The 61,108-nt window shown below is 45.7% G+C and overlaps 1 protein-coding gene across 1 annotated transcript; it reads left to right on the top strand.

Annotated features, from left to right (window-relative positions):
• Positions 1–19,308: 19,308 nt before the first annotated feature.
• Positions 19,309–60,362, top strand: RFT1 (RFT1 homolog). The gene is made up of 13 exons (XM_028518994.2): positions 19,309–19,434; positions 23,510–23,595; positions 25,228–25,344; positions 26,454–26,643; positions 27,927–28,028; positions 31,805–31,942; positions 38,396–38,474; positions 41,908–41,958; positions 42,949–43,079; positions 44,162–44,306; positions 51,029–51,134; positions 57,385–57,634; positions 57,899–60,362. Exons 1-13 carry the CDS (start codon positions 19,372–19,374, stop codon positions 58,064–58,066), a joined length of 1,626 nt encoding a protein of 541 aa, XP_028374795.1. The 5' UTR covers positions 19,309–19,371; the 3' UTR covers positions 58,067–60,362.
• The last annotated feature ends 746 nt before the right edge of the window (positions 60,363–61,108 follow it).

Raw genomic sequence — 61,108 nt, 5'->3', positions numbered from 1 at the left:
ATCACTAGGATATGACTGGCTCCTGTCAGAGACAAGCTGAGCCCCTCATTTAATGCTGGGGCCAACCTGCAAAGTAAGGGCAGCCTTAATTTATAGGTGAGGAAACTGCGGCTCAGAGAGGCAAGGCCACTGCCCAAGACCACTTGGCAGGTCAGGTGGCAGGGCCAGGCCCCCAGATCTGTGTGAGGCTGCAGCTTTCGGACTTTCAGGAAAAAAATCTGGTAGCTTCAGAAGTAGGGCACCTAGTGATTAAGCTTGGGCCCCAGACTACAGGGCTACCCTCTCAGATCTGTCTCACTGGCTGTGTGACTTCACACAGGTAGCTCAGCTTCTCTGAAACATAATGGAAGGGATAAGAGACCCTGTCTTCGTGGTCATGTGAACTAACTGACTGAGTGAGGGTAAGGAGGGGGGTTACTACCTTCCCTATCCCATCACTCCCTCATTCCTGGGTGTGCATGAGGATCCGAGGGGAGCATGGACAGGAGTGGGCTGCTCTGAGGGGAGCAGAATCAGGTCCTGCGCTGACACCTAGACACACTGCCTTCTTTACTTCTTGGCCAAGAGCTTCCCCAGCCACCATCGAGCATCCCCTAATTGCTATTTAATTGCTTATACCAGGGTAGAGCAGGTATTCTGATCTCATCGCACAGATGAGGACACTGAGTCTCAGGTGCATCCCTCCCTGAGGCCACACAGGTTGTTGGAGGAGACTGATGCAGGAGCCCAGAGTATGGCCTATTCACATGTCCTGCAGGGGGTCCCTGGACTTTTCCCTAGACAGAGGATGGATGCTGTGGTGGAGTTGGCTTGGCTGCTTCCGAGTCACTTCTGACAGGGGCATGGCCAGGACAACTTCTTCAAAAACTGGAACACGGACAGATGTTTTGCAAAAACCTTGCTTGGGCTGGGCTCAGATGGCAACCTGGACCTTGGCTTGTACCTATCAGGGGAGGGGGCAGAGTCCAGCATGATTTGAGAGGCCAGGTACCTGATTTCATCAGCTAGGTAGGGATGCTGGGTTGCAGCCTCCCTGTGCTACATGTCTGGGTACCTGCCCTCTGGGGCCCGCTCTTCTCCTCCATGTGGCTGTGGGGTTCCTAGCCCGAAGGGCAGACCAGGCCCCTGAGCCTGAGCCTCCTGAGAGTCAGGAGTGAGCATCCAAAAAAAGGCCCATTCCTATAGGTTGTGTTGTAGGGCAGTGGCCATCTCTGGAGGCCCTGGCTTGAGGATAGCAGGACCTGGGGCCACTGGGGGCTGGCCTTCTTGCAGGGAGTTCAGCTACTCAATGGTGCGACTTTGAGCAAGTCACCTCCCATCTCTGGCTTCAACTCCCTTATCTGTAAGTCAGACTACTTTTCACCCCTTAGAGACTCAGAGAATGTAGACAAGAGGAAGGTCTAGTGCAGTGGCTGGATCACAGTGAGCTCTCAATAGATTACTGCTATTTCTGTTATATTATTTAACTTTGCTATTATCAGAGTGTGTTTGGGAATAGGACAAAGAAGCTAACATGGTCTGAAGTACTCTGCATAAAATCTAAGGCTCAAACCATCTCACCTAACTCACCATTGTAGATGTGGGAGACTAAGATCCCAAGAGGCTAAGTGACATGCCCAGATTATCAGCAATAGACTCCAACAGAGCCAAGAATAGAAATTCATTGCTCCTTTCTTCCTGCAAGCATTTACTGTGTGCTAGATCCTGTACTAGAGCTGAGGAACCAGGGAAGCCTCCACTGCAAAGTGCTCCTGGCCTGGGCCAGGAAGGACAAGGAATTCCTTCTTGGCCAGTGGTGGGAAGGCAGAGAAGTTACCCCAGGCAGAAGGAACAGTTAGAGCAAAGATTTGGAGCCAATGAACTCACTACATCTAAGGCCAATTCCAGAGGAACGGCAAGATAAGCCTGTGGGGCTGGAACATGGGTGCACAGCAGACCCCAGGGACCAGCGGGGGTTTGAATTCTCAGTGGACTTAGATGTCATGCAAAGGCCTGGGCCTGCATTTGGGCCTGTGATGAAGAGAGAAAATGGAGCCTTGGAAAGGGCCGTTTCCAGGCAAAAACCGGAGGGGAAAAGATCAGGAGGACAGGCATTTTAGGCAGAGGAAATAGCAAGAACAAAGGCCTGGAAGCAGGAATAACTGCAACAAGCAGCTTTAAATGAATAGATAAATGAAAGCATGGCCTTTATTATTTGTATTAATGCTGCCTAGATTTCCTGGGGCCAACCGGGCAGGCAGTGCAGGTGTGGAGAGGCAGAGCCAGAGATCTCCACCTGCCCACATACCCAGCTTCTTTCCCCAAGGCAGTGCCCAGGGCTGGTTACAGCCTGTTCCCTGAGTACAAGGTTTGCCCACAGGAGAAGGTATGCAAGGGTGGGAGTCCAGGGCAATTTCACCAATCTTTGCCCTTCTGTGAGCTTGGCGGTTCAGCCCTTAATGTTGGGCTGCAGCGACTCTGACCAGCAGACTTATGGGTGAGAATGTGGGTGTGTGTTCGGGGCTCCTGGACCACCTCAAAGACCTTTCTTTTTCTTCACTGTAGATTCTGGAACTTTTGACTATAGGTCTCTGGACCCCCTGGTGCCATTGCTTTGGCATGTGTCCTTCTTGGGGTCTGTACGGTTGAGTCTTAAACCCTGTATGTCTTTATTCTTTACCTAGCTATAGGGTCACCCCCTTAAGGGCCATGTCCTCTCCTGATCACTTCCTGTGCCACCTCCCACATGGCTCCCACCCTGTGGAAACCAGTTACACTGTAAGCACTTAGTAAAAACTGGCTTTCCAATGGTGGCACCCCTGTGCCCAGAGACTTTGCTCAACAGCATTTGTCAACTACACGTGTATTGGCTTCCCCAGCACCCTGGGCCTTCAGGTGGCAAAGGCCAAGGAGTGCTGGCTCCATGGAGGTCAAGCTGGCCAGGGTTGGCTGAGCCTCTGGGCTCCCAGCGTTGCACTGCACCATGCCACTGGCAGGCCCTGCTCTGCAAGACCCTCTAGTGATCCAGAGACACCTAGCCCTGCCCTGGAACTCAGATGCAGTAAGTGGGTATGTGCCCAAAGGGAGCCCAACTGGGAGCAGCAGCACATGATTAAGCAGCTTGGGGGCAGACCCACCTGTGCTAATGCCTGAGCGTGTCCATAAATGCACAGATGCATACAGCATTCTCTACCCACCTACAGGCTGACTCCCAAAGTCCTGCCTTCTCCGCACTTCAGGATGGTGGAGTTTGGGGGAGAAAGTCATCATTTCCTTCATCATCACCTTGGCAGTCCCCGACATGAATGAGTGTGCAAGTATGTGCATGCATTCTTTTCTGTGAGAGAGCCTAGAGTGGGGGTAGCAGGGTGGGAGAGCATGAGTTTGCAAGGTCACTGGGAGGGTGAGAGAAGGGCCAGGTTTGAACAAGCAAAGGTGCATGGACTCCAGATATGGCTCAGGCTCAGGGTCTGCCCTTGGGGCACCTTTGCGCCAGCCACTCCAGTGGAAGTCATGCAGCATCTTCTCACACAAGAACAAGGTCTGGGTGACTGAGGGGAAAAGGGAAGGGGTCAGAGGGGAAGAAGACAAGGATGGAGAACCCACTGTGAATCTCCTGGGTCCTCCTGCCTGCTTCACATTCCAGCTCCACACTGTGTCCAAGAGACTCTGGAGTTCTCCCCATCAGCTTTCCCAGCTGCCTCAGGCTCCTGAGAGCAGTCTCTGCCTGCAGTGCCTGAAAGAGGTAGGTCCATGGAAACCATAATATCCTGAACCCTTGTACCTTGAACCTTGAACTCAGAGGTCAACCTCAAAGGACTGAACCTTTATCCGTGTCTGGTAGTGACCAGCTGGTATGGGGCTGCCCAAGGGCACTGTCTGGGTATCAAAATAAAACCTGACAATTGCTACCTCCACCCAGTGCCACAGAGCTCTGCTGGAAGGTAATTATAGGTGGCCTGGGATGGCCGACTCTGCCCACAGCCCAGAGCTCGGCGGGCTTAGGATCCACAGGGCTGCAGGGAGCTCCTGCCCTCCCCATCTTGCTCTGCCCCAGGCTTTTGATTCAGAGCATCTCAAGTCCCCAGCTCCAGGGCCATCCACCAGCCTACATGCCTACCAGTCTTGGAAGGGGTCCCCGGGAGTCTGGGTGAAATATGGACTCTACAGAGGATGTAGAATGCATGAACTTGGTCTCAGATTAGAATCATAATAAGGACAGTAATTCCAGCCCACACATATCAAGCACTCTCACAAGCTTCCTAAAAGTCCCTATGATGTGGGTACCATCATTAGCAACATTTTACAGGAAGATAAACTGAACCCATGGGGACTGAATGACATGCCCATTGTCATATGGCAGGGAAATGGTCAAACTGAGCCTCATGCCTCAACTGCTATGAATTCCAGAGCAAAGTTCACTGTCACTAGGCCAAGCTTCCCCTAAAGCCACAGGAGCAAGGGCGGGACAGCTGGTTACTGGCCTGGGTGGAGTCAGACAAGTGATGGGTATGAAGTGTCAGCAATTGGCAGAGGAAGGACAGAGTTCTCCTTCCAGAGGCTTGTTTCCCAACTGCGAAAGCTTGTGCAGACCCTGCCTGTGTGGCCTTACTGTTGGGTGTCCACGGGGCAGTGAGAGGCTGGGGGGAGACACGACATCGGGCTGCCTCACAGCCCTCTCAGTCCCGCTGCCTCCCCCATGTCCTTCCCAGATTCCCTCGGCCCAGAGGGAGCATCCTGCCTGTCCCTGCCTGCTCTGGTCCCCACAAGATTCTCTCCCCACAGAAGCTGTGTGAGGGCAGGAGCCCATGCAGGAACTCCACCCAGGACTCCTCTGTGCCCACTGCACTGCCCTGGGCCCACTGAAGATATCTGAGTCTTCTGGGCAGGGAAGGCTTGTGCCCAGCCTCCTGCCGCACAAGGCGCCACCGCCTGGGCCCTTGCCAAAATTTATCTGTGGAATTTGCCTTGGAAAACTCCTGGTTCCTGATGACTGATGAGGACAGAGCTGTGGCTGCCCTTGTCCCAGGTCTCAGGGTCTCAGTCCACACCACCAGAAGGTTCTTATGGACATCTCACTTCCTGCCTGTGCTTCTCTCCCATTCTCTTCTCCCCATTCCCTTTCTGGCTCTTGCAGATTACCATAGTAAAGAGGCACGTGTTCATGTTTCTTTCTCCGTAAATGGAAACTCCAAATGACTTCTGCATTGACCTTGTTGGTAATCAACAAAGAACCCACAAACCTTTATTTAATTTCTACTCTGTGCGGAGAGCCGAGGAGAGGTGAGAGGGTGGCAAATCTGGAAGTGCCTTACTGTGCCCACCTCTGTACTTGAGGCTGACATTGCTAACTGGTCACAGCACTTCCTGCTGAACCTGGAGGGATACAGCTCAGAATCCTTCTCAACACAGCTCCAGGGAGCCTTGGCAACCAGCTGGAATTGACACATCAGTCAAACCCCATTTAACCCCCCTTCTGTAGCCCATCTCTGGCCGAGGATTGAGGCCAGGGTCAGGCCAGGGATTCTTGTGCAAAGCTGTCCTTGTCCTGTCTCACCTAACAGTGCCTATGCCCTGATTTATTTGTCCTTGTTCTCAGCGCCTGACACAGGATGGGGACAAGGCAGACAGGATCATCTGTCTTTGTGTCTCAGATTCCTGTGAGGCAGCGATGGCCTGGTTAGGGACTTGTCCCCAAAGTAGCATAGCTCCTTTGGATGGAAGGCATCTGGGCTGCTGCATTTGAGCACCTTCCACAGTTGCCTCCATCTGGGACCTGAGACCCTCCTAAGATATGTGTCTTCTCAGAGCTTCTCTGGGACCTGGGGATCCCAGGTCTATTCACCTGGCCTCCTGTACCTGCATTGCTCACTGTGCATACCTTCCTAGGTCAAGGACAAACTCCTGACTGCTACCTTACCTTTTGCAGTCATCCAAACACATAGGTTAGCACTCACTGGGTGCTAGAGCTTGTGGCTGGGGTCAAGGGCCTCCCTGAGCAGAAACAGAGGGTCCTGATTCAAGGAGCTTAAGCCGGGGAAAGAGGCATGTTCTCAGATGGGTTACTGAGAAAGCATTAGACCCAGGATCAGACAGATGGAAGGTCAATCCCAGCACTGCCACTGGGCCTCAGTTTTCTCATCTATAAAATAAGAATAATAGTAATAACACAAGAATGCCTGCTGTGCAAACTTATTTAAAGATTAAACAAGGTAATTTAGTCCATCCTACAACATTATTTGCTGAGCATCTACTGTATGCTGAGCTCTGCACTCAACTCCAGGAATATTACTCTCTAGGAGCTGACAGTCAGAGGGAGAGCAAACAAGTCACCAGGAAATGGCTACACAAAGTGAGCAGAACCCAGATGGGGGAAGCCCAGGCACTGGGAGAGTCAGAAGACTCTGACCCCATCCGGGAAATCAAAGAAGGCTTCTTGGAGGAGGTGACTGTAAAAGAGGAGGACAAATTAGCCAGGCTTAGGGAAAAAGAGGCAGACCCAGACAGTGTTTCAGGCAGAGGAAGCAGCCTGAGCAAAGGCTAGGCAGTGAAGATGTGCATATGAAAATGCCCAGTACTGGGCCTCAGCATTTGTGTAAAAAGTGCGAGGCAGGAGAGGGGCCCATAGAGACTGGTCTCGGTGCCAATTGTGGGACAGATGAACTGGGTCGGGTCAGTCCAGGGAGCTGCATTATTTACTGACCCAGCTATAAAATATTTACATGGGCTTCCTGATGATTTATGGTGTTTGCTTTCCTACCTCCAGGCTCCTGGCAGGTAAACCATGTGCCCTGCAGCTCACCCCTGGGAGGAGTCCCAAGGCACTGGCGCCAAGCACCTAACTGGGCCAGGAGGAGGGCTCTATTCCAGCAGGCCAGGCCCTTCGGCAGCTCTGAGCTCTTCTAATGAGGCATGAGTCCCATGGCCTGAAGGCCCCACCCCAGGGTCCCTAGGGCAGAGCCAGGAATCCAAGGTGAAAAAGGTCCATGCTGTGGGGAGAGGCAGACCCAGACAGGGACCCAGTGTTCATGGGCTATGCAGTCTTAGGCAAGGTGATGAACTTCTCTCATCCTGTTTCCTCCCCTGTGAAATGGGAATAACAGTAGTATAATGCTTTGGAGCAGACTGAGATGAACTCATGTGACAGGAGGGAATTCCTACATGTTTCATTAAATGTCTGCAAAGTGTAATATTAGGACAGCCTGTCAACTGTAGCACATCTCAACTCTTATACAGTGATTAGAAGTATTCTACATGGGAAGTGGGTGTGTTTTAACGTGCTGGGATGGAGAGCCAAGAGCCGCAGAAACCTTAGAAAGGCCTGACCTCAGCCTCCGCAGGAGGGAGACCAGTTGTCCCCTCTCCTTAGCACCTCTCTTGGAGTCTTTCTAGAAATCTTTCTTGTGAACTTCCCAGAAACTGACCCAGTTTTCTATTAGTTTCTGGAAAGGCAGAAAGGAATAGCCTTGAACAAGGGGAGAGAGGTAGAGTGGTGAGCTCCAGTGGACCTCTGACCAGGCCAGCTGGCACCTCCTACTCCTCTGAGGAGGAGTGGCTCTCTGGCTCTCCGGTAGGCAGACGGTGGAGCCCCAGACAGCTGGAATCTCTTCTGGCCCCAGGGAGTGGAAGTCTGAGCCCATGCCTGATGGACTCTTGGGCTCATAAAGATTAGGCTACAGGGAAAATGGACACAGGGCTGGGTCCCTTCAGCCTGGGACAGCAGGGTGGAGAGACATCTGATGGGCAGGGGTGGTGAAGTCAGCAGATTCCTGAGAGGAGCTTCTGGAGAACTGTGGCTTATGTGGAGAAGAAATCAGTCCCCACACCCAGGGTTTTCTTCCAAGGCCCTCCTGGACCAGCCTGAGCAACTTCTCCACTGAGCATATGCCCACGCTAAAGCCAGAAAGAGGAGGGATCAGAAGGCCACACAAGATCAGAATTTGGAGGACTGGCGAAGAAAAGGTGGAGGGAGAAAAGAAGAGAGATACCTTAGGTGATTCTTCCAGCTGTGGTTGTACCCACCTCTGTGGCCTTGGATCCCCCTAGACAGGGTCAATGAGGTTTTAGCTTCTGGGTGGCCCAAGTATCAGTCAGTAATACTTGAGTGAGAATCAACTGATAAGGTTCCTTAAGTACTGCATTTCCAGACAGCCCTCCACAAAGCAGAGGGAAGCTGGCACAGAGCTAGGGCGAGGAAGGCAGATTTCCAAATGGAGAGGGAGCTGAGGGAGCATAGGATGGATGTCACAGGCAAACTCTTTGACCCTGGACATTTGGCCTCACCTCCCTGGACTTCAGAGTTCAATGGGAAAAGAGAAGCCACTCAAAGTATTTCAAACAGAGGGAATTGAATCTAGGGAATCTATTACACAGATCATAAAAAGAAAAGTGGAGGAGCTATACTGGGAATGGAAAGGCAGCCCAAAGCAACAAGAGCAGGAAGCCATTCCTCCTATCCCCAGGCTAAAGGGACAAAGGGGGAGGGAGTGGTGCATCTGTGCCACCCCTGGAGATCCCCCTCCCCAGAACGCAGCAGAATGGTGGGTTTTCCCCACCATGTTTCTCAACTGGGTGTTTGTGGCAGCAACTTCCCCATTGAGCACATGCTTCCCTCCCGGGCAGGCGCAGTTCTGGGGCACACAGCTGCCTGGAAAACCTGCTGCTTCCTCTGCTGGGCTTGTTTGTGAACTGAGAGGCTGGGGCCTGCACATCGCCCCTGGAGTGTCCAGAGGGAGAGCCAGGCCTGCTGGGCCCAAACTCCAGGGGCCTGGGAAGAGAGCGAAGGTCTGAAGCCCCCTGGGCAAGTCCTCAGAAACCCAGGAAGTTGAAATCTCTACCCTACTAAATAGTACCAGTTTGTCAGGGTCTTAAGGCCAATGTTCAACCAACCAAAGGACCCACAAATCTTTATTGAGGCACCATTATGTCTCCTTGGTTTTACCTGACTCCAAACCTGTGTGGTGAGTATTATTACATAACCCTATTTTACTGAGGGAGAGATTGAGGCTCTGAAGGGTTAAGTCGCTTGCCCAGAGTCCCTACACTAAGATGGGGCTGCATTGTTTTATATTCATTCCCTCTCAGCCCTGAGGTGTAGTCTGGAGACCCTTGGCATCCACCATTTCAACATTAGAAGTTTCAAGTATTTGAGAATGACCACAAAGATTGGGGATCTTCTGTCATTTGCAGCATTGCTGAGGCACGAATTTGAACCTGTCATAGGTCAAGGCTGGTGGGGGGAGGGAGTCACTTATCTTCAGTCTTAAATGAAGTGAAGCAGGCAGAGCTCTTTGCCAGCACCCTGTGGGAAGGCATGGGGGCTATCAGGCTCTGGGGTCAGGTTACCCATACCCCTCCTACAGTTGCCTGACCTTGAGCTGGTCCCTTTATCTCCTCAGCTGTAAGATGAGATACATAATCCTGACCTCGAACAGTTCTTGTGAAGACTGTGATCAAGAATGTAGAGGTCCCAATGTTCCTGGCACACCGTAGGGGCTGTTAGGACAATGATGTTGATCGTGGCTTTGCAAATGGCATAATTCAGGGCTGCATGGCAGGTCACGAAGCCTGAGTCCAAGGAGCTCCGAGGGCAGGCAGGGTGATCCTAGGGACCAGGGCAGCTCGGAGGATCCGCACCAGTGAGATGTGAAGGTCAGGCAGGCAGGCTGGCTGGGGTGTGTGCTCAGGGGCTGTGGCCTTTGGAGTCACAAAGACCTGGTATATGGCAGCTCTGTCCCTTCCTGGTGGTGTGGCCTTGTGCAAGTTACTTCAACAGAGCCTGCTTTTCCTCACCTCTAAACTGGGGGTGACATCAATACCCATTTCCTAGGGTAGGTCGATGAGTTTAATTGCAACTATATACCTGAAGCACCTGCACACGCATTCATACACACACAAAAGCTCACACACACTCATATGGGCACTCACGAACTCAATCTGCATGCACACACTATTACACCTTCATGTACACTCTCATGGATACTTGCTCATATACCATACAACACAGGCAAACACACACATATACTCATACATTCTCACTCATACACACTCAACATACACTGTCATACACACAGATGCTTACCCACACACTCATACATCCACAAATCAACAGCCACACAAGTTTGCACTCATGCTAACACACTCATTTGTTCACTGTCATTTATACACTCGCACCATTCATGCTCACACTTGGATTTACACAATGCTTACATACTCACACACACTCATGCTTGTACATGTTCACATACTTTCACCTATATATAAATTCACTGCAATTTCTCACACACACACACACTCAACCTACACAAAGGCACACACATTCATACACTCACACCTGTACACTCATACACATACACTGACTGTGACACATACTCACTCATGCAGTCATGTACAAACTCATTCAGTCACACACATATGCACACTCACACTCACACACATTCACACAAACTTTTTTATTACACAAACCCAACCCCCACCCATCTGTCCCTCTAGCGCTGCCCAGGCCTGGCTTCGTCTGATGGCTGTTCCCTGCTCTCTTTTCCCTCTTGGTTCTATTTATTTTTCTTAGCCACGATGAGCATATTTGGAGAAGGATCTATTTTCACCCTATCTAGAAACATATTTCCCCTCAGCCATGAGCTCAGCAAGTCAGTGAGAAGGCTCCTGGGCACCATGGCACGGGCTGGGAGGACTGAGACTGCGCCAGGACGGAGACCAGAGAGCCGCACAGGCCAGAGGGCATCCTGGGGTGGGCTGGCTGCCCCAGCCAGGACTGCTGCCTCTGACATTCTTTTTGGGTAACCTTGAACTTGGAGTGGCTGCTCATAGAGGTAGCTGTAGCTGAAAGAGTCTGGGACCCCTCTTTGCTCTTTCCATCTGACCCAGCGGTGCCCCTGGCTTCTGTAACCTCTCTTTTCTATAATGGTGTTGGGTCTTTAAAGATCATTTTTGTCCCTCAGTTTTCCAATGACAAAAAAAATACTATGACTTATATTTAGTGAACTTTTTTCTGCCCCAAACCAGTGTAAAACCCTTCATTTGAGTTTCATAATCACCTTAAGAGATGTGCTATTATTCTTCCATTTCACTGATAAGACAACTGAGGTTCAGAGAGGTCGAGGGACATGCAAAACATACACAGCATTTGGGGTACAGCAGGCCCCCTTCTGTCTCCCTATTGCTTGCTCAGGCCCCAGAAACCTCACTACCTTTAGCACCCACCCTGCAGATCTGTCTGGAGATGACTAGGGACTGTGTAGCTGGCCCTGGCTAGGGGGTGGTAGGCTTAAATTGGGACTTGTGAGTGTGCCTACCCTGGGCGTGCCTGCTCTGTTGGTGAGCCACACCCAGCCAGCTGCCTGCCAGGTATTGATCACACCGGTGTCTGGTGTGGCAGGCCCCTGAGAGGGTGCACTGTACAGACAGAGCCTCTGAAACCTGAGGCCCTTGTCGTTGGTGCCTCCTTTTTGGGAGCAGTATTTCTTCCTTCACACATGCCCCAGTGTAGCAGCCCTGGGGGCCAGAATAAGGCAAGCCATCATACCTCAAACAGAGTCCCTGACTCCGCATGGCCCTTCCCATCCTCCAGTATGTCAGCACACAATAGGTGCTCAGCAAATTTTGGCTAAAATAAATGAATTTTCAAGATTTTATTTATTTTTAAAGATTTTATTTATTTATTTTTAGACAGGGGGGAAAGGAGGGAGAAAGAGAGGGAAAGAAGCATTGACATGTGAGAGAAACATCAATGTGTGGCTGCCTCTCACAGGCCCCCAACTGGGGACCTGGCCCGTATCCCAAACATGTGCCCTGATGGAGAATTAAACCAGCAAACTTTTGGTCCACAGGCCAGTGCTCAATCCACTGAGCCACACCAGCCAGGACAATTTTAAAATTTTTTTTAAAGGGAGGAAAAGGGAGGGAGAAAGAAAGGGAGAGAAACATCAACGTGTGAGAGAAACATTGATCGGTTGCCTCCCATCCACCCCCAGCCAGGGACCTGACCCACAACCCAGGCATGTGCCCTGATTGGGTATTGAATTGGTGACATTTCGGTTTACAGGCTGGCACTGAATCCACTGAGCCACACCAGCCAGGCAAAAATAAAAAGAATTTTAAAGTGGGCAAAGGACTTGAATAGACACATCTACAAAAAATATATACAAATGGCCAATAAGCACATGAAAACATGGTCAACATCATTAGTCATTAGGGAAAGGCAGGTCAAACAAGGAGATACCACCTCGTACCCACCAGGACAGTTATGATAAAAAATGTGAGCAATGAGAAGTATTGGTGAGGATGTGGAGAAATTCAAACCCTCATACCTTGCTGGTAGGAACACAAAATGGTGCAGCCACTGTGAAAACCCTGGGCAATTCCTCAAATTGTTCAACATAGAATTTCTACAAGGCCCAGAAATTCCCACTCCTAGGCACATACTCAAGAAAACCAAAAACATGCCCACCCAAAACCGTACACAAATGCTCATGGCAGCATTGTTTATAATAACCACAAAGGGAAAACAGCCCCAATGTCCATTAGCTAATGAACAAAATGCAGCATACACACAAAATGGACCTTATTCAAACATAAAAAGGAATACATGATACATGCCACAACATGGATGACTCTCAAAAACCTTACGCTAAGTGAAAGAATCCAGCTGCAAAGGACCTCAGTTTGTATGATTGCATTTATGTAAAATGTCCAGAGCAGGCAAATCCAAAGAGACGCAAAGGAGAGGAGCAGTTGTCAGGAGCTGAGGAGATGGGCGCAAGGGGTGCCTGCTACCCAATATGGGGTTTCTTTTGATGAAAACGGTCTGGAATTAGTGGTGGTGGTTGCACCACTGTGAATACACTGACAGCCACTAAGTTGTACACTTTAAAGGGGGTGAATTTCATGGTACCAAATTATGAAAATAAATTATATTTTAAAATATTTAAATAAGCCTAATAAGAAAAAGTCACAAGAAGCTCAGTGGAATAGGGAATGGAGGTTCAGAAATATTGAATGCTTTCCCAGGGTCACAGGAAAAAATGTTGCCGGGCCTGTCGATGAAAATGACACCAATAGCTCCTACTTGTGCACATTCACTCTACGTACCTGCCGGTGTGGAAGCCTCCACGAGCCTGATCTCATTAATTTTCACCATAACTCATGTGGAAGGTATTATTGTCATCCCCGTTTTACAGATGAGGAAACAGAGGCTCAGAGAAACAAAATGACTGGCCCAAAAGGCATTTACACTTAGATCAGCTCATCTCCAAATGGTGGGAGAAATGCTTCTATGTGGCCTGTTTTGGCCGGGGGAGGGGGGGTTCTGTTGTTATTGCTGTTTGTTTTGATTTTTTACATGGAACTTGGGCCCTCAATGCAAGCCAAGAGACAGGAATGCCAGTTGGTGGTGCTGCAGCAGCTAATGGACTGGCAGGGCCCAGGGTGGACCTGCGTAGCTCCTGGCTTCACTCTGGTCCCAGGCTGGGATCCCAGCCTTCCTCAAGGGCAGGTGCTGGTGAGTAGCCTTTGAGAAACTGGCCCAGGAGAGTCTGGGGCAACTCTCCATGCGGGAGTGCTGTTCCAAAGGGCAGGAAGCACCACGTGTGCTTCAGGCTGGGGGCCTCTGCTGGCTCTGGCCCAAATTCTTTGGGATTTTGAGTAAACGAGAGCTGCTCCATTTCGCCTGTCTGTGACCTTTCTACATGTGTATCCCTGAGTCCTGAGAGCCAGGCCCTGGGGGCAGTTCCTTCCTCCCTAGCCTGTGAGAAGCCCTGGGTGTCTGTGCCAGGTCCTTGACAGCTGTGAGTGTGCCAAAGGCATTTCCTCACCAGGAACTTTTTGAATCAGTTTGTAGGAAATGTAAAGGGGGGGCCTCTGAGGTCTAACAGCCTGGCTCAATCCCAGCTTTCTACTTACTGGCTGGGTAACCATGAGCTTGTCACTTTACTTTTCTGAGACTCAGTTTCTTCAGCTGTAAAATGGGGATAATAATTCATAAGATTATATAACTATCACAAGCCCACCTCGTAAGACTGATGAGAGAATTGATTGAGGTGATACATGGAGAGTGGGGGGTGATAGAGTATGGACCATTATTACACCTGTGGAGACCATGTATCCCTAGAGCAGTGCACTTAGCTGTATACTTGCATGCATGCACACCTTCATACCCCCACACATTCACATGTCGCACCCATGACATGCGACCTGACATTAGCACGTTTCCATCCATACCTGTAAACTGACAAGCATGTTACCAATTCATGCACATGTGCACATCCACCCACACACAGACTTGATCTAAAGGCAAATATATCCTGCATGCACATGCAAGTGAACACATTTTCCTGAATTTGTACTCATTCACACGTGCATGTCTACATCCGTTAATCTGCTGTTCTTTTCAGGGCTACCAGACAGGCACTGGCCGCAGACCAGTGGGTGGAAGAACTTCTGTACTCCAAGGCAGTCAAAGGCAATGTGTGGGTCCTAACAGGTGCAGCAAATTCCCTACTTTGTGTTCTCTCTGCCTGACCAAGCCCTCTGTCCTTCAAAAACAGCCCCTACAGGAAATCTCCCTTAATGCCCCAGTTAGAAAGATCTGATCCCCATCCCTGATTTCCCCTTGTGCATTCATTCCACTTCACCCTGCCTGGTGTCACTCTCATGTTCTCCCTGAGAAGGACCTTCAGCTCTGAGGTGGCTATGGTAGTGACTCATTCACTCTCATGCCCCCTCCTGATGCCCAGCACAAGGTAGCAGTTCAGGAATAGAGGCTGCAGTGGAATGAACCAGGCTGGTGTGGGGGCATTGCAGGTTACTGCCTTGTCTCTGTACAAATAAATGCCCAGAGGAGCCAGAGCCCTGTGGCTGCTCACCCTCAACCCACCAGCAGACCCTGGGATCCAGTGGCTGCACTGTACACCCTTCCTAGCACAGAATTTCTCCAAGGCCTCCAGCCCCTGCTGCCCTGATCGCTGACCCACAGCCCAATCCTGAAAACCTCTGGTGGCTGGACAAGCCTGGGGACAGATCTTGGGACTTTCTTTGCTTGCATTAAGCAGACAGACTTCCAGCTCAGAGAAGGAGGCAGACTTCCAAGGTGCCTGAAGATCTGCCCTCAGGCAGTGCTTCTCACAGTCTGGTCCACTGTATCAGAACCACCCAAGGTATGTGTTAATGCAGATTTCTAGGCCCACTTAGCCTTCCTGAGTCAGAGCTGGTGAGATGGAGCCAAGGAAATCAGATTATCAATAAACACTCTGGCTCATTCCTGGTTAAGGATCTGGGAGCCACACTGTCCAGTGAAAATTCTGGCACCATCATTTACTAGCCCTTAGGCATATCCTTTAACCTCACTGACCCTCAGTTTCCTGGTCTGTAAAATGGGGATAATAATGGTGCATGCCTCGTGGGCCTGGAGGAAAATAAGATCATGAAAGTGAAGTGCCCAGAACAGAGCCTGGGGACACTGAAAAAATGTGGACTATTAGTGGCACATCCATGTTCTCAAGTCCAAGGATTTCTGAATGAAGGGTAGAGCCCTGAGGTTCTCTTGCAGGGAGGGACCCTGGTGGAGGTCCTCCACCTAGTGGGCAGCAGAAAGCCTCGGCAGGGCAGGACCCTTACTCAAGATGCCCTGCCTCCTAGTGGCTGGTATATGGGACAATGCCCAACTCTTCTGCCTCCTCTCACTGAGGTCCAAGGCCCCACTTGCCCTAGCTTTTATCCTGCCTCCCTGCCTTCTGGCAGCCTCCCTCCCTGCCCTGCTGCCCTGGGAGCCTAACAGGCTTGGCATCAGCCCTGGCACTCTCTCCAACTTTGTAATAAAATAGCCAGCTCAGGTCAGCTTTCCTTGGCAAGGAGGCCACCTGGCATAGATGGCAGGATGGAGGGGGGAAGTGAAGAAAAACAGCTCTTTCAGTGACTATCAATTATGGTCTGGTGTTCCCCAAGGATCACTTGCTCCTCAAATCAGGTGACCCTGGGGGAAAAGACTCTTCTTATTTGTCTTTCTTCCTTTCCCAGCCCTTCATTATTCATTTGTCCATGCATTTAGTCATTCAGTATTGAAAGGTCTACTGTGCATCAGGCACTGGGTCTCACCAGGATTGGCAAACTTTTTCTGTAAAAGACCAGATAGTACGTATTTCCAGCTTTTGGGGCCAAACTACTCTGCTATTGTAGTAAGACAGTAGCTGTAGACAGTATACAAACGAGTGGGTGGATGTGGCTATGTCCCAATGAAACTCTATTTGTGAACATCAAAATTTGAATTTCATATAATTTTCACGTGTCGTGAAATATTCTTCATTTGATTTTTTCCCCCGCAAGCGTTAAAAAACGTGAAACCTATTCTTAGCTTGCAGGTCATACAAAGCAGGCCACAGCCAGTGGACCCACAGCTCACTGACCCTGAGCTTAGCCCTCCACACAAAGACCATGGAGCATGCCAGGTTCCGTTGGTGCCAATGTCATCAGCAGAGGCAAGGTCCTTGGACTGCCCAGTGCAGAGGTTGGTGAAGCCTCCAAGCCCACTGCACTGAGCCACTATAGCCCTCCCAGAGTCCACCCCCTCAATGTCACATATGTTCTCTGTGGTTTAGATATGGGGACTCTTAGGTCTCCTTCAGGATCAGAAGCTTTTTGAGGGCAGCAACATCACTCTTCCAGCATTTGGAGTCAGAAAGCACCTGAGTTCAATACTTGTTTGACCACTCCCTGTGTAAATGGCCTTGGGAGAGCAACATAACTTCTCTGTGCTTCAGTTTCCTCATCTTTAATGACTGCCCCATGGGTTGTTGAGAGAACAAAGGAGTACAGTGGTCAGACAGGTGCCTGACGTGAGGTCAGTGGTCAGTGCTCATTGACTCTCATTGCAATTTCTTCTCCCCTCCCTACTTCAGCACCCAGCACAGCTCTGGGCACAAAGGTCCTGTGCACTCTCTCCTTGCTAAGTCTTAATTTTCACAATGAGAGAAAAAGACCCGTGACTACTTGCCCAAGAGCCCCTCAGGGTATGTACCCTGGACTTCTTGGAAGCTTTGCCCTTCAGACTTAGCCTGGAGCATTTCCCTTTGGTTTCTTTGCTCCCAGTGAAATGATTTCCTTGTCCCTCCCATACTAGCCCACCTGGATGGCCAGGGTTAAGAGTGTGTGAACATGAGGCACTCTTGGCTGGTTCTGCTTCAGGGATGAGCTGTGGAGGAGGCAGCTGCTTGGCTGGGGATAAAGGGAGCAAAAGCCTACCTCACTTGCCAGTCCAAGGTCCATGGGGTGGGCAGGCTGCCAGGTCAAGGCCTTGGACATCTTGGCCCTTAGACTGAACACCTCAACCCTCCAACATTTTGCTCTTCTTTCTAGGCATATTGCTATCTTGGGGCAGGGGGATGCCCAGTTTTCTCTGTCTCATAGAACATCACCCCTTCCTAACCTCCAAGAGCCTCCATTACCTTCTCTGGCTTCATTCTTTCATACATAGCACTTATCACTATGTGAACTTTTATTGTTTGTTTGTTAGGTTTTTTTTTTTTTAGTCTCCCTTCCACCAGAATTTAAGCTTCTTAAGGGTCAGACTTTTGTCCACTTTAATTCTTATGATTACCCTCACAGGACAGATAATATCCCCTATTTAATAGTTAAGCATACTGAGATCACCCGGTTAGTGAGTAGCAGAATGAGGATTCCAGGCCAGGCCTTTCTGACAGTCAAAAGCTCACATTCTGAGCCTCCACCGTAAGACAGAGCTTGATTAATCTGGCAAGATGGGGGTGGGGTGATACATAGGCCTTGAGCCCCACCATCTGTTTCCAGCAGCAGTAAGAGTCAGGAGGTATTTATGTGAGTCCTTGGAACTTTCTCTGCCACTCTCGCAGGAGGCAAGCCAGGTGGGCTTCACTCTTGCCTTGGAGCACATAGGCTGTTTAGACAGAGAAACGTACTGCAGTCTCTCCATTGCAAAGCAGATTGTGTCAAGAGCTATAAAAGGTTACAAAGTGCTTTACAGGTACTGTCTTAGTGAGCTCAGGCAGCTGTAACAGAATACCAGACTGAGTAGCTTAAGTAAGAGGAACTTATTTTTTGCAGTTCTACACGCTGGAGGTCCAAGATAAAGTACCGGCTAATTCAGTTTCTGGTGAGAGTCCTCTTCCTGTTTGGAAGCCAGCTGCCTTCTTGCTACCTCACGTGGTGGAGAGAGAGTTCATTTCTCTTTTGTCTCTTTTTATAAGGGCACTAACCCCATTCATTGATGGCTCCACCCTCATGACATAATTACCTCCCAAAGGCCCCACCTCCAAATACCATCGCACTGGAGATTAAGGCTTCGACATATGAATTTGGGGAGGACACATATTCAGTCCACAGCAGGAGCAGGTGGTACTTAGAAAAGTCAGGACAGTGGGGCCTGGGTGGGTGGGGGATGCCATCAAGGCACTTTGGGCAGAGAGGGCAGCAGGAGCAAAGGTCTATGAGACAAGGCCTGTTTGAGGAACAGTAAGGGCTTGTAATGCCTTGAACCTACAGCTTGTTGGGAAAGGGCTGTGATTATATGTAAGGTGGTTGAGAAGGTAGGTTAGGGTCAAATCACTGAAGGCCTGAAAGAGATTGGGGAAGATTGGGCTTCTGAAGTCTGCATTGCAGATAATAAGAACACCAACAGAACTGCTGAGTGTATGTGTAACGTGTTTCACATTTCAGAAAGCACTTCCAGCCCATTCTTCTGCTCTGTCCTTACAACAGGTAGAATGCAGGCAAGAGAGGCAAGTTTAGGATCAGGAGCCCTGACATCTGCTCCACCCAGGGATAAGACATGTAGACTGGAACAAGCCACTTCACATCTCCAGTCTCAACTTACTCATTTGACAACAAGGCCCGCTTCTCGGCACTTTAGGAAGGATTCCACAAAACCACACATGTGAAAATACTGTATTTAACTTCTGGTCCTCAGTTATTTCTCTGTTAGGTTGGGTCAAATCCTGTCCAGCCTAATTCAGGAGGCTGTGCCTGAGATTTTGTAGGCAAAGGCCAAAAGGTAAGAATGTTATTAATGAGGTCAGAGAAGTTAGGGTTTTTTGGGTGGTAGACTGAGAGTCTCATAGAAGAAGCTCTGGTTACTCTACAACGTTTCTTGGTACGGGTCACGACTTAACTTACTGAGATGGGAGTAGACACAGAGCGCGGCACTGAACTAGTAGGAAATAGAGAAGACAAGCGACGCAGGAACACTGACGTACCCCAACCCAATCCACTTAAAGGGCCCGTACTTCTCGTGCCCCGCCTTCCGTCCCAAAATCACCAATCAGCGAGCGAGCTGCTCCGTGATGCTGTCTTCTCGCGACGGAGTCTACCGGCGGCAGTGTTTCCCGGTGACAGTGCCCGGGCACAGAGGCTATGGGCAGTCAGGAGGTTCTGGGCCAGGCGGCCCGGCTGGCCTCCTCCGGTCTGCTCCTGCAGGTACTTTCTGCCCGGCCAGCCCCACGCGGTTCTGCAGCCGGGATTCGTGGCCCGGCTCTGGGCGGATTCCGTCCCGATGTGGATTTGGCTACCCGAGGGGTTCGACAGGAGAAGGTGGAGGCGGAAAGGGGGCTCCTGCGCCCGGAGTTGGGAGATTGGGTTCAGAATCCTGATTAGGAGATTGCAAATACGCCACTTTCCTTTTGAGAATTGTAGTTCCCATATGGCAGTAGGAGAGAGGTCAGGTGGCAGGGTTGTTTGTGATGCTGTAGAATCTGATGTTTTTTTAAGGCAAGGGGTTAATTTTCCCTATGCTCCACCCCTTACCCTCAAACACCTTCCTCAAACTCTCTGACTTCCACTGAGTTCAGAGAGACAGTATGGCATAGGTAAGAACAGGGACCTCAGGCAGGCCTGAATTGAAATCCTGGTTCTGCTATGCACTTGCTGCATGAACCGGGAGAAGTGACTTCACCCAAAAAGCCTCAGCTCCTCATTGGGAAAAGGGGTTATGAATAGTATCTAGCTCATAAGATTGCTGTTAGGCTAGATTGAGGTTATTCAGATGATTGCACTTAACACAGTATCTCTTAGTGTGCACTTAGTACATGTTTGCTGTGCCTGCTGGCTATGTGACCTTGGACCAATCACTTCTTCTTGGTCCTAATTTTCCTCATCTGTCAGATGCAGTATATGCCAGCTAGTCCAAATGATATGTAAAGATTCTTTTAACCCAAGGAGCTGGTCATTCTGAGTCAAGCGGCTCAATTTTTCTGTCTCACTCTTGAGCCATCCAACCCTTTCTCACAAAAGTCCTGAATCCACCTTCTCCCTTATCTTGTAGAACCAATTTTTCATGTGGAGTTTAGGAGAAAGAACAAGGCAGGCTTGAGCTCAAGTTTGGGCCTTGTTGCTTGCTAGGTGCCCAACCTTGGAGAGATCACTTGACTTCTCTGAGCATCAGTTTCCTCATCTTTAATGAGAACAATATTGCTACCTCATAAGGTCATTAGGGAGATTAGATAAAATTCCTGTGATGTGCCTGATACATTACAAGTACTCAATAAATGGTAGCTATTTTTTGTAATAATGGTCATTAAAATTTTTAAATGGTCATCATAGGAATGAAATGACATCGGGCAACTCATTTGGCTCTATCTTACTTGCATCATGTGCATTTACTTGGTTGCTTTTAAGGGTCAAATAATTAACAGATGTGAAAGAACTCTTTTTTAAACTAAATTCCTTTGCAAAGTGAATTTGCAAAGTGAAGACTGTTACCAATAAAAGCCACTATGTGGAGGAAATACTGGGTAGCATGAGTAACCTCAGAGCTTCATTAGCTCAAACTTTTATTCAAACCAATTAAGAGACAGGGAAAAGCCTGAGACATGAGGTTTTTTACAAAACGATACCTTTGATTTTGAATTTAACATAACTATGTGGTTGTGGTTTTTTAAAACAATAGCCATCCCAGCTGGCTGGCTAAATTGGTTGGAGCATCATCTCGTACACCAAAAAGGTAGCAGGTTCAGCCCTGGCCTATGTGGTTTGGTTGGAGCATTGTCTTGTAACCAAAGGGTTGTGGGTTCAATTCCCAGTCAGGGCACAGAGGTAGGTTGTGGGTACAGTCCCTGTCCAGACCTACAGTCCCTGGTATGGGGACGTATAGGAGGCAACCAATCAATGCTTCTCTCTTGCGTCGATGTTTCTCTCCCATCCTCTCTAAAGAGCAATGAAAAATGTCCCTGGGTGGAGATTTAAAAAAAAATATTCTTTAAAGTTGCAGGTTTGATCTCCCATCAGGGCACATACCTAGGTTGCGGTTTTGATCCCAGTGAGAGCATACATGGGAGGCAACCAATTGATGTGGGTCTGTCTTTCTGTCTGTCTCCCTCCCCCCTCCCCCCCTTTCTCCCTTCCCCTCTCTAAAAAATTTTCGGGTGAGAATTAAAGAAAAAGAATAACCATAATTTTTAGGTTTATTGTATATTTTAATTCAATCTTGTATGCTTTCTCAATTTACAATGCAGACTCTTGAGGTAGTTTTGCAATTACATTGTAATCTTCAAGAATTTGAGAGTTTCTTCTCTGTCATAACTCTGAGCTGGCCATAATGAAAGTATTAATGAGTCTTATCTGTATGCATTTTTTCAAAAATGCTTTTACCTACACAATCTTGTTTGATCCTTGTTATCAAGCCTGTAAGATAAGCAGCCTCAGTTGACAAGATGATGGGGCAACCAGTTAAATGGTGAGTGGAGATGTTCAGCTGAATGGGGTTTTCCATTAACAGCTCTATGAATTGGCTTCAAACCTCTAAAATTGAGTATAGAATTTGGCGTGTACATATGTTCAGGAGTGCGCAAAAGTAGGTTTACAGTGTAATATAAATAATATAATAATCAATAAATAATAATAGGAGTGAGCTGTTTCACGTACTCACAACTGTAAACCCTGCCCTGCCCTGTACATACCTGCATGTTCCTAATGAGAGCTACAGAGCTTTCAGCAGACTCACAAAAGGTCACATTTGACTCCATAAATGTTAAGATTGTGATATCTTGGCTTTGGAGACCTTGCTGCTCTGTGACACCTCAGGGACAGTGTTAAACTGCACTCTCCCTTTTTGGTCATACCTTTCCCCCCAAATTTTCAGACTTTAGCAGTTCATTGGCATATTTTGATTGCCTAAGGTTGCAGTTGTTCATAGGTAACTCCCAGAGTGCTGCACAGAGAAGCGATGTCTTTTGCTCTCAGGTGCACTTGAGTTACACCTGTGGTGCTGCTGGGCCACAGCGGGAGAGCCCCTCAGTGTGAGGCCAGCCCCCCCAGCCAGCATCCCCATTGAGTGACCCCATCTAATTGCAACCTGTTCCCTGTTTCCTAGGGAGAATCCTTTGCTAAGGTGGTTTTCTACAGACAGATTTGAAAGTCTCAGGATATATTCCTTTCTTAAAAAAATATATTTTATTTATTTTTAGAGAGAGGGGAAAAGAGGGAGAGAAACATCAATGTATGGTCGCACATCCCCAACTGGGGACCTGGCCTGCAATCCAGGCATGTGTCCTGTCTGGGAATCGAACCAACACCCCTTTGGTTCGCCGCAGGCCGGCACTCAGTGAACTGAACCACACCAGCCAGGGTGGATATATCCCTTTCAAATGGCAATAGCTGGATTCTGCCCCACTCCCCACTGCCCTCCCTCCCCACCACATTTTATGTTATTTTGCTATTGCAGTTGTCATTTAAAAGGTATTTCAACTCCTCTCTGGAAAATGGCAAATATTCAGTAGGTAAATACAGCCTTTTCTGTTTTCTAATTGAAAACTGGAGTTCAGAGAGATTAAATGTCATTATCAGAATCCCCAGATACAGGCAGGTAGAGAAGGAAGAGAATTAGACCCCTTGATTACTAGTGAGTCTGCTACACCCTGCTGGTTAACACTTGCTAAGTGTGTGCTATTTCTAAACAGGCTGGAGGGAGGGGCATTGTGAAGCACTAACTAAAGTTCTCTTCCTGCCTCCTGGAGTGCCTGACTGAACCCAAAGAAATTCCCTGAGTATATCAGTGCTTTTCTCTTCTTATGAGTAAATTAGGGTTTACTGTTGGGTTCTTTGACCACTGCCCAAGCATGCCAAGAGACCCTAAGAAATGAAATTTTGGGGAAAAATGCAGACAGATTGAGTGTTTTGGAAAGGGCCTCCGTGGCAAAGCTGCTGGGTGTGTTTCCACTAGGAAGAGCAGCCATGTTGTTTTCATTTCAGTGAAGTAAACACTTTGAACATAATTTACTCTTTTCTAATAAAAATTATATTTATTTTTAGAGAGACGGGAAGGGAGGGAGAATAGAGGGAGAGCAACATCGATGTGTGAGAGGGAAACATTGATGGGTTGCCTCTCCTACGTGCCCTTACTGGGGACCAAACCACAGCCCAGCCCTGTGTCCTGTCCTGGAATTGAACCTGTGGGTTTCAGCTTGTGGGACAACGCCCAGCCAGCTGAGCTGCACCAGTCAGGGCCCAACACAATTTATTCTTACGTATTTTTCACGTATTTTTCTTTTTTTCTTAGGTGGTGTTTCGGTTGATCACCTTTGTCTTGAATGCATTTATTCTTCGCTTCCTGTCAAAGGAAATCCTTGGCATAGTGAATGTACGGTAAGAAGGGATGTGCCCTAGTATTGTCCATAATTCACATGCCTAGCCAGGTTTTCCTCTGTGCCTTCAATTTTAGAAGCATTGACATTGACTGGAGTCAGAGTGTTTTAGTGGTGGGCTGAGGAAGAGCGTGCTGGGGTCGGGGACTGAGCGGGGGAGTTGCTTTAAATGGACCCATGGAGTTTTTCCATTAGCAGCCTCTAAATGCACATTTCCCTGCCAGCGTTTTCCTGTTTGCCTGTTCTTAGAACCCAGGAGAGGAGTGGGAGTAATTCATTGCAAACCCTGTCTTAGGTATAATTCTGTGTTCTTTTCCTGCTGACAGCAAAAGAAGCAGGGATTCTGCAGTTTGTGAGGATGTGCTTTGTAATCTCAGGGCTGGTACAGCCACTTTCTTTCCCTCAGTGAAATTTTTAATGGGAAATGGTAGCTGAGATAAGACCTTGAGTCCTTGTCATTAGTTCCTTGGAGGCTCTTAGCTGACTTGCTTTGTCTTTAGACTGTTTGCTTCTCTTACTCTCCTCCTTTCTGTTCAAGGACACCCACACATATTTTGTATTCACAAATGACACAAAGGTGTATGAAGTAATGTGAGTGCAAAGAATAGCTCATCTTCTCATATGTCCTAATAAATAAGACAGTATGTTCCAGACAGCATTTCACGCCAGATGCCTACCAAACATATACTCTTGGAGCTTAGTGAAGGTTCTCAAACACTGATGGGCAAAGGAATTATCTGGGAAGCTTTTCACTAGGTAAGGCTGATGAGGGGCCCAGGAATCTGAATTTTTGACAAGTTCCTCAAGTAATTTTGAAGTAGGGTCCATACTTTGAGAACTACTCTTTTAAAAGCAGGAAGGAAAAGATCAAATCTTCCTAGGTGCTCAGATTTAGAGCAGTTTGGGCCTCTCTCATCCAGTCTCCTCGGGATTGTCAGGTCCCTGTTTTAATGGCCCTTGTCTGGCCAGCTGCCTGCTCAACATATGTTTCCTCATTTGAAATGTAGCAGGGTGATCCTTAGACCACGTCAGAAACCTTAGCCATGGGCCACCCCACTCTGGCTTTATCTGGGCCACGCATGGCCTGTTGAGGAAGGGAAACCTCAGCTACTCCTCACTAAGGCACAGGAGGGTCCACCTAGGTGCTGCCAGCCTGGGAGGTACACAGGCAAGCCTTGCCATCACGGCTGACAGCCTTTTCGCCTGTCCTAAGATTCTTTTGGCCAGAGCCTCCACTCAGTAGAGCCTCAGCTTCTTTCACAAGGGCTATTGGGTCACCAGTCTCAGAGTCTCCTTGCTGTGTGGGGTCATATCTTGTCCTTTTCCTCACAGTCAGAGGCACACCTCTGCCTGTAGCCATAAAGCCTGCAAGCTCTGGGGACTGCTGTGGTGTAACTCTATCCCAGGCATAACTCTGTAGACACACATGCAAGTGTCCCTTATTTGCTTCCTAATTCTGTTGTTTGAGTGGCTTAGACTAGTAAGGGGCCCTATAAGAACTCACGGTCTTCCACATCACCACCAGTGATTTATGATGACCAAGACTTTTTTTCTCCCTGTTGCTGGTACAATCTCAGAACTGCTTTCTAAAAAAAAAACTAGAGACCTTATTGATTTCTGCTTTTCCTTACAGGCTAACACTGCTTTACTCGACCACCATCTTCCTGGCCAGAGAGGCCTTCCGTAGAGCATGTCTGAGTGGGAGCACCCAGCGAGACTGGAGCCAGACCATCAACCTCTTGTGGCTAACGTGAGTTGTGCTTTGTCAGGAGACAGTTCTGAAGGCAAGTGTAACCAAATATTACAAATTAAAAAGCAACAGTTGCCTAAAGCTGAATTGTCTCCAGCTTTGGTTTTGCAGTGGGTTTCTAGAGACCTAACATCTGATGTTTTCTCTCTGGATGGCCAGGAGCCAGAGGGGGCTCCAGATGGGGGCTTCTGGGACAGGTCTCTAGCCCTAGTTCTACCCTTTGTGGAGGTTGTTTCTGCTGTTCCTGAACCCCAATCTGGGCCCCCCTGAGCCTGTGCTGTCTTTTTTATTTCTAATCTTTTCCCTCTGTGCTATTTTCTGAGCTTTTAACAACCACTTAGTATTTTTTTTAAAGCGTTTTAGGGATTTCATTATATCTTTCTTCAATTTTGTTATGTTGGTTTCAGTTCTGAGCCTTTTAGAATATTCTTGAAGACCAAGTACATCAGCTAAAAATTATAATAGCTTTTCTGCAGTTAACTCCCTGCAGGGAGGGCTGGTGGTTGAGGTTGTTTCCCAGTATCACTCCTATTGCCTCATGGAAATGACTTTCATTTCACGAGAAGGATGACTGCTGACTGTCAGTCATCTTTAAGTGCTCTGTGGTACACATGTGAAGGGATACTGTGTATTGGCCTATTGGTCATTTGGGTGTAAATACCAGTTGTGTACTGTGTTTTAGTGATTATAAGTGGGAACAATAGGTACACACTTTTGGGGAATTTTGCTTTTTGAGTCAGTGTAACACAATAGATAGGAATGTAGCCTGGCATTAGACAGATCAGGATTGGGTCGTGCTTCTGCCCTTCACTAGCTGTTCATGACCTTGGCCAGATTACCCAGTACCCACCCTTAGTTCCCTCATCATTTAAATGAAGATAATGACAGCCTGGCTGGTGTGGCGCAGTGGATTAAATGAAGATGATGACAGGATCATTGTGAAATATCCGTGAGATAAAAGACTACGGAGCATGTACTTAAGTGCCTTATTAAGAATTAGCCATTTTATTATTATAACTATATTTATTTTCTGTTCAGTGTAAGTATTTTAATATATATTTATGTTTTTATATTTAGCACATTAAAAACAGTTTCCCCCCCATTTCCAGAGTCCCTCTGGGTGTGTTTTGGTCCTTGTTCCTGGGCTGGGTCTGGCTACGGTTGCTTGAAGTGCCTGACCCTAATGTCGTCCCCCACTACGGAGCAGGAGTGGTGTTGTTTGGTCTCTCAGCTGTGGTGGAACTTCTGGGAGAACCCTTCTGGGTCTTGGCACAAGCACATATGTTTGTCAAGCTCAAGGTCAGTAAGCCTTCTGCTGTGAATGGGAAATGCAAGAGTGATTTAAAAAAAAATGCCATAGTAAGAGAGAATGATGTTTTTCAGACTTGCATCTAAAAAGGTATTTGGAGAAAGGTAATGTGATAAGCTTAGTTCATTCACTTGAAATTTGGCAGATGGTCCCTGGCTGGTGTGGCACAGTGGATTGAGCACTAGCCTGCAAACCACGGGGTCGCTGGTTCAATTCCCAGTCAGAGCACATACGTGGGTTGTGGGCCAGGTCCGCAGTAGGGGGCGCTGGAGAGGCAACCACACATTGATGTTTCTCTCCCTCTCTTTCTCTTTCCCTTCCTTTCTCTAAAAATAAATAAATGAAATCTTTAAAAAAAAAATTGGCAGATGGGCTGAGCTAAAGTTTACCTTTGCTATGCTATTAGTGAAAAAACAGGCTTAGTGTTAGTTTAGATAAGACTCTAAACTCTAGCCAGGTAGTTCAGTTGGTTAGAGCATTGCCCTGGTATGCCAAGACTGTGGGTTCCATCTCTGGTCAGGGGACACACACAAGAAGCAATCAGTGAATGCATGAACAAGTGGAACAAGTCCATGTTTCTCTCCCTCTTTTACCTTCTCCCTCTCCCTGTCCCTCTCCTTCCTCTCTCTCCCTCCCTGTTTCTCTCTCTATCTCCCTTCCTCTCTCTAAAATTAATAACAAGAAAAAAACTGGGGGAAGGAGAGGGAGTGGAGGGATTGAGCAAAAGGGAAAAAGAACTTATGGACATGGACAACAGTGTGGGGATTGTGGGGTGCGGAGAGTATAAGTGGACTAAATGGTAATGGAAAAAATACAATAAAGATTAACTTTAAAAATAAAGATAAAGAATTTAAGAGGACCGTAAAGGTTTTTCAGATTTTTCTATTGATCCTATTTTTTGTTCTATACTAACTTCTCTCTTCATCTTTTAAAATATATAATATGATATGTACAAAAGAATGTGTATAACATACATATAAATCTTTTTTTAAGATTTCATTTATTTAATTTTAGAGAGAGGGGAAGGGAAGGAGGAAGAGAGGGAGGGGAACATCAATGTGAGAGAGAAACTGATTGGTTGCCCTGACTGGAAACCGAACCCGCGACCTCTCAGCCTACAGGATGATGCCCAACCCACTGAGCCACACCAGTTGGGGTTATCCCAGATTGTCTACCTGTCATTCCGTTGCATCTTGTAAAACACTTTTTAGTAAAGTTTTTGCATAGTTTTTCTTAATGTTTGTGAAGTGCACTCTTTGCTGCCTGTTTGCAGGTGGTTGCTGAGAGCCTGTCGGTTATCCTCAAGAGTGTGTTGACGGCTTTCCTCGTGCTCTGGCTGCCTCACTGGGGACTGTACATTTTCTCTTTGGCCCAGGTAATATCTACGGCTTTTAACTTTTGTATAACCTCTTTTTCCACCTGGTTTTTCTTCTTGTTCCCACTACTGCATGGTTTATGTTGAAGTATTCATGCACGTGAAGGCCAGGATCTCCAGAAAGATGGCCTCGACACTGCTTCTCCTCTGGCTGCCATGTTCATCCCGCTGCACGCCCTGGCACCGCTGGTGTCCCCGGAACCTGGTGGAGGCCACACTCCAGGCCTAATGGTTAAACATAATACTCCTTCAGATACTCTGTGGGCAAGTCCAGACCAAAGCGATCTTTGATTGTCTGCCTTAGGAAGGAAAAAGAGAGCAGTAAGTGGATGGGGTGGGAATCAAATTGCATGTGTGTTATTTTCCCTGGATTTCAACCAGTTGTTTTTGGAATAGGAGGAAACTCTGCCAAGCCTGTTTTAAACTTAGATTAATATCTTACATAATTCGTCCCTGGCTGGGTTGCTCAGTTGGTCGGAGCATTGTCTCACACACCGAAAGGTTGCAGGTTCCATCTCTGGTCCAGGTGCGTGTGGGAGGCGATCAATCAATGCTTCTCACTCACATCGATGTTCTTCTCTCTCCCCCAACTCTGTGCTCCCCCCCTTCCTCTCTCTCTAAAACCAATGAAAAACATATCCTCTGGTAAGGATTACTGCTGAATCTTACACAATTCAGACGTCATGAATCAAGTCGTAGTAGATACCCTTTCATTCTAGCAGTTTAGGTTCATTTTCATGTTATTTTTTTTTAAGATTTTTATTTATTTATTTTTTGGGGGGAGGGAAGGGAGGGAGGGGGAGAGAGAGAGAGAGAGAGGGAGAGAGAGAGAGAGAGAGAGAGAGAAAGAAACATCAATGTGTGGTTGCTGGGGGTTATGGCCTGCAACCCAGGAATGTACCCTGGCTGGGAATCGAACCTGGGACACTTTGGTTCCCCAGCCCACGCTCAATCCATTGAACTATGCCAGCCAGGGCTCATTTTCATGTTATTGTTTTCTAGTCTAGTTCACATTTCTAGTTCTAATAAAATACAAGTAGAGTATAAGTGCTAATTAAAAATGAAATCTAAGATTAAATAGTTACAAATCAGTTTGTAATTTTTTCTTAATGTATAGGAAGATAAGTTAAAATTTAGTAATGATGCATGTGAAAACCTTTCCCATGTCCTAGACAAAAACAACAAATGTTTTTGGGAAACACAGAAGAGCTAGATTTAAAATTAATGGAATGAGAATGAGAATTGCCTCTTAAAAGCAATTGGCAAATGATTACATATTTTAGATAAATTATCTATGATTGTTTTTGCCACATTTTGTTAGCCTCAGAACTACAGTCCCTAACATTCATCATATCTTTGATGCACTCTCCCTCATAGGACAGGAGGGCCACACAGACACCCAGTTATTAGTCAACTCTTCTTGGGAAGGTGTTTTCATTATGACTTTCTTATTCATAGCTCCCACCAGGATATGGCATGCATAAGTCACATGTCAGTAAGGCCAGTTCTGAGTTTATTTGCTTCCTTATCATAAGACTTCTGAGAGCTTTTCTCTGGTACCTTCTCTGTCCGTTTGTGCATTAGGGGTCTGAGAGCCAACAGCACCTCCTATCAGCAGGCAAGCCACAACCTGTACCCTGGGATTGCCTTTGACCAGCCAACAGGTTCTCCCTCAAATAGCCCCTCACCCCACAACAGCAAATGTCAAATGAAAGGGTCGCTTTGGAATTTATAAAGAATTCTTACAGCTCAACAACAGAAAGACAAGCCACCAGATGGGAGAAGATAGACAAATAAATGGCCAATAAGCTCATGACAAGATGTTCAACATCATTAGTCATTAGGCAAATGTAAATCAAAACCACAGTGAGAAACCACTTTGCACCCATTAGGATGGCTCTTATCAGAAAGAAAAGCCAGAAAACAAATGTTGAGAAGGATAAGAAGAAATCGGAACCATCGTACGTTGCTAGTGGTAAAATTAAATGGTGCAGCCACTGTGGAAAACAGTTTGATCGTTAAATGTAGAACTGCCAAATGACCCAGCACTTTCACTGCTGGGTATTCACCCAAAAGAATTAAAAACAGTTGTTCAAACAACTTGTGCATGGATATTCACATCAATACTATTCACAGCTGCTGAACAAAATGCCCAACTGAAATGCCCAACTGATGAACAAAACGTGGTGTATCCATGTAGTAGAATGTTAGTGAGCTATAAAAATGAAATACTGATACATGTTGTAACATGATGAACCTTCAAAACATTTTACTGAGTGAAAGAAACCAGACACTAAGGGCCACCTATCGTATGGTTCAATTAACATGTAATCTCCAGAATGGGCAAGTGCAGAGAAACAGAAAGCAGATTAGTGGTTGCCAGGGGATGGGGGAAATGGAGAGTGACTGCTTAATGGGTACAGAATTTCCTTTTGGAGTGAGGGAAATGTTCTAGAATTAGATAGTGAAGGTGGAGAAGGGAGCTGGGGAAAGGGTGCTTATCACAGGATGTTGGCAGCAGGCGGTGTGGCTCCCAGCAGCGTCTTAAAGGACTTGTGGCATGGAAGAAGGATCTGGGGGGAAACTGGAGGAAGGTGCTGGAAAGGTACACACTTCCAGTTATCAGATAAATAGGTACTGAGTGTGTAATGTACATCATGATGATTATAGCTAACACTACTGGATGATATATAGGAAAGTTGTTAAGATAATAAATTCTGTGAGTTCTTATCACAAGAATTTTTTTCCTTTTTATTATATCTGAAAAGATGGATGTTAGCTGAACCAATTGTGGTAATTATTTTATAATAAGTATAAATCAAGCCATCATGCTGTAAGACTTAAATTTATACGGTGATATCTGTCAATTATTTCTTGATAAAACTGAAAAAAAAAAGGGTTGTGGCTGGCAGGCTCTGCTCTCAAGCATGGATAGGAGAGGTACGGATGGCAGAGGAGCCCATCCTGCTGAACCAAGGCTCCTCTGTGTCCCTTGCTCTGTGCCTTCCCAGCAGGTGTTTCCAGATTGAAAAGGGGGCCTGGAAGTCCCATTTCTTCTTGAGCTAGTGTGCACTGTTGTTTTCAGAGGGAAAGGGGGTGGAAAGGAGTTTGTGAAAAGGGGCCCTTTGAATACTTCTCCCCGGCCAACAAATAAAACTCTAGGCTGCTGCTCCTGGCCAAAAGCTATCCTCTGTCCTGGATGGGTGGGGGCACTGTGGGCTCTCTTATCATTCCGCTCGTCCCTCCCCATCCTGTGAAGCTCTTGCCCTCCCCATGCACTGGGCAAAGAAGACAGAGCCAGCAGCTCAGCTCTGCTTTATAATCATAATGTCATAGGTGTCTGGGCTTCATGGAAAATCTGTGGTACTAGATGATGAATGTTAGCCCAGCCAGGACACATGGGTCCTCACAGTGTGTTGTCTAAGAGGGAAAGCTGGTTCTTTGGTCAAGTGCAAATCCTCTGAGAACATATCTGACATCTGTGTGGCAGTTGGCACTAATGGAGATCTGTCATGGAGATTATGTTCTGCTTGCCCAGAAGAACTTTCCTCCCAGGCAGGTACAGTCCTTTGCACACTTTCCCCGGAGATGCTGCAGTGGAGCTCGGTCTTGTGAACAGACCAGAGGGTGAGGCATCTCTCAATGGAAGGTGCAGCTAATTAACACTGTTCTATTTTTGATTGCCCTTTGAGGTCAAATTAATAGGCATATCTTAATTATGCCTATATTAAAATAGTGCAATTGAAACCCATTATTTTCTTTTTTTTTTCTTTCAGCTTTTCTATACTGCGATTCTGGTGCTCTGCTATGTTACATATTTCAAAAAGTTACTGGGTTTCCCAAAGTCAACCAAGCAACAGGCTCTTCCTGTCTCCAGAATGACAGATCTGTTACCCAATATTCTGAGAAGTAGAGTAAGTAATGTATTTTTTTTGTCTCGTATCATTTTAATCACAGATGCTGGTTATCCTTGAGGGCAAGAAACTACAACTAGGTTATTTATTATTATAGTAGTAAATGTAATCTAATAGCTCATATTAATTGAGTGTTTGCCATGTACTTAGCCAGCATTTCTAAATCTTGGCACTGTTCACACATTTTGGACTGGATCATTCTTTGTTTGTAGCAGCTTTCCTTTGCATTGTGGGATGTTTAGCAGCATTCTCGATTTTTACCCATTAGGTGCCTGTAGCTACCACCCCCCAGCTACAACAACCAGTATCTCCATGCATTGCCAGTGTCTCCTGGGAGACAAAACTGCCCCAACTTGAGAACCAGTGTGCTAGGCCCTCTGACAAGTATTCTACATGCCGTTGTTTATAACAACTCTCTGAGACTGGCGCTATTGTTTATATTTTATTGTTGGAACTGAGGCTTAGTGGCTAAATACCTGCCCAAGGTAAGGGTCAGAATGAGGACAGGAGCCTGCAGTGGCACGAATCCCTGCAGAACACAGACTGTAACCACTGTGTTCCCCTGTCTCCACTCTGTAGCCTCTTGTTTTCTCACCAGGATTAAACTCTGGTGCAGACCCTCCAGAGTGCTGATAAAGCAGGGATGACCTCTGCAGGTCCCTTCATCTCTTGTCAGGCCTATCTGTCAGGAGGCCCACTTTCCCACATAGACCTCTGAGGATTCTTCATGCTGACTTGTGGGAGTGAGGCATAATCTCTTTGTACTCAGCTCTTCAACTCTCAGTCCATTTGACGATTATTTCCTGACTCCTGTGGGGTCAGTGCTGCTGTCTGTGGCCTAGGAGTTGCAGATGTGATGTTATACCGCTTTGCCTCTGCTCCGCTGCTTTGCGTACTGCTCCATTCTGGGCTGCCCTGCCCTCCCTTGCCCCCCACCTGTTTGCTGGCTGGATGTGATGCACTTATTTGAGGTAAGACTGACTGGACTTCTTATTCCTCCTTTGTGATTACTTTAAAAAGTAGTAAATTATGTGGGAATTTCGTCTCAGAACTTATGGAATCTTGCCCTACAACTTTTCAAGAAAAACCAGATTGATCTAACAAAGCCAGACATGTTCTGATTAGCTAGGTAAGAGTTCTCCTTTCAGATCAACTAGATCTTACCTTTAACCTAAATCAACATGATAATTTTGAGATACCACAGTGCCTCATCTGCAGACTTACAAGCTTAGGACTCAAGATCACTTCTCTTGCCTGGGGCTTCTTCCACCCACCTCAGTGGGACTGAGCATGCAGGAAAGTGCCCTCCTCTGAGTGCTCCCCAGGGCTTACCTGCACCACACCTGGCCAGCTCTACATCCTGGGCCAGCCCCTGTGCCCTGGCAGTATCTTGGAAAGGAGCATTTGGACATTACCACAGGCGAGGAGAGAGGGTATGTGAAGTCTGTCAAGTGCATATTTGACCCTGTGATGGGCTCAGAACTCCTAGTTTCATTTCCTTATCTGTCAAGTGGGGATAGTAAGAGTTCCTCTCTCCTCACGTGGTTGTGAGAGCTGCATGAGATGGGACATGTCGGGTGCTTAGCACTGTGGCCTGGCCCACCTGGGTGTCCTTAGTGACTGCTGGTACCATCACCACCATCACACTGCTGCTCTGAGAGCAGGAATGGCTCCACTGAAATGTCCCAGCAAGACAACACTGGTGGCATTGATGTGAGAGCTCAGTGGTTTAACCTGGCAGTCTGTCCTGAAAGGACCCATGCTCATTCTGCCTTGACAGAAAGCTTGACCGTCAGAAGGTTGTGTGACCTGTGATACACAGTGGCACTGTTCCTGCTGACAAACAGAGCACAGCCCCATGCTGGCTGCTGGCTGGGATGTAGACATGTAGGAAGGTGATTGCTGGGCCGCAGAGGCTTCCCGTGCTTTGGGGAGGCAGTGTATACAGACGTGAAGCCTGCAGGGCTCTCTCCAGGCCTTAGGGTCCTCGTGTTTAAGGACAGATTATTGGTTTACATGAATTGTGAAGCCCCTCTGAAGACTTAAGGAGTTTTGTGAAAGTATTTGAACTTTGGCCAAGAGCTGTGTATAGTAACTTCCTTTGACTGTATGCTTACTCTGTGCCTGGCATTGTGCAAAGCACTTTGCATGGACTTTGGTTTTTAATCCTTATAGTACCCTATGAGATAAATTCCACTGTTTCCATTTTACAGATGAGAAAACAGGTTCAGAGGAAATAAGTGACTAACCGAAAATCACACAGCTGGTTTTGCACCCACTTCTCTCTAACTTCTGTCAGTGGACTAACTTTAGTCTATATGTTTAATCTCTGTGTTATATAGTCTTCCAAAGAAATTGGCTTATTGCCTGAAGTAGTTATTTACTTACTTAAAGATTGAGAAGTTCCAGGTAGAACAATTCATTATTCAAGTTTATTTTTTTTAAGAGAAAAGAAATGAGATGAATTTTGAAGGCAATGGATGACTTTACCATCAGTAGCATGCCTATCTTGACTCTCTGGAGTGGCTTTCTGCACTGCGGGCTCCCTCGTACACAGCTGGTCAAACAACTACATTCAAGCTCAGTTTGACCAGATTGGAAGATTTCATTTCTATTCTTATAGAATTCCATCTCCTTTAAAGGTACTTATTTAGTCTAAAATTAATGATCCCTCAAATAATGACTGCCCTTCATATATCTTTTATATTCTTGACACTTCTGAGGGATTTAATATGAGGGATTTGGTAATATTTAAGTAAAGCTGAGGAATTTAACACATCAAGCACTTCCTAAGCGGTATTCTGTGTTTGGGCTTGTACCAGGTGCCCTAAGTGGGGTTCCTGTCCCCAGAATGTGTGTTGTGTGTGGAGTTACAATAAGATGTGTACTCAACTGATAAATGGTGGTGGAAGGAAACTTGACTTGAGGTGGTGAACACACAATACAATATACAGATAATGTATTACAAAATTATACCCCTGAAACCTATGTAATTTTTTAACCAATGTCACCCCAATAAATTCAATAAAAACATGTAAAGAGATACCATTGCTAAAAAAAAAAGATTTGTACTCAGTGAACTACACTGTAAGACAGTGTGTGTGTGTTTGTTTGGTATTAGAAACACAGAGAAAGAACTGATGAATTCCATCTGGGAGCATCAAGGAAGGCTTCATGGAGGAAGCCACTTTTGAGCTGGGCCTTGGCACATGGGTGGGCAGAGGTGAATGTCTGTGTGTGTGGTAGAAATGTGCATTTGTGGCTGTAGGAAGGAAAGCATTTCCTCAGGACCTATTATATGTCCACCACTGTGTTGGAATTTGGGCTGACTGGGATATTTAGGTTGGCTAAACAGATGGAGAAGGGAGAGAAAGCAAAAGGCAGGAGGAGGTTATGGCCTGCTGGGCTAGGACCAGGTAGTGGTGGCCTCAGTGCCATGGGGCCTAGTGAAAGGTTTTGAACAGTACCATAATCTAATTGCTTGTGTTGAGAAGCTCACCCTCTGTTACAGGTTTATTGAGTATCTTGTTTTCTCTCATTCAGTCAGCTCCAGCAGGTAGGACTTCTTATTCTATTTTGCAGATGAGAAAACTGAGACTTGCAAAGTATCTTGCCCATGGTCTTTGCACTAATAAATCACGAGCTGCTGTCTGAGCCCCAGTCTCTGAGTGTGACTCTGAAACCCAAACCCCACCGTGAGAAAGATGGGCTAGAGAGAAGGTTGGAAGTGAAAAAGCTCCAACAAGGAGTTGGTGGCAATTGTCCAGATGAGAAATGATGAGAACAGTAGGAGGGGGAGATGGGATCATGGACAAAACCAGGGCAGAGTGCACAGCCCTGGAGGAAGAAGGAGAGAAAGAGTGCTATGTAGGGTTCAGAGACCATAGAGGGCATGGGACAGGATGGTGTCCACAGACTCCCTGGGGACTCTTGTCAGTGTGGTAAGCAAACGGCTGGTCGGTGAGTGAAAAGAGTTTGGGAAGTGGAAGAGCGAATCAGATTAAACATAGGAAGCCCCAGAGTTCTGATGCCAGACCTTCCCGGGAGGTACTGCCCATCACCTTTCACCATCCTCACTTCAGCTCCTCCATTGGTGCAGTGACGAAATGGAATGGCTCGTTGTTCAGGGGATTCCAGAGAAATTCACAGCCTGTAGACCAGCTCTGCAGTACCAACCTAGCTCTTGTGAAACAGGCCTCTTTTAACTGTCCTAAATAACAAATCCATTCTGAACAGAACAGTAAAAGCCAAAGAATGCACTTCTATTCTACCACTTAGCAGAGACACCCCTGAGAAGAAGCCCAATCTCTTACCTGATTTCCTGCCTCTATGTCCTTAATGAGTCTTTGGACATAGTAAGCAGCATGTTCATTCCTTCAGAACTGTAGGTCCATTTAATCTAAGGCGTTAGGAGAAAGGAGTGCTCAAGTATGAATTATCCTATCAGAGACATTCATGATTTCATTCTCCTAAAGAACTTTTTTATGGAGCCCAATCATCTTCCCAAACCCGTTCATAGCCTACCAGCAAGTAGGCTTCAGGAAGAGCCCCATGGGCCAGCTGTAACTGTTCATTTTCGTTAAAGAGCACAGGTAGCGTTGTGCAGAGACCCCAGGAGCACAGGTGGCAAGCACAAGGCCCTAGGGCCGAATCTGGCCCTCCACCTTGTTTTATCCAGCCAGCACCTCGTTTCTACCCAGTGGCAGCACTGAGTACTCACTTAATTGTTAAGGAGTAGTTACGTTTATACAGTCTTAAAATTACATTCGGCCCTTTGAAGGCAACCACGAAGCTGATGTGGCCCCCGGTGAAAATGAGTTTGACACCCGTGCCCCAGAGGCTCACCTGGCTTGGGGAAATGTAAGAGAGAGAAGGTGTTGTGCCCCTGGCTCCTGGACTGAGGGCAGGAACAATGCCCCAAACATGGTGTGGTCCACAATGCCCCCTGGTGGTGGTAGGTAGCCTGGTGCTCTTTGTCCTGGGGAAAGGACAGTTTCCTTCTCAATGGGGAAGATTTACTCATGGGCTAGAGCTACCTCTGGCATCTGCTTTAGGCCCAGTGATGCCCTGAAGGAAGTGTACTTTGGGAGGATTCAGGCCTGTCCTTTCAGTGTCTGGAAGAAAGGCTCTGAAACCAAGGGGTGAGGAGATTTGGGGACTGGAAATGACTCTTGCTTTTAAGGGGTACTCTAGACTTTCCTTATTCTAAATAGTAGCCGCCAGCCACATGAGGCTACAGAGTATTTGGAATTATATGAGCTGTAAGGGCAACATATGCACTGGATTTCAAAGACTTAGTATAAAAATACAATGTGAAATCCCTCTAGTATCTTTATACGTGTTGAAATGATATGTTGGGTTAAATATATTAAAATTAATTTATTATATATAAAATTAACCTGTTTCTTTTTACTGTTCACTGTGGCTGCTAAAAAATTGTAAGTTATATCTGTGGCCTGCATTATATTTTTGCTTTATACAGGTGGGCTTTTGGCCAAGAAGAGGAGCCACGTGACTGGGACGGTTCGCCCATGGGTTAACTCTGTAGCCACAACTGACCTCCAGGAGAAGTGGGGTGGGCTTGGCCTTTGTGTTCCACCCCTTTCCTCCAGAGGAGCCCCACGAAATCCCACTTTTCAGAAGTCATCACTTTGAGTTAATAATAACTTTTTAAAATGCAGGCAACCTAAGATTAAGAACCTAACACCTAGACTCAATATTTTGGGATCCAAGATGCCTTCATGACAGAGGAGGGGGCCTCAGAGGGAATTAGGGGGAGGTAGAAAAGAAAGGAGTCATGTCCAGCCAGTTGCCCCAATCCTCTTTTTGTGGTCAGCTCTCTGGCTTTGACACTATCTGTCTCTTATGGGTTGACCTCTGTTCTTCCTAAGGACCCTTGGGAGTTTTGGAAGAGCCGGATCAGAAGTTTAGTTTCATTTTTTCTTTCCTCTGTCATACCAATTCTGAGTGATTTAACTGTCATGAGAAACCTGGCTTTCTTTTGAAATATAAAGCAAAGCTCATATACTTTATGTAAAGGGATCCTGGATGGCTAAATACAGCATTAAGCTGTGGAGTGCATGGAGCAGAATTTGTTCTGAAGCTTGGCACGCTTCAGATGTTTTGTAAGGAAAGAACTGACTGAGCTGTGCGTGCGAGCTATGGTCAGCTTACTGTCTGGGTAGCAGCCAGGGTACAACACAGTTTGTCAGGGGTCTCCGTGAATGAACCCTGGGCAGGCCCCTTGTAGGGGGCTGTGCTACCCGGAGACTTTGTCTCCAGTTTAGGAATGTAAATTCTTTGCCAGTATTTATTGGATGTCTCTAAATGAAAAAGTAGTGGGGACTGCCCCAGTTGGGATTAGGGACCAAACGAGTTTGCCTGTCATGTAGCATTATTGTATTTTTGGACTTGGAATGCCTGGGATTTGTTTTGTTTTGTTTTCTCTTTTAGGCTTTTATAAATTGGAAAGAAGCTAAATTGACTTGGAGTTTTTTCAAACAGTCTTTCTTGAAACAGATTTTGACAGAAGGTAAGTAAAAGGTCACCCTGAGCAGTTAGGAAACCATAGTGTAAGCAAGGGGCTTCCACAGACCTCCTGGTCGCCTGGAGCCAGACCTCCTGCTGTCTGCAGCCCCCGGCAGAGGAGCCTCAGAGACGGGGAGCTTTGCTCTATAAGGAGAGGGGACTAACGTTTATTTAGTTTTATAGTTAAATTGTCTAATTAAATCTTTCCACAGCCTTTTAAGAAAGATATTGTCTTTATTTATTGTGAACGAGGAAACCAAGGGTCAGTGAGATTGTGTAACTTCTTCAGGGTTACAGTAATGAGGAACAACTTAATTTGAATCCAAGTCTTTCTCCAAAACCCCATGTTATATCATTTAAATAAATGTATTATAAAAGTATTATATCAATTATAGGAAAGTTGGAAAATAGAGAAAAATATCTGTATTTTCATTATCCTATTCTAACTTTTTGCATACTTTCATCTTTTTTTTTGAACTTTTTAAAAACCAGGTTTTTATCATTTTATTTTCTTAAACAGTAAGATTCACCTGCATAGTAGTTTGGTCAATCTTCCAACTTTCTAAGGCTTTCCAGTGTAACAGTGACAGAGCTCTCGATGCAGAGGGCCAGCAAGGAGCTAAAAGTGCATCTCGTTTTTCTATGTATGTATGTATGTTGGTTTATTTATACCCAGCTTTAGTTCAAAGAATGAGATTTGAGGCAGCTAGAAGCTGCTGAAGGTAGTACAATAGTATCTATATAAAACTTTCTCTATAAAAGTTTCATATGTCTATACACCTATATATCTATTACTGAACACATTTTTAAATCTTTTTAAAAATTGTTTTAATTATAAAAATAATATAATTTCATTACCAAAATTTGAGAAAGTAAAAAAGTTCTAATAGTTCTAGCATCACTATTATTCTCCTTCCCTTCACCCCATCTTTATTTTTTTTACTAATTATATTCCCAAAGGGGAGTAACTCCCTGTACACCTTACTTTTCCTGTCAGAGTTAAGGGATGGGACCAGCAGGAGTCTGAGGGCTCCCTGAGCTTTGAGAATACGTGGTTTAGCTTGCGCCTACAATATCGCCATTACAAAACTGAAACCATTTGCAAGACTTAGGGGAAGCAAGGGCCAGAGCCTTTGGAGAGCTAAGCAGAGGTCCCTTAACTACAAGTTTCTTAAGAGCAGGGAGGGTGCTGGTCACCACTGTCTCCCCAGCACCCTTCTGGGCCTGGCAAATGCTAGGTATTCAGCAAGTACTTGCTGATAAAGAAGGTATCTGTAGTGCAATTGTATTGTGATACTTCACCTCAGATTGTTAGAGTTTTGGAAAGAGCATTTGCTTATATGTACTTTTTTCCTCCCAAAGTTTTAAGAGCTATTTAAATGAGTTGAGGAATGGATCCAGTCCAAACAATGGCCCTAAGTTGGTTGTCTGGACTTCAGTGGCTAGACGTGTGTGCCAGGCGGGAAAGTGGTGCTGACTGCTTGCTGGCTGCACAGTCAGGCCACCCTGGCCTGACTGGCAGAGGGCTGTTAGGAACGCCTCAGGGCCTCCATCTCCATGGCTGTGATATGAGGAAGTGGCTTGACAAGGACCCTCAGATTCTTTTTATATAAAAACTACAGTTCTAAAAAAAGTTGAAATTATTCATTGCAGTAGCAAAAATGTGTGTGCTGTTACCTTCTGCCCCCACATTTCCTGAACACTCTGTACCAGGTGCTGAGAACACACAGATGAATGAGTAACAGGCCACGGTCTCAAGGAGCTCATTCTCTCACCAAAGATGCACATTTTTGTGTGTGGTTAACTCTGATACAGAGCTGTGAGGACTGTACTTGAAAACGTGAGCTCATTCACCAGACACCTCTAGAGTACCCTCTCATTTCCTGGCACTCTACTAGGAAACCAGGGTCAAAGAGATGACTGAGACATGGTTCCTGCCCTCGGGGAGCTTACAGAGTACAGGAAGGACAGGCCTATTGTGCCAGAACACAAGGAGTGTTCCCTGCAGGAATGCCATTCTAGGTGGTGAGATGCAAAGAACTAGCCTGACTCAGAGCAGCTGGAGGGGCTGAAATGTAGGAGGGTGTGGCAGAGGGTGACCATGTGATGGTGGGAGGTAGGAATGAGGTTGGTGAAGGGAGGCCAAACAGACATCTTGGGGGTTAATTCATAAATGGTTTCAAACACATAATTAAGGAGTCTGGACTTTTCACTAACATGGAGAAGCCATTTAAAGGTGTGAAAGCAGAGGTTGACTGAAGAGCTAGATTTGCAAAAGATAGAACTCTGGCAGTGAGGATGGATTGGAGCCGTACAGAGACGCAGATGGGAGTGAATACAATTGTGGGTCCAGTGCCTGGTAGAACCCGCAGAGGACCCTGCTACAGATGCAGTGTCTTGGAGGTTGTAGGGAGGCAAGGGCCAGAGAGACCTGAGAGACAATCACTGCTTCTAATCTCTTCATATATTGCCTCCCCCCCCCCCACCCCATATCAAGTTGCTAGGAAATGAGAACTTGCCTTATATGGCTGTGGGCACTCTTCAGTTCTCTATCTCCATAATGGTCAGTGCTTTCCACTCACAGATAATAGGAAAAATCATACAAACTGGGGATGGGGAGTGGAGTTCTGGGCTGGTGTCTTCACCTTGAAGGCATTTGACTTACATTTGAATCATGAACTTGGGCTCCACAGTCTTGCCAACCTCCATGGAGCTTTTTCCATCAGAGAAGAAACTTTTTTTTTTTAATTTTTTTGTAGATTTTATTTATTTATTTTTTAGAGAGGGAAGGAGGAGAGAGAGAGAGAGAGAGAGGGAGGGAGGGAGGGAGAGAGACATCAATGTGCGGTTGCTGGGGGTCATGGCCTGCAACCCAGGCATTTACCCTGACTGGGAATCAAACCTGCGACACTTTGGTTCACAGTCCGCGCTCAATCCACTGAGCTATGCCAGCCAGGGCTGAGAGGAAACTTTTAGTGAGTCTGTGCACATTACCATGGACCTTTCATTTTACAGAATCTACACTCAAATTATCTGATCTCCCTTAAAACTTGGGACAATTATTTTCATTATTAATATTTTAGTAATCTCCCCATACTTAAAAAAAAACTTACCAGACTGGATTTTGTTTGTTTTATTTTTAACTGGTTTGGAGATTTGCTGTCAATAAATCTCCCAGTACTTTCTAAATTGTTACTATTTTGAGGTTATTTGAAATCAACATTAGGACAAAGAATGTTTCTTTAATTGATTATCTAATTTTTCTCCTTTGAGAGGAGAAAATTAGATAATCAATTAGGAAAAGTTACAATTAGGAAATGTTGATTATCCTAGGAAATTAGGATAATCAACAGGAAAAGTTGATAGATGGTAAGAGAAAAGGAAACGAGAAAATAATGTACATTTGAAGTGCTAATTATTTTGCTTTCTGTTTGTAGGGGAACGATATGTGATGACATTTTTGAACGTTTTAAATTTTGGCGATCAGGGTAAGGTGAAATCGTAGTGTTTTTTAATTAAAGAGGAATATTGTTAGTAGATATTTTCTAATATTTTTCTTCACATTTTGATATATTCAATGAAAATGAACCTAAAGGTTATAAAAAATGAAGATTATAAAAACATGAATCCTGAAGATTGAAAATTGTAGGCCTTTATAAATATATACAGTGTACTGATTCTCCCTTTCTTTTTTTTAATATATTTTTGAAAATTTATTTTTTAAAGAGAGGGGAAGGCAGGGAGGAAGAGAGGGAGGGAAACATTGATGTGTGAGAGATACATCGATGGGTTGCCTCTCACACCCCCTCAACCTGGGATCTGGCCCACAACCCAGGCAGGTGCCCTGAGTGGGAATTGAACTTGTGACCTTTCAGCTCGTAGGCTGGCACTCAATCCACTGAGCCACATCAGCCAGGGCTGATTCTCCCTTTTCATGTAACTTGGGTGGCAGGTTCTCTGTTGAGATCCCTACCCTTACCCTGCTTTCTGCAGAGCTCTGATACTCACTTTGGGGGTGGGAAAGTGTTAAAAGGGAGCCCATCATCACAGTCACAAAGATTCTCCCCATGTTTGTGTGGCTAGACAGGTCTTAGTATTTTTTATATTTATTTTTTTAATATAACCTCAGAGTAGTGGAAATAAAAATAGAAAAAATCAACTTGGTATTAGTGGGTTTTATTTTAAAATGCTCATGATAGAAGAGTGTTGTATCTTTTTTTTTTTTAGAGTTCTGTATTTTGACTATCAAAGTCAGTATTCTAGTTCTGACACATTGTACTATAGTTTTGCAAGCTGTCACTATTCAGAAAAACTGGGTAAAGAGTACCCGGATCTCTGTTTTTTCTTTTAACTATATGTGACTATCATTATCTCAAAAAGTTTCACTTAAAAAAGAAAATTATAAAACAAGTGAACAGTATGTGAAAATTCAAAGGGGAAAACCAGAAGGATTGTTGTTTCTTCCTTTTGTTTTGTAGGTATATATGATATCGTGAATAATCTTGGCTCCCTTGTGGCCAGATTAATTTTCCAGCCAATAGAGGAGAGTTTTTATATATTCTTTGCTAAGGTGCTAGAGAGAGAAAAGGACGCCACCCTTCAGAAGCAGGTAGCCTTGGTTTTGTTGTCACTGTCTCTAATGATTCTTTTCTAATTGCAAGCTCGATCGACATGAATGTGGAGCAGTCTGCTTCCCTTCTGTCTGGTCTGAAATTTTCTTCTAGATTTCATTTTCTACACACTCTGAATGATGGCTCACTTCTTTCACAGCCTTCTCCCCTTCTCAGTGGCTGGCCCTTTCTTTTCACCCTTTGTCCTTCTTTGTGACCTTATTCTTGACTCAGCCTCTCTTGACGACTGTCCACAGTGCAGCGTTGACTGCCTCCCGTGGTCTGTTGTTAGGTATAAGTCCCAAAGGTAAGCCAAGGATGCAGAGGCTGGGGCAAGGCTGACATAGAACCTGGGAGGGGAAAGACCTGATCCTTCAGTTTCCCTCACCACACCAGGTGTTTAAGCGTCTTAAGGACTGTGAAGTGTCCAGAGCAACATTCTGACCGTGAGAATCTACGTACTCCAGATGGTAAATACAGAAGAGCTTTTAATCTAGGAGTATTTGGTTGTATAAACTTCCCTTTTTCTAAAACCACTGAAAATGTCTGGCTTATTTTAGAATTAAAAGCAAGCTAAGCTGGCCTCTTTACATGTCTTAGAAGACATTTTGCAAAACATAGGTTATGCACAGTATCTCACAATGAGCTAATCTTGTTCTCTATTTGATTTAGGAATATTTTCCTTAGTACATTGACAGGAATCTCAGGATTTGGAGATGTTTGCCAGGAGAGGCACACTGGCAAAGCTAGCTAGCACAGAAAAAATTTGCTATCCTATTTAAGAATAAGTATCAGAGGGGAAAGTGAGTGTTTCCTAAGCAACCTTTGAAATAATTTATCCTAAGTGAGTTAAAAATTAAACCTTCCCTGAACTCCTGAAGGAGGCACACATTATCATTTTTCCTCCACTTGCTGACTGGTAGGAACAAACAGGCTGCAGAAAAGCGGTGATGCCCCTCGCTGAAAAGCGGTGATCACTCGCTGAAGAGTGATCTGTAAACCAGCAAAGGGGCAAGGCCAGGTGGGAAGTTTTTCTTTAGCTCGTGATTCATCCAACTTCCTTGCTTCTCTCTGGCACCAGGAGGACATTGCTGTGGCTGCTGCAGTTTTGGAGTCTCTGCTCAAGCTGGCCCTGCTGGCCGGCCTGACCATCACCGTTTTTGGCTTTGCCTACTCTCAGCTGGCTTTGGATATCTATGGAGGAGCCATGCTTAGCTCAGGATCAGGTATGCACAAGAGTTGCCATATTTGTTCTAATTTCTGAACAGAAATAGGAGAGTCTTATGAAATTGAAGACCTTGTGCACACATGGTTGACGTCTGTGTCATGTAGCAAGAATGGGCCATGGCTGTGGCTGTGTGGGGGACTTTCCCCTCACAGGAGGTTAGACAAGCTCAGGGTGCAGTTGGGGGCTTTGGCACCAGGTCAATCAGTTCTGCAACCTTACTTGAGGTTGTTAAGAACCCTTGGCTGTCCTTTTAGGCCTAAACTGTGATTTGCTAAGCGCTTCCCTGTGCTCCTCCTGGGGTGAGGGAGGAAGGCTGAGAGCAGGCTCGAATGAACTTCCACTCAGTACTGAACACATCTGAAGATAGTAAATACCACATAAATCTCACAGCCTGATGCATAAAAGCCTTTGAAGGATAACCCAGAGGCATTTGCAGAGAATAAAATTGATCTCTGCAAATAAAATTATATATATATATATAATCCAGTGACTTGGTTTTTGAAGGAGAAAAGTATTGACTATGTTGAACTTTGAAACATCTGGTGCCCAGGCCACTAAGCCTCTCACAGCTCTTGCTAGGCCCTGGGGACATCACCAGTTTCAAAATGCACTGGGCCGTAGGCTGGCAGTCCGTTTGCCATGTTTCATCTTGTGTTTAGCAGAGGTGGTTTTCATTCCTCAGGTCACTAGATGAGACCCCTGAAGACTTCTTTCTGCTGTCTCATCTCAATATAAAGAGCTTTGTCAATTGCCATTTTACAAGTGCACTGCAGTCTTTAGTCCCCATTATAATGAGCCCAAACTTTTGGAATTAGGGAAAGAAGGCCTGAATTTCTAGCCTTGAACAAAAGTCATTACTTTTGGAGAAACACCTGCTGTGAAACCAGTGCTGGGGTTTGCAGCTCCCTGGGGCTTGAGCTCTAAGAAGTGCATTTCTATCAGGCAGCTGCAGGGAGGCCTCAGTAGAAAGCCATTAGTGAGTTAGTGTGCAGAGACTGGGACTTAGCTATTTCACAGCAGCTCTGCCCCCTTAGAAAGGTAATCACCGAAGAGCAGCCTTTAAAATGTGACCTAGTTACAGGACATTGCCATGGGCAGAGGGCTGTCCCATCAGTATCATGATCACCTGACAGAGTCATTATTCATAGGAAATGTATGAACAAACAACCATAATTGTGCAGTCCCTATACTCAAGTGAGATGCTGGTGCCAATTTTGAATGCTGATAATATATTTGTCAATTAAAAGAGCCAGTGTTAGTTGATTTTTAAGGTAATAAATTCTGTCTCTAATGGTTTATGTCGTGGACATTAATTTTAGACTCAAAAAGATATTCTCTCAGTGTCATCTTCAGAGAGAGCAGAGTCTTGAGAATGGTCCGGTTCTTAGTCTGTGAAACAAACATGTGATTTGGGGAGCCACCGAGGATCTTCAGGACCATCATCATCTCTTGCCTGGCTCAGGGCTGTATCAGCGTCACTGTCCCAACAGGGTCTTCTAGTATTGTCTCCTCATTGTAGCTGCCTCTCATTTAGACCAAATATCAGCTCTCCGTAAAGCCTGTTGTGGCTTCTGGTAGGGCCAGTGTGGCTCCCCAGGGTGCCTGCTGGCTTTCCTTCCCTTGTCTCTACTCCCTTTCATCTCCTCACCCTGCTCCTGACTCTGTGGACCACTGCTGCGTATCTGAATGCCTTTTCTGTGCCAGAAAATACTAACACTGCTGCTCCCCCACCCCCAGTCATTTTTGCTCACTTAAATATTTCCAGAAAGTGAGCCCTGGCTGGCATAGCTCAGTGGATTGAGCGTGGGCTGAGAACCAAAGTGTCCCAGGTTCGATTCCCAGCCAGGGTACATTCCTGGGTTGCAGGCCATAACCCCCAGCAACCGCACATTGATGTTTCTCTCTCTCTCTCTCTCTCTCTCTCTCTCTCTCTCTATCTATCTCTATCTCTATCTCCCTTCCTTCCCTCCCTAAAAATAAATAAATAAAATCTTTTAAAAAAATATTTCCAGAAAGTCTTCCTGAATTAATCAGAAAAGAAGAGCACTTTTCCGGGGTTCAGCCAACCACCTTAGTTTTGAAAGTGGGACTTTCGAAACAGCTGTGCTCAGTTGCCCCAGTTGCTGGTTGACCTCTGTCTTCACCCATGAGGTAGACTTACCTGTGACCTGAATTGGCCTCTTACACTCTCCATCCTCTGTGCTTCCATCTCCAAATGTGGGACCTGGACACCATATAGGCAGGCTTTCGTGTGGGGTGCTATGGTTTTGCTTTGCGGTATTTGGGGTTAGGACTGTATATACTTAGGGGATTTGTAAGTGCTCTAGTGACTCTTCTCAGAACTCTTTTTCATACCTAGCTTTTCTGTCCTCAAGAAAAACACACATTCACTGAACTTCCCTGACATTTCTCACATTCATCTCTTAGGTGCTTCTCTCTCTTTCTCTGTCTTTTTAAAATCTGTTTTTCTTCTCTGGTCCCTTGTATGAATTGCCTAGGGTTGAAATAGCAGTGTACCCCAAATTGGATGGATAAAACAATAGAAATGTATTGTCTTACAGTTTGGGAGGTCAAGTCCAAAATCAGGCTTTAAACAAGGCCAGGCTCTCTCTGCTGGCTGCAGTAGAATCCTTCCTTGTCTCTTCTAGCTTCTAGAGTTTATCAGCAGTCCTTGACTTAAGAGACATTCGTTACTCCAGTCACATTGCTGCCTTCTCCCTGTCTTCACATCATCTTCCCTCTGGGAGTGTCTACCTCTGTCCAACTTTCCCCTTTTTCTAAACACGCTGGTCATAATGGATTAGGGCCTACCCTAATGACCCCATTTTAGCTTTAACTTATCTCTCTAAAGACCCGATTTCCAAATGATAGGACTTCAACATACAACATATTTGGATTATGGGAAGGGCATATAATTCAACTTATAAACACTTCTCAATTCAATCCATAGTTTAAAGTTCCATCCAGGAATTTCCCATTTTCGATCTTTTTCCCCCAAATTTATTCAAAGCTCTTTCACTTGAATCAGTGTTTCATGCAAGAGTTTGTGTTCTCCATGATGCAAAGTAGTTCTTATCCGCCCTCAGATAGACCCACATATACCATTAGCTTTCATTTACCAAGTGAGAGGTGTGTATTATGAGAAGAGCCTCGTTTCCCTCTGCCAGAGTGGAGAGGGTGAAGAAAAGCCGGAAGCACACTGTGCATGGCCTCGAGCCATCCCAGGGCAGACCCTGGTCCCCACCCCCTCAACTGCAGTTGTCCCTCGGCAGCCGTGGGCGCCAGGCTACCTTCTGCAGCAGCTTGGGGGATGAAATGCAACATGATGATAAAGTGAGGAACACAAGAAAGGGCCATGTAAGATAGTTTTTGTTGGGCATCAGGGCAGCCTGTTGGTACTCCTTTGGTAATTTTTGATGCCATAAAACTGTTTAGGATCCCCATGGTACAGAAGTCCTTCATGTCAAGCAGCTTTCCTAAACCAAGGATGAATTCCAGATCCTGAGACACTGGAGCTTCAATCTCCCCGCCCCGCCTTTTCTTTTAGTGGTTAAGGTTTTTCTTTATTGAGGTCTAATTTACATGAAATAGGATGCTGTGCTCTTGAGAGTACAGTTTGATGAATTTCAACCATATAGAATATTTCTGTTACCCCAAAAAGTTCTCTCAGGTCCCTTCCCAGCCAGCTCTCTGCCTTCACCTCCAAAGTAACCACTGTTCTGACTTCTTTTTTTTCCTTAAGTATATTCTATTGATTATGCTATTACAGTTTTCCCATTTTTTCTCCCTTTCATTCCCCTCTACCCTACATCCCCCCACCCTCCAGCACTCCCCCCTCCCCCAACCCTTAGTTCAAGTCCCTGGGTCATACATATAAGTTCTTTGGCTTCTTCTTTTCCCATACTATTCTTAACCTTCCTGTCTATTTTATACCTACCATTTATGTTTCTTATTCCCTGTACCTTTACCTCCCATTTACCCCCCTCCCACTCCTTGCTGATAACCCTCCACGTGATCTCCATTTCTGTGATTCTGTTCCTGTTCTAGTTGTTTGCTTCATTTGTTTTCATTTTTGTTTTAGGTTCAGTTGTTGATAGTTGTGAGTTTGTTGTCATTTTTCTGTTCATAGTTTTGATCTTCTTTTTTTCTTAGATAAGTCCCTTTAACTTTTCATAAAATAAGGGCTTGGTGGTGATGAACTCCTTTAACTCGACCTTGTCTGGGAAGCACTTTATCTGCCCTTCCATTCTAAATGATAGCTTTGCTGGATAGAGTGATCTTGGACATAGGTCCTTGCCTTTCATGACTTTGAGTACTTCTTTCGAGCCCCTTCTTGCCTGTAAAGTTTCCTTTGAAAAATCAGCTGACAGTCTTATGGGAACTCTTTTGTAGGTAACTGTCTCCTTTTCTCTTGCTGCTTTTAAGATTTTCTCCTTATCTTTAATCTTGGGTAAGGTAATTATAATGTGCCTTGGTGTGTGCTTCCTTGGGACTCTCTGAGCTTTCTGGACTTCCTAGAAGCCTATTTCCTTTGCCAGATTGAAGAAGTTCTTCATTATTTTTTCAAATAAGTTTTCAGTTTCTTGCTCTTCCTCTTCTCTTTCTGACACCCCTATGATTCGGATGTTGGAACATTTAGAGTTGTCCCAGAGGTTCCTAAGCCTCTCCTCACTTTTTTAAATTCTTGTGTCTTCATTCTGTTCTGGTTGAATGTTTATTTCTTCCTTCTGGTTCACACTGTTGATCTGAGTCTCAGCTTCCTTCCTATCACTGTTGATTTCCTATAGGTTTTTTTTTTTTAATTTCACTTTGTATAGCTTCCACTTTTTCCCTATTTTGTGACCATACTCAACCATTTCTGTAAGCATCCTGATTACCAGTGTTTTGAATTCTGCATTTGATAGGTTGGCTATCTCTTTACTGCTTATTTGTATTTTTTCTGGAACTTTGATCTGTTCTTGCATTTGGGCTATTTTTTTTGTCTTGGTGTGCCTGTTACGTAGTAAGAGGTGGAGCCTTAGGTATTCTCCAGGTCAGGGCAACCCACGGCGCTGTGTTGTGGCGCTGTCTGTGGGGGAGGGGTTCAAGAGGGAACAATGCCACTTGCTCAGCTCTTGGCTGGCTTTCAGTCACTTCCTTTGCTACCCACAAGCAAATTGCCTTTTTGGTGCTGATTTCTGGGTGGGTGGGTTTGTGTACATTTTAAGACCTGTGGGTCTCTCGAATGAACTCTCCTTTGAAGCTGGGAGTTTCTCCTGCCACTGTAACCCCCACAGGTCTTTACAGCCAGTGCTTTGGAGGCTTTATTTCCTTGTGCTGGATCCCTGGGTTGCGTGGTCTGTCTTGCTCCCCAATTGTTCTTTCTGTTTTATATGCCCACATATGTGGGACCGCCCAATCTGCCAGCCACCATCTCGCCCACCCAGTCCTCCAGCCACCACCTTGGCACGAGACCTCTCTGCCCTGGCTGCTTGTGTCCGCCCCTCCTACCAGTCTGGATGAACGTTTCTTCTTTAACTCCTTGGTTGTTGGATTTCCATACAGTTCCACACAGTTTTTCTGGCTGTTTTTTTTATTTTTAAATTTGTTGTTGTCTTTCTTTTGGTTGTGCAAGGAGGCAAAGTGTATCTGCCTATACCTCTATGTTGGCTGGAAGTCCCCTGTTGGTGACTTCTGTCACCATAGATCAGTGTTGTTTTAAGAAAGAATTTTATATAAATGAAATATTACAACAGGGACATTTGTGTGTTTGGTTTCTTTTTAATTTTTGTCTTGTTTATTTATTTGTTTGTTTGTTTGTTTGATTGGCTTCTTTCCCTCAATATAAAGTTTTGAGATTCATCCATATTTTTACATGGTTCAGTAGTTTTTGTTTTTTTTTCTTTTTGATTGCTGAGTATTTCTTTTTATGGATGGCCCACAGATTGTTTATCCTTCTGTTGATGTCAGTTTTGGCTATTCTATGTAAAATTGCCATGGATATTTATATACAAATGTTTTTGTGAACTCATTCTTTTATTTCTGTGTGCAGTATACCTGGGAGTGGGATTACTGGGTTACAGTTTGGATATATGTTTATTACATTGCTGATTTCTTGGCTGTCTGTTAATAATGGCTCTCTTAAAAGAGGGGATCAGTCCATTGTGAAGGTTTCTGATCTTTTGTTAGCAGGTTTTTTCAAAGCTTGTTATTTAGCTATAGAACTATATAACTTCATCGTAGCAAAAAATAACATTGTGGGCTCTGGTTCTCCCTGTAAATTTGTGGATGTTCTATCTCCATAGCTTCCTGCTGCTGCTGAACTTGCACTTCTCATCAAGGTCTTTTCTTCAGGACTTTTCCACTGAAAAGTGGAAAAGTCCTGAACAGTTCTCTTAACATGCAGGGCCACTTGTGTCCTTGAGGACTCCAACTAGCAGACTCTTCATGATTTAAAAAGCTAGAAGATTTGCTTGCTGCCCAGATAAGCTTTTAGTCGTTAAGCAAGAGACCTGTATACTTATTCATACTTGTCCTTTTGTTTTTAGCTGTTTATTTTAATCAGTGCCATGGAATGCTAGGAGTCCTTCCAGATAATTAAGACCATAGGCTTGAGCATGCTGTTGCCCATTGACAATACCAGCAGGGCTCATGACCCTGTTTTGACCACCCAGCCAAACCGAGGATGGATGTGGGCCTCCCATTTGTGCTGTGGTATCTCAGTGGATTGTTTCCTTACAGGTCCTGTTCTGCTGCGTTCCTATTGTCTCTATGTCCTTCTGCTTGCCATCAATGGAGTAACTGAGTGTTTCACATTTGCTGCCATGAGCAAAGAGCAGGTCGACAGGTAGGTAACCTTAAAGACACATCTTTAATCATGGCCTTTATAGCCAGAGTGAAGTAACTCACCGGTCTTCTTTCTTTTCATACTGGACATGCATTCATAGAAGGCTCTTTTAAGTGCACTGTTGGTGGGACTGCAGACTGGTACAACCATTATGGAAAGCAGTTTGGAACTTCCTCAGAAAACTAAAAATGGATCTGCCTTTTGACCCAGCAATTCCATTGCTGGGACTCTATCCTAAGAACACTAAAACACCAATACAAAAGAACCTTTGCACCCCGATGTTCATAGCAGCACAATTTACAATAGCTAGGTGCTGGAAGCAACCTAGAAGCCCATCAGTAAATGAATGGATCAAAAAACTATGGTACATTTACACAATGGAATTCTATGCAGCAGAAAGAAAGAAGGAGCTCATACCCTTTGCAACAGCATGGATGGAGCTGGAAAGCATTATGCTAAGTGAAACAAGCCAGGCAGTGAAAGACAAATACCACATGATATCACCTTTAACAGGAATCTAAACAACAAAACAAAACAAAACAAAAAACTAGCAAAATATAACCAAAGACACTGAAATAGGGGATAGTCTGACAGTGGCCAGAGGGGAGAAAAGAGGGAATTTCAGGGGGGAATGGGTAGGGATTACAGGAACAAATTTGGAGGACACATGGACAAAAACTAGGGGTGGGGGGTAATGGGGGGAAGGGGGGAGGTTTGGGTGGAGGGGCTGGAACGGGAGTAGGGGGGAGAAAACTGTACTTGAACAATGATTGAAATAAAAAAAATTAAAAAAAAAAAAGAAGGCTCTTTTAGAAGTAGCACCCAGCCCATGAGCACAGTGCCTTCCCCAGACTCTGCACTGCATATGCACCATTTGTTGAGGAAGAAATCTGGGCCCTGAAGGGTTATGTTACTCTAGGTTTGCAGAGACAGGCACAAGGCAAGCTCCATTCCTCCACCTCCTTGCCCAGTGCTCCAGTGGGTTACCAAGGAGCATCTCCGAAAGGAGTCCTACCCCTGAGAATTTGATTCATAGATCTTTGAGAATCTCAGGGATCTGTGACATTTCTCCTCAGAGAAAAGCTCAAGTACACATTCATGTTTTACCATAATTTTTTTCCCATCCATTGACACCAGATCAGGACCTCTGCCCTAGAACTTTAAGTAGTGGTTCTTAACCCTGGTTATGAGTCAAAATCCTTCACAGGGCATGTTAGAAATGCAGATTCCTGTCCACCTACTTCCACCACTCTCTCTCCCACCACACCTACAGAATCACAGGCCCCTAACCACATGTGTGTGTTTTTAAAAGCTCCTCAGTGATTCTGACACAAACTGCTGACTAAGAACTTCACACACAAGATCATTCATTTCTTGTGTCCAAATATGAAAAGTGGCAAGGCAGTATCTTAAGACAACACTACAGGATGAGGTTGAGGAGATGGATCAAAGTGATAGGGGCAAGAAGAGAGAGTAGAAGGGGTGGTTATAGGTAGTCGGCTGTGTGGCCCTCATTATCCCTCTGCCGCCTGGGGCCTGGGTCCCTCGGGGTGTTCGTGCTGCCTGTATACTGCCCTGAGTGCTGTAGAAAGTCCTCAGAGGCCCAGAGGTGGGGGTGGGGTAGGAAAGGGTAGTTCAAAGAGTTGGGGAACACTTCCTCTCATTCACAGCAGCCTCTCCTCTTCCCATGTTGGACTGTCTCATGGAGAAGCTGGGTGACTGTTTGCTACACCGTGGTTTAGGACTAGAGTCCAGAAGAGCAGTCCCTGACCAGGCTGTTCAGATTCCTGTAGGAAGTTCTAGCCCCTTCCTAGACCAATGGAACTAGAATTGTAGGGGTTTGGGTCAAGGAATCTTTCATTACACATCTTCAGGAGATTTCCAGTGATAGCTAGGGCCTGAGGAACTGCTGGTCCAACTGGCTTTCACAGTAAAAACTACACTGAGCACTGTGATCCAACATATATTTTTAGGCGGATATGACTGAAACTTTCTGCTTTCACAAAGTGGTAGGTATACCAAGTATGTGCAGGACACACTGGCAGTTTTTTTAATCCTGTTGTTTCATTTTTAAACTGCCATATCATGAGCCACTAAGTTGATTTTCCAGCCTGCTTCTAGGTCACAACACATAGTTTCCAAGTAGTGGTCTAAAAATGATGTTTACTTTCAGGTAGTTAAATTTATAGCCATTAAACAGCTTTGAATCCATCCTTCCCCTCTTTTTTTCTTCATGGATAGAAAAGTCTACTTAAGTTTAATTTTGAAGCCCTGGCTGGTGTAGCTCAGTGGATTGAGCACGGGCTGGGAACCAAAATGTCCCAGGTTCGATTCCCAGCCAGGGCACATGCCTGGGTTGCAGGCCATAACCCCCAGCAACTGCACATTGATGTTTCTCTCTCTCTCTCTATCTCCCTCCCTTCCTTGTCTAAAAATAAGTAAATAAAATCTTTAAAAAAAAGGGGGGGAAGGCCAAAAATTTTTTAAAAATTTTAATTTTGAAAATACTATATTTTTATTTGAAAGGTACTCCTAATATGAAATAATTTTTAAAGATTTTATGTATTTACTTTTAGAAAGAAGGGAGGGGAGGGAGAAAGAGAGGGAAAGAAACATTAATGTCCAAGAAATATATCTATCGGTTTCCCCTTGCATGCCCTGACTTGGGATCTGGCCTGCAACCCAGGCATGTGTCCTGACTAGGAACCGAACCAGTGACCTTTCAGTTCGCAAGCTGGTGCTCAGTCCACTGAGCCACACCAGCCAGGGCTAAAATAATTTTAAAATATAATTTAAAACATACTAAAAGAGGCACTGAGGCATAGTGGAAAGAGCTCTGTACTAGGAATCTATCTCTTGGAAGGGACTTTTGCTATAGTAGTTTTAGCATTAGTGCTGAGGGGAAGAATCAACATTGTTTCTGCTTAAAATGTTAAACAAAAATCTTCTACAACCAAATCATGAGGAAATATGGTCAGTGGCTGGTTGCTGTTTTTCCTCTTATGATTCATTGAACCAATGAAACAACTCTTAAGTCAGTTGTAATGGGATTTTAACAGTATATAAATATCTGGAAAATTATTTTTATGCTATTAGTAGTCAATGTAGAGAAAAGAGGGCAGAGTGCCTTCTAATGCAGTTCTCATCTGAAGTGACTCACTTTCCTTAAGAGTAAAATGTGGCTTTAGACATAGTCTTCAGATTTGTACTAAACACAGTGGGCCCTGGCCCTGGTCTGAACACATGGAGCACCTGGGCTCATCGCAGACCCCTGGCATTTTTTTCATCTCTGGGAATTTAACCAGACATAGAGCTCTAGTAAAGATTTTTGTAGTACAATAGAATTGGGCAGCTTAATTAAATGTTATGAGTGGTTTATACTGGATGTTTTGGATTCTGAGTTGAAGAAAATATTGATAAAATTATGGGCCTTTGAAGATTTATTCATTTTTAGAGAGAGTGGAAGGAAGGAGAGAGATGGAGAGGGAGAGAAGCATTGATTGGTTGCCTCCCGCACACCCAAAACTAGGAACCTGGACTGCAACCCAGGCATGTGCCCTGACCAGGAATCGAACCAGCAACCTTTCAGTTCAAAAGTTAGCACTCAATCTACTGAGCCACACTAGCCAGGGCCAAAACATGGGCTTTTACTTAACCAACTTTAGATTGATCAGTGCTTTTATAAAGAAAAACAAGGCATTTTGTTCGATGTTAAATATTAGAACATCCTTTGAATTGTAAGTTGCTTTTTTGTTAATAACCTCATAATACATAGAATATGATTTATGAATTTTTCATGCCCTATTGAAGAATTTTTGTTCTGTTTTGTTAATGATATCTCATTTTCCTTTGTTCATTTGACACATGCTTTTTGAGCATCTACTCTCTAACAAATATTGTGTTAAGCTCCAGGAATACAGCAATGAACAAGACAGATGAGATCCCCATCCTTCTGGAGCAGACAGTGGGAGAGGCGGATAGTGAATAAGTAAAAACTAAGAGAAGATTGTGCTGTACAGAGAACTAAAACAGGGCTATATAGTGAGAATGGGGACCTTTCTAGATTGGGAGGCCCATGTGAGGAGATGGCATTTAAGCCAAGACCTGGATAAACAAGAAGAGTCTGCCAGGCAAGGAGGCACAGAGCCGTCCAGGCAGAGGGGACAGTGATGCAAAGTCCCAAGACTGACAGCTCCTTTGTCTGATTTGTTGGCCCTGAGTGCCCAACATGGAGTGGGACTCCACAGCTGTGGAATGGAGGATGTGTGCAGCCTTCTCACTGTGGCACATAGACTGGCACCATCTTTTTCACGGCTGCAGAGGCTGCATTGCACACTGGCTACACTGTATGGCTGTGCCTTGATTTACTCAGCCAGCACCCACTGGGGGATGCTTTGGTTGCCACTGTAGTCAATGTCCTTGACTTTCTGTCTTTTGATAAGCATAATTTTAAGCTCAGTGTCTTAGGGCCATGGAAAAATAAGCATTCATAAATAATTTACTGTTTATAAATTAGAATAGTCATTATTGTCATTAGTTTGGCATTGATTTAAAAAGTGATATTTTAATTGCATCTTTAAAATTTTCATTTTTTCCTGGATTATACCTTTAAGACTATATATATATTTGTTAGTTCTAGAAAGTTCAACAGGTGCAGAATCCTATTATGGTGAAAAACAGTGGATCCCATCATTATCAGCTCCTCCCACACCAAAGCAGATGCACTGTTGAGTTCATCCCTGCTTAAATTAGTGATGAGTTCATTCATTGTCGCCATTTTACTTGCAGCTGGGTGAGGATGACTTTGAAAGTTTGTGAACCTATGGCTCAAACTCTAAGGATTGGTGGTATCATAGATCTTTCTGATAGTTTTTTTTTGGGGGGGGGGACCAACAAGATTATACATTTCTGCTTCTTTTTGTAAAAGAGTTCAGAGTACTGGTCTATAATGGGTCCCACCTCAATGACTTGTTATGAAGTCAGCCACTCTGATCACTGACTAGTAATGGAGAAACTTCCCCTGTGAAGGTATAAGCTCATGTACTTTCATTGCTCATTAAAAGAAACTCTTTCTCAACTAAGAAACAGACAAATTCCTCTCTGGACTTCTGGATGAAAGCACACACCTCCCCCGTTGGAGTCTAGTTGCGTGTGTGTATGTATGTATGTATGTCAGGAAATATTCTTACCACCCATTCTGATAAAGTATATCTGCATAGCACCTTGGGCTTAGTCTGCATGAGGACCAGTACCTGAGTATCCGGTTGACACAGTGGCTTTCTTACCACCCTTCATGTGCAGAGCCTGACCAGTGGCTCTGAGGTTTCCTAACCAGCAGACACAGCTTGAGGGCACTTAAGGGGTTTGGTTCCCTCAACTGTACACTGAGAATGCTTGCTGTGCACTAGGTGGAAACCAGATGCTGTACCATGATCTTTTTGGAGGATTATAGCAGCTCTTTTACCTTTGCTGAGACTCAGTTTCCTTTGCTGAGAACGGAAGATAACTGACATGCTGCTTTGAAATAAGAGAAGCAAAAGGAGCATGCAGTCCATCCAGTCATGGACTCCAAAGAGCTCTAGAGACGTAGAGAGAGAAGAAAGGATGTGTAAGAGTCTGGGGGAACCTTGAATATAATCCAGGCTTCACTCCCTGTTTACATTTCTTTCTGGAAGCTGGTTATTTGCTTTGAGTGATGTCCACTGGCCAAGGTTACAGAGCTTCTGCATCTCCCAAAGGAAACGGTGTGCAGTACTAAAGTTTAGGGGCCAGGGGTCAGGTTGGAGTGTTGGCTTACTCCCCAGACAGATTACTTAGACTGTGTTCCTGGTGTCCTTGACTGCAAAATGAACCTAAACTCCAAGGGGCAAGGCCCATGTGTGTTCATTCACAGCACCCCTCACAGTGCCCGCCAGAGTTAGCATTTGTATGTAATTGTTACCCGTGTCATATTCTTGTACCTCACATTCAAGACTTGGGCTGAATAGGATTCTTACATTTTTTTTATCACAAAGTACACTTAAGCTAACCATATCTTGAATTGCTCATTTTCTTACCCTTCCATTTAGGGGTGAAGAAGACAATGACATTTCCTTGTTATCTATATAGCATTTAATGTTATGAAAACCAGCTGGATTATGGGAACTCAGGTGCTTTCTATGATTTCGTGATCGTGGCCACTTTTTTTGCAGGAGTTCTGTTTTAGGACAAGTTGTCCACTGCCTTGCTTTGCTTGTTTTCCTCTCCCCAGGTATAATTTCACAATGTTGGCCCTGTCATTTTCGTTCCTGGTATTGTCCTATCTCCTGACCCATTGGTGTGGCAGCGTGGGCTTCATCTTGGCCAACTGCTTTAACATGGGCATTCGGATCACACAGAGCCTTTGCTTCATCCACCGCTACTACCGTGAGAGCCCCCATAGGCCCCTGGCCGGCCTGCAGCTGTCGCCTGTCCTCCTGGGAGCATTTGCCCTCAGTGGTGGGATTACTGGTATTTCAGAGGTGAGAGTCCCTGCAGCCTTCACACTACATGCTTTGGTAACCTGTCCACTGTTCCTCACTCTAGCTGCCCCTTCCCACTCTGCCTGAAGCAGCTGGACAAGTATCTGGCACCTCTTATCCCTTCCCCTAAGCCTCTAGGACATCATCTTGTGATAGCTGTTACCAAACCCTGTCCCCAGTGGTGCTTCCCCTTTTCCTGGCTTGCCCAGAGGGAGGAGGTACAGAAGGCGGGGCCAGGGCAGTGACAGTGGTTTCTTTCTGCAGGTGTTCCTCTGCTGTGAGCAGGGCTGGCTGGCCAGGCTGGTGCACGTGGCTGTGGGGGCCTTCTGTTTGGGAGCGACTCTCGGGACAGTGTTCCTCACGGAGACCAAGCTAATCCACTTTCTTAGGACTCAGTTAGGTGTGTCCAGACTTACTGGCAAAATGACGTGACCTGAGGGATTCACTGATGCCTGTACACCTGGACTAGCCATGGGCAGAACACATTTCCTGGGCAGAAGAGCCCTGCAGAGGAGTGAGACCAACCCCGGCAGGTGCGACGTTGGAGAGAGCCACTGGGCCAGACATTGCTGTCCATTTGCATCTCTGTCAGGAAGGGAGACTTCCATTTTTAGGGGAAGACCAAAGGCTCTTTTAAAATAGATAGTTATTTTTTTCACCATTTTGGTCTAATCGGTGTTTTCCCTTTTGATTAATATAGTAATTCCTTTGGGTGTGGTTGACCTTAGGAGCTGCATACTCCAACAAACTACCTCGGATGTTAATAGTTAATCATGTGGTACAAAAAAAAAAAAAAAAGGAGATGCAGCCATCTTCCCCTTCAGAGGAATATTTGACTAATGCTGTGAAAGGAGGAGGGAAAGCTGATGTTAGGCACCAAATAAGAATGAGGGTGCTCCTGGAGTTGTGGCTTTTCCCATGGCAGCCCTGTGGTCTGGGTTTTTAGAGAAAGAAAAATGTTAATAGAAACCCAAGAAATGAAAACATGGTCTTTCAGATCACGTTTCCCCAAGTCAATGAGGTGGAGTCGCATGTCATCTTCGCTGCTGTGTCCCCTGGGCTGGCACATGCCTTCCCAGAGCAGGCACAGGCTGGCTCAAGACCCCTGGCCCGACCACCTGAAAGAGGGAGTTTGGAAGGAAACTGTGATCCGTGTGACCTACCTTTTCCGCTCAAGGAAATGTTACTTTGCAGTGGGCTGAGACTTCCCATGTGGACATGGTACAGATGCCAGCTAAAGTTGAATAGATGCATCTTTTTTTCATCAAAATAAAATAAATTCTAATATGTGTGTGGCAAGTATCACAAGGCCCTCCCACTGACCCATTACTTCCAGCACTGGTCAGTCCACCTGAATTCCAGCCCTAGGACAAGAGCGGCAGGCTGTGGGTCTGGTTCTCCAGGACACAATGGGAGTCCGGGCTTAAAGCTCACCTCTCTACACCCTGTAACCCAACAGGTGAGATCACCAAGCTTTGTTCTCAGGCAGCAAAACATCTTCCTTTCATTAATGCAGTAAATTTTTTTTGCATGTGATTGACCTTTGGAATCTATGTCTCTTAGGCAGGGTTCTGGGATCAGCTTTTTTGGCAAACTGAGGTTGGCACACGTATGTCCTCATCAGCCATGCACCTATGCACGGTGTCTGTTCTCTGTCCCAGGAAGAGAGCTGCTGTTGCCTGGGCAGCATCGCCGACTTGCTCCTCAGTCAGCTGCAGAACCAGTAAGGTTTCTGCTCTGCCCTTCAGCATGGCAGCATGTGCTTGCTCTCTCATTGCTCATCCCATGCAGTCTGCCTTCACCCGGAAAGGGTTTTTGGAGGGAATCACATTTTGGCCTGTGAGTGCCACCTAAGATATAGTGAGGTTACTTCTCCATGGAAACAAATCACTAAAGCATATCCTTTTATGAAATGAAGAAGTCTTTGGTGGTGAAAATAACAGTATTTTTTTCTGTGCTGTTTTCGCCACACAGATCTGCCTGTCAGATCCCTCCGGAAGGGGATACTATGCTGCTGAGCCGCTCTGCCCTTACTCAGAGGGGAGGGCTCGAGGAGCTGTGTCTCTGCCCCACTCCCGGCCACTTCCCGGCCTCGCTCCAGCAGAACACTTTCTCCTGCCTTTTTTCTTGCCTCATGCAGTCATGTTGCCAAACACATGCCAATATCCTGATTTTAAAATCAGTAATTATTTTCTTGTATCTTCAGCTCTTCATACCCCCTGTCTTTCCAAAAAGGAAAGCATTTTTTTCTTAAATTTCAAAAGGAAGGTAGGCAAGTAGCTCTGAGTATGTGAGCCATTTCTGTTTCCTGCCAGAGCACTTGTCCTGCACTGACTGTTGTGACTGGACGGAGGTTCCCGACAGAGGGTGGTGTCCTGGCCTCTGTGACAGACGCCATGTCTGGGACTGAAAGGCCTGGCCATGCATTCACTGCTCTCCCCTTCCCACCGGAAGCAGAGTTTCCCATTGTTTGTTGCCCTTTTCTCTCCTGTCTGCTCCGTCTGCTGGGCCCTGTCTTGGTCATGCTGTTAAATGGAGCATCCATTCTTCCGTGGCTCAGGACTGACCCTACCTTACAAAAGCATGGCCACGTATGTCATTGTAGGCAGTGTGACCTTTAGGGAACCCAGGGTATCCCCATGCCCATATATCTTTCTTAATCAGTGTTTGAATTTCTTTCCTGAGATCAAAGGCTGTTATTCCATAATTAGAGAGGAGACTAGAAATTCCATTCTGCCAGGGAAGGACTCAGTGACTCTTTCACACTGAGATGTAAAATAACCCCTTCAGGGACTCCTTCCTAAGCAGCTTTGGATGTTGAGGAAAGAGGAGCTGAGAGCATCCAGGACCTGGAGAAGGGGCTCAGGTAAGATGCCTCACAGACCCCAGAAAGTAGGAGCTCAGAGTGCCTCTGTGAGGCCTCTGGGATGCACAGAATTCAGTTACAGGGGGAGCCAGGGAGGACATGGTCCCTGGGATAGTCTCTGATGAGCCACGGCTGAAAATAGGGCAGGCCTGGGTGGGGACAAGAGAAGGGAAAGAAGCTGGGGAGCCCTTTCCCATACCTACACACCCCTGCTCCTAGGGGAAGGCAGGCCAGACGCAGAGGGGTGCGTCTTTGGCACTGATGGCAGAGGGAGAAGAACTTGCACTGGGAGCTCAGTGCAGAGAACTCTTGGGAGCCGAGCCACGGGCTCAGGATGCTCCCTGCTCGAGGTTCTCTGTGGCTCAGAGGGTTGTGGAAGGCTGGAGGCCTAGGAGCCCATCAGAAAAGACCAGATTTATAAAGAAAATAAGCTGAGCATAATTGCCAGGCTTCCCTAGAAATGCCTTGAAGACATTAAACACAGAGAACTGGGAAGAACAACCAGACAAGAATTCTGCTCTGAAACATCACTTTATTTCTTTCTATTCCATGAGTCTCCAGGAAGGAACTGAGACTTCTGAGCCAATCAGATGCAGATGAAAAATGAT

This window comes from Phyllostomus discolor, chromosome 7 (genome assembly GCF_004126475.2).
Source record: "Phyllostomus discolor isolate MPI-MPIP mPhyDis1 chromosome 7, mPhyDis1.pri.v3, whole genome shotgun sequence".
Lineage (NCBI taxonomy): Eukaryota > Metazoa > Chordata > Mammalia > Chiroptera > Phyllostomidae > Phyllostomus > Phyllostomus discolor.
Note: the sequence above shows the minus strand (reverse complement) of the source record. Positions and strands in the feature narration are given on the sequence as shown.

Excerpts from the sequence above, each read along its gene's own strand:
- RFT1 (XM_028518994.2), top strand. The coding sequence starts at position 19,372 with ATGGGCAGTCAGGAGGTTCTGGGCCAGGCGGCCCGGCTGGCCTCCTCC. Across the intron at positions 25,345-26,453 it reads ATCAACCTCTTGTGGCTAAC|AGTCCCTCTGGGTGTGTTTT; the intron begins GTGAGTTGTGCT and ends CCCCATTTCCAG. Across the intron at positions 51,135-57,384 it reads AGCAAAGAGCAGGTCGACAG|GTATAATTTCACAATGTTGG; the intron begins GTAGGTAACCTT and ends TCCTCTCCCCAG.